The sequence below is a fragment of the Phragmites australis genome, chromosome 10 (assembly GCF_958298935.1).
Source record: "Phragmites australis chromosome 10, lpPhrAust1.1, whole genome shotgun sequence".
Classification (NCBI taxonomy): domain Eukaryota; kingdom Viridiplantae; phylum Streptophyta; class Magnoliopsida; order Poales; family Poaceae; genus Phragmites; species Phragmites australis.
The window spans coordinates 9,741,966-9,814,054 of NC_084930.1; the positions used below are offsets into that span (position 1 = coordinate 9,741,966).

Consider the following 72,089-nt stretch of genomic DNA (forward strand, 5'->3'; position numbering starts at 1 on the left):
GAAAATCCGAGAAGTCATCTCGGCGCCTAGCTCCACCTCCATGAGGAGCCGTGTTGCGCATGAGGGCCTCAAGGAGCACCTGATTCGTCTGGCGGTTCTGCTCAATTTGCATGAGCCCTTCCGCCATGCTCGGTGATGGAGGTGGCGGAGGGTTGTTCTCATTAGAACCCTTGGGAAGATCTCCCAAAATTCCACGGGTTCTCATCTGTTGTGACGATGAGAAGAAAGAGAGGCGAATGTTAATTTCCGACAAAAGTGAAAAATCAAACTCCAACTAATGTTACTTTGCTATGTCGGATCTCGTTTACTTGGATCCGTATACTATATACTGATGAAAATGCATGTCCAAAGGCATGATGCAAAATGAGCAATGAAACATGAAAGTATGCTCGCTTCTGAACTACACGTATCTTTCTCAAATGCATCTCACCCCATCAAGCATCAAAACCACATACATTATACTTAGGGGCATAATATAGCAGATTCATACATATTGACAGGAAAACGCATAAGTAAACTTTAGTTGGTTGCTTAGTGGGTTTGACACACTTACTAAACAACGTTCTAATTGTGTTTATGCTACTTAATTAAACCAAGCTCTGATACCACTCTGTGAGGAACCGTCCAAATAGTATTCTAATTAATCATCAGGAGGATCATTATTCATAATCCAACCTCGACGATTAACCAGAATCCTATTCCGGTAGTCCCGGCACGTGTTTTGTGTCCAAGAATCGGAACACATGCCTCCAATATAGTACATCACAACATAGCTTAATAAAGAGCAAGTAATAAACATTTATATTACAAAAATTAAGTATGCAACAGATTCCAATAATTTATAACAAAAGCGAGCTAGGAGAAGATAAAAACCCCTCAACTCCTAACTATCTAAAGATCTACGTAGTGGAAAGAATAAACTAGGCAACAAAGAGAGCGGAGCCACATGCCCTTAGGTTCCGCTCCAAAAGCTCGAGCTTTGGAGTAGGATGCACTACTCCTGCCCGCCACCCTGATCGGCAGGCACTTAGCCGAGTACCGCCCCTTCCTCACCAGCAGCACCTGAAATGCAGGCATGAGTACGAAGGGTACTCGTAAGATTTAAACCATATAAAGCACATAAACATAGCTCGGCTTCAAGGATTATGCATTGAGCCATTAGCAAGGATAAAGCCACATGATTATGTTAAACATAAGCGGTAAGCAATCTAGACATCTATGTGTGAGCAACTAACTTAACCAACAACATAATTCTACCTGCATATACCAACTGAACATAAAGGTAACCGTAACCAACATAAACATAATACTAGAACCAACATGAGCATATATGTAACCAAGAACCAACTCGTCCATCTCCCACATAACCAACTACAACTACAATCAAAACTCTACGACCGGGTGCAAATGAAACAATAGCATGCTCATGACCGAGAGCGCGGCATTTCGAAATGTTTATACACCCTGCAAGGGGATACTCCTGGACCCACATGACACGAGGACCATATCGCTTGTGCCACCAGCCAAAGTGCACATAAGGGGGTACTCGTGACAACCTTTCCCAACCAGCCCCAACCGTGTGGGGCATGCATCGCTCGGCGTGGCGATACTAGAACTACTCCCGGAGCAAACCAGTACCGCTTACAAGACCGTCCACTCACATCGTCGATGTCCACGCCCACAAAGTCACAGCTGTGAAGGTATTCGGCTCGCCTTACTATTAGATCAGCATGTGGTGAGTAAGGTAAGTGCTAAAGCCAACTACCCCGACGATCAGCCTTAAACGATGCAAGCGGCCTACGGTGTCCAGGTTCCCTTCCCGAACTACCCCCAGACTTCCCTTGAGGGCAGATGACACCCCTAACACCGCCCACATCTCGTCTCATACTCACCACCCAACCAACCATCATCGACCTATATCCAATATTGTGATCATAACAAAAGTAAATAACGCCTATGCTCGCGAACGATGAAACCATTCACTGCTCGACTTCTACCGAAAGACCTATCCATTGCTAAGCATTTCGATTAATTTGTAATCTAGACAACAACATATTCAAGGCGACAAGGGTATGGATAAACAACATCTCAAGGTAGAGGATATGCAATTCAACATAGGATCTACCTATTTATACCCGATAATGACTCACTAAACATGCAAACATACACAAGCATAATTTATCAATTTTAGACTTCATTCAATTTGATTAAATGGGTGCAATATGCAAACATAGTAGGTTGCTTGCCTTGATGCACTGGTTCACAAAGGTGCGGTGCCGCAGGATCGACCTCAGTCTCCGGGATCGATGGATCGGCGTGCTCTAAGAAACATAACGTGTGCAATGATAAGCATAAATAAAATGCAACAATGTAAGCCACAAGGTGCAAACGATGAAATGCCATGAAAATATGCTCTAAAATGTAGGAAAATATTTTTACTAGCTAGAACAAGTCATAAGAAGATTAGCAAAATTGGTTTCATCCATTTTGGACTTGTAAAGAATTAATGGTGAATTAATGAAGCTTAAGCCTAATTAATTAGCCTAAAAAAGTTAGTTGATTATTTTCAGGATGGAGATATTTTTAACAGGTATAGGATGTTACAATGAAACCAACAAAATGGATTAATTATGAATTTGTGGAGTTCGTATGAATTAATTATGAATTTTACAAGTCATCAGTAGAGGAGAAAAATCCTCTGATGAACAGTGCACCCGGATACTCTGGTCTAGGCCAGATACTCCGGTACTCGGAGACTCCGGGTGATTCTCCGGCAGCGCCTCTCTGTTATTTCCGGCTGGGGCTCGCCCGGAGACTCCGGACTAGTCCGCAAACTCCGGGTTAGGCCTAGAAACGTCCGCTTTGAGCCGAACAATGCCCGATTTGATTTGCGATCTTCTCCAATCCAAAAGGGAACATATTTGAGCTATTTCAAGGGTTCTAGAATTCACTTAACAACCTAGAAACTCCATTCCTAACTCAAATTCATCCAATTCCTCAATTTAGGGTTAAACTCAGAAAAACTCATGAATTTCACTCTTTTGCGAAATCGACCAGTCGAATCACAAATTTCGGCCATGGAGAGCCTAAGGGACTTACCCACGGCACTTATGAAGGTTAGTGGCCGCCGGGTGATGAAGAAAACGGTGGAAAATCAAAGAATTTCGGCATTCTTCACTTTTCAACCCTAACACCAAAAGACATCCAAATCGGCTCAAATCCTTTGGGAATGAGCAAACAAATTGGAGGAATGGAATGCTTGTGAGCTTATGATCGTAATGGTACCACATACTCACCTCGAATCCTTCTCTTGAGCTCGAATTTTGTGATAGAATGAAAGAGGACGTGAGAGGGAGAGAGAGCTCTTGCTCCCTTTGCCTTGGCTGGTGGGGAGCACGGGTGGGAGTGAGGAGGAGAGAGAGAGGAGCAGGTGGGGCTGCTCCACGGGAGTGAGTATGGTGGTTGACCCACACGTGGGGCCCACGTATTAGGGAAAAAGTCCGTTTTGACTGCGAATTCAATCCTTTTCTCTCGCGAATTCGATTCTCTCATCCGATTGACATGAAACGAATTGCGCTAGAGTTATAAAATAAAATTAAATAAAATTAAACATAATGCTTAAGAAGCATAATTATGCTTAATTATGTGATTATGGAATTTGGGACGTGACAGCCACCTCACGCCTCGCACCCTCGTAGGCAGAGCACTCCGCCAGGGGCTATATTGGCCCATTATCATGACCAACTCCGATGAGCTCGTCCACACCTGCCAATGATTCCAGTGGATGGGACGATGGAGGCACCGCCCTCCGACCCCGCTGCAGCCAATCGCTCTCGTCTGGCCCTGGCACGCTGGGGAATAGACTTAATCGAGTCATTCCCTTGCACCAAAGGGAACCTCCGGTATACGGCCGTGGCCTTAGAGTAATTTTCCAAATGGATCGAGGATGAGCCCCTCACAGCAATCACAAAAGTTTTGTTTGGAAAAATTTCATATGCCGATTCGGTGTCCCAAGGCACCTCACCGTCGACAACGGGATGCAGTTTGACTCCAGCCCGTTCCGAGAGATCTGCGCCGACCTCGTCATCAAGATCTGCTTCGCCATGGTTCATCACCTGTAATCCAATGGGGTGGTCGAGTGCGCTAATGGAAGCATCCTCTCCAGACTAAACCGATGACTTGTCGGCCTTGCAAAAGGCTTGTGGGTTGAAGAACTCCCAAAGGTGTTGTGGTCCCTCCGTACTATGGTCACCCATCCCATCGAGTTTACCCCCTTCCGTCTCTTATTAGGTGATGGAGAGTGGAGGCACAGTGGCCGGCGGGAGCGTTGGTGAGAGCAGGGGATAAAGAGGCGAGAATGGTAGATGAGAATGCCAACCGACCAAGACTCCTGCCTTATCCGCCCAAGGATTCATTGCTGCCTCAGGGCACAAGAGCACGTCCTACCCCGTCCCTTCCCCACCATCATGGGGAAGTAGAACCGCTCTCCAAAACCCTCCAATACCAAAGCGCCATGCGTCCCATTACCGCCCGACCAGAACACGACTACATCACTAACCGTAGGCTGCATTTAATGTCCTCCCTCGCAGGTGACGTTAGGCATTCCTCCTAACTGCTGGACCTGCACTCCCATCTTCAAAACCGCCAGAGGGCCGAGGGCCTATGGTCATGGAGCCAAGGGTCACCGGTGGCCCTGCTCCGAGTACCACGAGGACGGCCGCACCATAGGCTATCCTCACAAGGGGCTGTTGTTGGGGGTCGCCATCAAGAACTCCCGACGCCCCTAGGCTCCGTTGGTCTAGGCTCGTGGACCATCGGGCTTAGGACCCCTCCGAGGCCCCATGTCTCTGGAGGGGTCTCGGAGGCCATGCCTTTGGAGCCCTTTGGACTCTTGGAGCCACTGGACCTTTAGAAAGATCAGCCAGGAAGGGGCCTATAGGCCCCCCAATTACAATGAAGTGATCGACATTTAATACCCATCAAGTGGTGGCCGCTTGACATGCTAGTGCAAATGGTGGCCGTCTGACAAGCTGGTGCAGTGCGATACCAGAATAGACGACCAGCCACTGGGACAACTACCTCACTAACCGTAGAGATGATTTACGAGGCTGTCCCTATGCCCTACTATACAAGAAAAAAACTTGTATGTCTACCAGGCTCATATAGGCATATTTGTATATTCACACTCTAAATATCAGTATAAATACTGACCCTAGGCCACCCATCCAAGGAAGATAGATTTTTCTAAAACTCTAGGCACTCTTACCCTCTCTACTTCTCCTCAAAGCTTAAGCTACTCCTGTGAGTTGGTTCTCACTGTATTTTGCTCCTGAAAGACATTTGCTTTCACCAACAATATGAAAAGTTGATAAACATTTGAACAGGAGAGATGGTCCCACGATATCCTGTTTTGTTGCAATGTATGGAGTATAAGCTGAGACATACGGCCTCTATTTTTAGGGCAAGCAAGTCTACCTTCAATTTATTCAACACCTACTAGTGGCGAAACCTTTGAATATATATTCAACACCCACTTGTGGAAAAACATTTGGGTATTAAAGGATCTTGTTTTGAATCTATATGGTTTAGAACACTAGTCGAAAAAAATAAGGTTCTCTTGTTCAACACTTACTAATGGTGTCACATCCTTACAACATGGTCGATGATTATTTACAACGTGCTTGTATTATTAGGAGTATTTTTTTCAGTCACAAATAAGTTTCGTTCTAGACACCGATATGGTCCTAAAACATATTTTTAACTACTATTTTTTGATGTAATATATTTATAGAATTTAGTAAAGTTATACTATTATGAAACTAATTTTTGAGATAAGTTTAATCATATTATTTTCAAATATCTAAATTCAATATATAAGAGTAATTTATAGTCTATGTTTGAAAATATTAATTGAATGCATCTCCAAAAGACACTTAATTATTGCTGAAGGGAGTAGTGTGTAGAGTCTAATTGCAATATGGGTTATGGAAGTCAAAAGGCACGCGTTGAACTCAGGCACACTTGGCATAGGAGTTGTCTCTCTTGATACTTCGGATATGTTTGGTATATGTCTAAATTTACTATGTCTAAGGTTAGTTAAGTATGGCTAATAAATTCTTAGCTACAAGTATGATAAAGTTAGTTAAAAAATTAAGTATATAACATATGAGTCAAGGACTAATAAAGCGTGACTTGTCATAGTTGTGGCAGTTAACTAAATAGTTACCTAAAAATCTATAATGTGACTAATTTTAAACGTAGCAAACTTATATGTAAACGAATCATACTCTTCTTTTTTTTACCATTTTTGAACAAGACATCATACCTTTTTTTTAAATACAAATGACTGGACCTTGATAACTAACTCAAATAATATTGGGCCCACCATGGACAGGAGGAAAGAAAATATTCCATATGGCAAAATTAGAAAGTATGCTTCGAAAAACATGAATAAGTGACAACTGACAAATATTTGCAAATAAAAAAACTCAATCAAAGGAAGAATACGTCCTCTTGGTTTTGTTTTAAGATAGAGTACAGAGTTTTTGAGAGATATTCACACGACCTATAAGTATATGTGGTCGAGTCCGAGTATGTGATCTTTTAACTGGAGGCTCTACCAACCGAGGATTAAAGTAGTCAAAAGTGATAAGTGCCCATAAACGCCTGACCTGCAAAATGGCACTCGGTTTTTTTAGGAAACAACAGGGTGTTTCAGCACCTGCAAAATGGCACTTGTTGATGGCTACACCACCAAACAATATTGCAAAACAATCCTTTACTGGCGGTTCCAAACTGACTTTCACTGTCGGTTTTGGAACCGGCAGTATGTAACGAGTAGTGATAGTTCGATTGCTATCACTGCCGGCTGCAGTCCACTGACAGTATTGCCCTTTTCCAAAAAAAAAAAAAAAATCCCGCTCATTGGCCCCTGCGCCCGCTTCGCCGCCATGCGTCTGGTGACCACCACTGTGCCACCACCGCTACCGGTTTCATCCATAAGTGCAGCAAGATCAAACATTCACATCATCGAGCTCAGTGCACATCAAACATTCACATTCACATCAAACACACATCCTAAAAGGGGATAAAAGCACTTCAGGTAGCGAGTGACTGCAACAACAAATCAGAAAATTGCAGCCATCATAGCAACAACAAATCAATAAATCACAACCTTGTTACAGACTCAGAATATGGCCACTAAATTGGCACTAGTACTTAGATCCTGATGCTTCCACCATACAACAAATGCACATTGACGTTAAAGTGCTGCAATACGGCTAGAATATTAGTATTCTCTGTCATTGATGGCATCATCAGTGCCCCTTGTGGCACCGTTGCCACCTTTGGCGTCGACGGCCAGCTTGAAGTTCATAGCGGCGGCCAAGAACTGGGGGACGCTGGGCGGGGCAGCACCGCTCGAGGCCGCGCTCTTGCCGTCGGGCCTGGAGCTCTTGGGCACGGTGGCCTCTACGTTGAAGCCGAGATGGTGGCCTGGTGCAGTAGCTGCTGCATGGAGAGAGAGGAGAGATAAGGTTGAGAGGAGAGAGATCGAGCTAAGAGATAAGGTTGAGCTGAGAGATAAGCTGCGAGCTGAGAGATAAGGGGGGGGGAGTACAGGGTGATAGAGATAGATTTTTTGGCTGGCCGAATCAATGAGCGGACGTGAGATGTAATTGGATTGAAGTAAAAACTCGGGTCTGGTACTAGTATCACTGCTGGCTCAAATTAAAAACCGGCAGTGATAATTTGAGCTAGCAGTGATGACCCTTGTCATCATTGCTAGCTTATATTAAAAACTAGCGGTGATGCTATAACTGGCGGTGATGCTATCATTGTCGGTTTTTAATACAAGCCAGCAGTGATGACTCTTATCACTGTCCGTTCATAAGCTACGATGGCTGATTTTTTTGTGTGACTTATGAACCAGCAATGGTGTCATATCGTCATCGATCCATTAGTAATCAGTAGTGATAGGTCGATATATAAGACCGATTTTAAAGTAGTGGAAATCGTTCCCCGGGCTGTTTCAGCCGTTGAGTCTCCAGCCGCTCCGACTGCTCCGGCTGTTAAGCCTCCAGCCGCTCCAGGAAGCGATACACCGGCTGCTCCTGCCCTTAAGCCTCCGGCAGCTGCACCTCCAGCCGATGTTTCAAAGGCTCCACAAGCTATGCACACTTTCCCTCACTGCTGAAATCTTTTTATACCATGAATTAGGGACTAGTTTGGCAAATATAATCTAGTTACTTGTATAACCTTTCACCTAGAAATTGCGTCTCACGAATGCTATGATATTATTTTGCATGCTGCTCTTTTTATTTTTGTTGATTTGATTTGGCTAATTAGTTGCTCTGCAGCATTGCAGTTCCATGATGTTGTGAGCTGGTACAAAATCACCTGCAGTAATTGGGATCCAATAACCCAAATTGTTCGGAGAAATGTCTCGGTCCGGAGCAAATCAAATTTCAACTTTGGATTTAAGTATTTGTTAATATGTAAAAACTGTTGCTGTTAATGTAAATATCGCCATATGTTACGTTGGGGAGGGCTTCCCCCATCCCCCTTGGGTGGCCAGGCCGTCGAAGTTGTGTACGTCGGTGCTGGGAATGATTGTCGGGCCTCCATCTCCGGCAAGGTGGTGGTTGGTGGCATCGGCCTAAAGTCCCTTACGGTGTTCGGCGGAGTGGCTGCCGATGATCGTTCAATGTCCCATATGTGGTCGGAGGTGCGTCCGTGTGGCTGGCTGATGCGGCTTTTCAAAGTTTGGGTCCTGGCGTCGTCTTCGGTGAAGGGAGGACAATGTCTGGTGTTGCTGGCTCCTGCTTGTTGGAGGAGATTGCGGTGGAAGATTATGAGGAGGATGAAGATTGCAGTTGTCTTTAGTTGCAATTTTCAGTTGTTGTTTGGGGAAGAATGTAAAATAAGGATGCATTTGCACGATTATATGAATGAAGCCCCTTCCCCTTCGAAAAAAATATCGCCATATGTTGCATGTACTATGTAGCAAATTATAGCCAACCAATGATTGTACTTAGCGACTCTCTGTGGTTGTTTTGCACCTAGACATCCTCCTAGGTTTAGGTGCAGAAATTCCTTAAATTTTGTAGAATTTGGTGCTCGTTTGGTCAGGTTTTGATTTCCCCCGTAGCGCTCTTGTTCTTCCTAATTCTATGGACCAGCCAATGGGTGATAATTAACAGCAAACGAAATCTCATTTCACTTGTGTTTTCGTTGTTGTTTCCGCAGAGTGACCTTTTTAGCAGCAATTCAAGTTTACAAGTGGCTAGTTGTGACAACGCTAAGGTTCTTGTTCTGAACTGCCATGCTTAGAATACTAGTGGACATAGAAAAGAGTATTTTTTGGCACTCTTATTCAACACCATCTAGTCCGTGTCACACTCTAATAACATGTTCAATAATTATTTTACAACTTGCAAGAATTATTCAAAAGTACTAGTTCCTGAAGTCTACTTGTGATATGGATGAAGAAGTTGATTTCAGAACTCAAAATGCGTTTTGTTAGGGTGTGTTTGGTCGTAGAGATGTCTATCCATCTTTTTGAGATATTTAGGTGAAGGATGGATCCATCTTTTTGAGCACAACAAGTCATTCAACTTCGAAAAATATCTCACATATGCTGAATAGTTAGCTAATTGGATAGTTGTGTTACATTAATGATGCAAGTAGGTACTAGTTCTGGATTACTATTTAATTTATTTTTTATAACTTAATTATGTAAAAGTAAAACTTTAATTTGTTTTTTAAGTTTTATCCATCACTAATTCAAAAAATATAAAACTTACATTCCTACCGACCGTTGAACCCGGCGCGCTTGACCGAGGAGTCCGCTCCCCAAAATACCACCCTCGGCCACAGTTGGACCAGCCTCAAAGAAACTGCTGAGATAATGCCTGAATGAGAGCGTCGGAATCAGCGATGGAATCCGCCCTAGAAAATTTCCTGATTAGCATTGCAGTCATTCTCACCGGATAAACAAAGTTTGAGTTCCAATTGGAGAGTACTTAGCAGATCACGTGTGAAGACGACTTGACGCGTTGATGGGACGAAGTTCAGAACTAGTGGACGCACTAGCAATACCCAGAGTCAAAGGTGCACCTCAAAGGCTGCACAAAGTCAATATCGACAAATAAAAAAGAACAACACGAGTAATACAAGTAGAAAGTAGAAACTACAGAGGGAGACCAGAGAGCGTCGTAACAGAAGTCCTAATCCGAATGGGACGCTGAGTTGTTGGAGAAACTGAAATGCCAGTGCTCATTTCGACAACACATTGTCTACGTACCTTCAGTGGGAAATGAGCCTTTCTTTATCCAGTGCAAAAATCGAGTAACAAATGCTTGGACAAACGGGGAGCTAAATGTTGGTTCCCATTATTCCGAAGCTCCATGTTGGTGCTAAAAATTTGGAACTCCGGTGTCAGAGTTTCAGTCAGGCAGAGAAAGTGAGATGCCACCAACCTCTTGCTACGTTGCACGGAGCCATGGACACCCCCGGGAGCACGCCACTTGACTGAAGCCAAAGTCATCCTCTGCATGATAACTGATATGAACGCACGCTTTCCTCTCGGCGAAAGTTCTGCGATTCCCCGGAGCAGGTATCCGGCTAGCCGACGACCGGGTCATGAGATACTGGCATCTAAACGCATGCATAAATACCCCTTGCAACCAGCCGGTGTGCGTCTGACGGAGCCAACACCTTTCAGCTTGTGTTCTGCAAAATGGCACTTGCTGTTTTCTTGAGGAACCAACGGTGGGCTTTGCCCACATGCAGAATGGCGCTTGTTCACAGATACACCACCTCTACTGTCGTTCCGCCGGCCGCTTCTGCTGGCAGCGATCCTCCCGCCGCGCCGGCCGTCAAGCCTCCAGCCGCTCCATGCAGCGATCCTCCGGCTGATAAGCCCGTCAAGCCTCCGGCCACTCCATGCGATGATCCTCCGGCTGCTCCGGCCGTTAAGCCTCCAGCAGCTCCAGGCGAGTACATGCAACACTGTTGGGTTTTATCGTTTAATTTTGAGCCATATGAGCAAATCTTCAAATTGCAACCCCAAGAATGCTGTGATACTCTTCTCTACATGCTGCTCTTTTCTTTCTATTGATTTAATTCGGCTAATTAGTTGCTCTATTGGCGTTGCAGCTAAGCCGGTTGACCCAAGGCGCCACGACCCTAAACCGCCAACGCCTGACCCATGATATTGTGACCCGTGACAGAATCACCGGCAGTGATTGGGATCTAGCAATGCCCATGTTATCTGGTCAAGTTTCTTGGCCCGGACTCCGGAATACATCGAATTTCAATTTTATATTTAAAATTTCAAACAAGAGGTCCTTAGTAATTAGTATATGTTATTATGCATAGATAAATAGTGATTTTCATGTTATTAATGTAAACAATTTTCCTGTATCTCTCTATGTTTTAGAAAATTGAACACGTTCTGAGATTGTGTATTTATTATGTTATTGCAAATAATAATAATTACATAAGGTATATGTGCTATTTCTTCTAAAAAACTGGCTTTGTCCCTTCGACCTTTTGTTATTTTGTATTGCATACTAAAGTTGGACCCAAGGGTTGCTAAGGGAATGTTTCATTTTTAACGTTATTATCAGTTGTTATGAAAATGATCCAGACAAACACTTTGCCACACCCATTCTAATTAAAAGATGGATTATCAATTTTTAAGATGATGTCGTGCATAAATAAAGGGAGTTAAGTATACTTGCACTGATTAGTAAGAGTCATGGAAGAATTTCGGGATTCATATGTCTACCATTGCATTTGTAATCCAATAAAAAGGTTTCTTCTAAATGCAGGTTTAGTAAGTTTGTGGGACTATTCCCATGCAACGCCTATAATATCCAGATGTTCATAGTGTATCAGCCCCATATTACAAGTAGACACCAGGAACTACTTCCAAATGATTCAAGCAAGTTATTGAATATTCCTGGAGAAGGTAGCAAATAGCACTACGTGAAAAGCATATAAATCAGATATAAAATAAGTGACGGGTCATAACATGATCCGTCACCGATGATTATAGTGATAGTCGTAATTGTGACCCGTTACTAATGATGACTCATCAGTGCCGGATCATCTTAAGTCATTCATAGGTGATGGATTAAAAATGGGTCATGCTAGCCTGTCTATGACCCGTCACTAATGATTAACTCATCAGTGATAGATCATCTTAGCCAATCATTAGTGACGGATCAAGTTGTAACCCGTCACTAATAACTAACTCATCAATAATATTTATGGTTGTTTTTATAGATATACATGATCTGTATGTACATAGAGCTATCATTTCATATGTTGCAAAAGTGCATATACTCCTAGTTTATGCCATGTACGTATATATATGTATAGTAGTATAAATATATACTTATATATATATATGTATATACACATATATAGTGGTATATTCATATACTCTAGTTATTCTATGTTATTTTTCTCTAATCATCAGGGTATATATATACACAATACAACATTAGAAATATATATGTATACGATGCTAACATTTTTTATTTTTATTTTATTTTTGTCTTATTTTTTCTCACCTTAATAGCACTGGAATATGAATTATTGTACATTTTTGCTTAAGTTTGATGTAAGAGGTGGCGGCTATGGACAGAAATGCGCGTTCTGAGACGGTGCAGAAACGTCAAGGAGCGAGAAACTCAATCTTCGAGACCGTTTTTTGCATCAAAAAATTTGCCAAACTCGACAGAGTCAAGGAGAAATGAATGTAACTTTTTCTGAGATATCCGTAGAGTAAAAAAACGTCGAAATCGAAGTCTGTATGCAAAAGTTATGCCTATTTTATCCAAGCTCACTCTAGGTCACATATCAAATTACAATTCAGCAAAAAACAGTCATAAGTGATGGATCATAACCGCGACCTATCACTTATGACTATCATAAGTTATGAATAAAAATGTTAAAAGGATAAAATATTCGGTTTCTTTCAGAACGCATGCGAGAGTGAGGTGGTAAGGGGCAACATATATGAACAGAGGTCGCAAGTTCAATTCCTACGGAACGCATAGTATGAAAACAGTGTAAAAAATAGTATTGATGAGTGATGATGGCCCTTGCGTTGGGATGACTCGAGTGAAAAAAATATTTTTTTAACTTTTTTCATGTTAAAAAATACGAAAAATGTTAATCAGTTATAAGTGACGGATCATAACTATAACCCGTCACTTATGATTTTTTATAAATAACGGGTCACATCATTACTTAAGATCTTTATTAATAACGGGTCAAATTATGATCTGTCACCAATGACCTTATTGGTGACGGGTCTTTACCCGCTACTTATGATTAATCATCAATGATGTATTCAGAGTGACAAGTACAGAATCTGTCACCCATAATAGTTATCATCCGTTATTTATGACTTTTTTCACCCGTCACTTATCAACTATAGTTTATCTTCATTTCAATCTACGCAATCGGATGAAATCTAAAAGTTCTAATCCCCATAATTGTAGTTCACACCAATAGATTTCAGGTGTCTTATCTATAGATTTTGTTTAGCTCTTCAATTTTTACCGTGTACCATCATAAACCGTCGTGCTGATTAAACTGAGATGATCGATAGGCTCACTTCGCCTCTAGTCCCAGCTACAGCTACAACTAGATCTGTCTTATCGCCATCTCCCACGACATTACATGGAGAGGTGCTTGCCACAGACGGAAACGACGTTTTCTTTCGTCACCACGTAGGACATGAGCACAAGTGTGTGCACTTATACGAGTGCCTAACGATGTTGCTATAGTATCTTTCTTTAAGCACCCTTGTAAAAGCCCTTTGCATTGGAACGCAGTTTCCTACCTACAAGATAATGCAGAGTACCAGAGATAGATTGGCAAGGTGATTGATCAAGGGAACTCATTTGGAGCTCACATCGAACTTTTGTTATTTTGATAGGGATTGTCGTTTTAGTTCTGAACCATTCTCAGTCGGTTTCAATGAGTAGTAAAATAAGCAATAATAGTGTGCAAACATATAGATGCAAGTATACTGTTGGATAAAATAGCACTTTTATATTTAATTTAATTTAATTCTTAATATAACATGAACATGAACATATACATATAACCAATTTCGAGTAGGTTTGACCAACTCTGATGAGTCTCGACTAGATACTCCAGCAGAATTTTGACTAACCCTAAAGAGCCTCGACTAGATACTCGAGTAGGATTTTGATGAACCCAAAGAGACTCAACTAGATACTCGAGCAGGATTTCAACTATATATGTAACTAATACATATTGTAATATATATACCCGATGGAGATACGAGATGCAGAGTCCCCTGTGATGTTGATGCAGTGAACGATGACGAAGATAAAGTAGTCGAAGTAGATCGCGATGATGTAGAGGAAGTTGATCATGAGCAGTCACGATGAGCGCTTCATAAAAACATTATTCACCATCTCCCGGTACAGGATCCCAAGAGCGATGGGTTCTAGAGACCTGCTCTTTCGTTCGTCGGTGCATGCTAGCGCAACGGGATGAAGTAGACTACGTGCGACGGTGCAGTAGAAAGAAATTGGTAAAACCCTAATTGCATCTATTCCTTTGCGGTGGCGGCTGACAGATATATATAGAGGGAGGATTACACGATTGAGGCGCGCCACGATCGTATTTGTTACGCACCATGATCGGACTCTTAATCGATACAAATTCCATGTACTTATCTATTTGCCCACACAACAAAAAGAATAAAACTGCAAAAGGAAACCGCACCTGCGTAAGCAACTGGACCTGATTTTGACGGACCATTAACACAGGTGTCGTTTGCCCTCCAGCCTGGCCTCGACCACAGCCCAGCCCGATGAGGCTAGCGAGCTCCCACGTGTATCCTCCTACTTCTCTCATACACACACGCTAAGTGGGTGGATGAGAGAAACCCTTTTAAGTTGGTCTCCCTCTACCTCCACTAGTAAAGTGGGACTAAAAGATACACATCCACGTACACATGGTTGGACATTTGAGATTTATTTGGAATTACACAAATATAATAGGTCAAGCCCATATATTCTAACAATCCCCCACCAGATCTAAAAGTCCTATAGAGATTTGCCTTTTTCTCAATTCTGTTTGATATACTAGTGTTTCGATGAAGACCTGTTAGGGTTGAACATCCACCTAGAATATTAAGTTACACTCATTCACAACTTAGATAATAGACTAAGCCTTGAATTGAAAGTTTTGTACAAACAAGCTTCACTTAAAATCATGACTGATACTTGACTGCCAGTAGGCTACCCCTTGGGTGGAGCATATAAGTCATACTCCATGGTCTCTTCATGAGTTTATTAGAAATCATCCATGTCTCACAGACTGCGACCAACAACTAGGCTCATATAAGTGCGTTCTTTTAAGAATGCATTGTAAGATAACATCTTTACTAATTAAAGACAACAAAACACATTAAGGTAATAGTCAATCTACCTTATAGATTTTGAGAGTATTGCATCTTGACTCGAGTGGGTTGTGTGGTACTCTCATTCAGTTAACTAATAGCTTGTTCTACCCAGGTCCTAATTCACGGGATCTTCGATCACATAAGTTGGCCTACCACTATGGTATAACTCACAGGGATCTCATACCTATCTTCTTCAATGCATTATCTATTACATTCCATGATAGTCCCTTTATAAATTGATTTGTCAGATTTTTAGCCGTTTGGATATAATCCAACGCTATCACTCCGGAGTTTCTTAGTTTCTGATATATTTCAATCTTCTCTCTACATATCTTGAGGATTTCATGTTGTCTTTTAGAACTGTTCACTTTGACAATAATCGTTTGATTATCACAGTTCATAAGGATAGCTTGTATCGGTTTTCAACCACTGGCAAATCCATCAAGAGTTCAAGCAGCCATTCTGCCTCAATAATAGCTGTGTATAATGCTATGAGTTCTGCTTCTATGGCTGACCTCATCAATATAGTCTATTTGCAAGACTTCTATGAAATGGCAGCACCACCAAGAGTGAATATATAGCCACTTGTGCATTTGATCTCATCAATATCGGATATTAAATTTGAATCACTATAACCCTCTAGTACTGATGGGTACCTAGTATAGTTAAGTCTGTAATTCATAGTACCTAGCAAGTAGCACATGACTCGCTCAAGAGCATGGCAATGATCATCGCTTAGGTTAGAAGTAAACTGGCTCAACTTACTCACAACGAATGAGATATCAGGCCTTGTAGCATTAGCTAGGTACATGAGTGATCTAATTATCTAGGAGTGTCTCAGTTGATCCGTTGCAATCCTTTTATTATTTCGAGGTATTAAGCTAGGATCTGACCATGTAGCCAAAGCGGCTCAAGATCTTTTCCACATAATGGTATTGCGAAGGTGTAATCCCATTCTCACCTCTGATCAACTTGATGTTTGAGATGACATCAGCTTCTCCTAGATCTTTCATATCAAAAATTTTAGATAGGTACGACTTAACCTCATTAATCACATCAATATTTGTCAGAAAAATCAGTATATCATTAACATACATGCATAAAATAACTCTCTCAGCCCCGTCATGGCGATAATAAACACATCTATGAAATTCATTAAGTGTAAAGCCCGTAGATGTTAAAGTTCTATCGAACTTCTCATGCCATTACTTAGGAGCTTGTTTGAGACCATACAAAGATTTCAGTAACTTACATAACTTATCCTCCTGACCTTCTAATATAAACCCATCAGGTTGATGCATTTAGATTTACTTATCCAACTCTCCATTAAGTAAAGCTGTCTTAACGTCCATCTGATGAATGATAAGACCATGTGAGGCAGCCAAGGAAAGTAATACTCTTATCATGGTTAGTCTAGGGACTAGTGAATAAGTATCAAAGAAATCTTTACTTTCTTTTTGTGTATAACTCTTGGCCACAAGTCGAGTCTTATACTTTTCGATAGTAACATCAGGCCTAAGCTTCTTTTTGAACACCCACTTGCAACCCACAGGTTTACAACCATAAGGTCTATATGTGACTTTCCAAGTCCCGTTGGCGAGAATGGGATCTATCTCGCTACAAACTGCTTCTTTCTAGTAGTCTGCATCTGGAGATGCATATGCTTCTGAAATAGATTTAGGAGTATCATCCACAAGGTACATAGTGAAATCATCACCAAAATATTTTATTGTCTTTTGTCTCTTACTCCTTCTTAGAACTTCACTGTCAACCTCTTCAGGAACTAGCTCATGTGATTGTTTAGAATACTCAATTGGTATGGCAGGTTCACGAATGATTTCAAAAGTTTGACTAGAAGTGTTATGTATATCCTTCATAAGAAAAATATTCTAAAAGAAAGTAGCATCTCTAAACTCCATAATTGTATCGACAAGCATGTCAAGTACCTCTATCTACTAAAAACCTATAGGCAATGCTACGATTAGCATATTGCAGAAAGACACAATCCACTGTTTTAGGTCCCAGCTTGCACTTTTTAGTTATTGGTATATTGACATTCAATAAGCATCCCCAAGTGTGCAAATAAGAAAGTGATGGCTTTCTCCCTTCCTATTCTTCATATGAGATTTTCTCCTTATTTTTAGTAGGAACTCTATTTAGAACATGACACAAAGTTAACAAGGCCTCCCTCCACCATGCCTTAGATAAACCCGCAATGTCTAACATAGCATTAACCAAGTTAGCTTAGGTGCGGTTTTTCCACTCGGCTACCCCGTTTGATTAGGGTGAATAGGAAGACGTTCTCTCATAAATAATTCCATATTCCTTATAGAATAAGTCGAAATCACTAGAAAAATACTCTCTACTAAGATCTGACCTAAGTCTTTTGATTTTTTTTTTCAATTGATTTTCAACTTCTGCCATATAGATTTTAAAGTAGTCTAAAGCCTCATCTTTAGATTTAAGAAAATACATACAACAAAATCTAGATGCATCATCAATTAAAGTCATGAAATATCTTTTTCTACCATTCGTCAACACACTATTCATTTTGCAGAGGTCTAAATATATGAGTTCTAATGGTGCAAAATTTCTCTCCTCGGCTGCCTTATGAGGCTTACCAGGTTTCTTAGATTGCACACAATTTTGGCATTTAGAACCTTTGACAATGGAAAATTTGGAATTAAATTCAAGCTGAAAAGTCGAGTCATACAACCAAAGTTTATGTCACATCATGAGTGCCAAATAGTAGCCTCATCTCTATTAATATTGCCACAAATATGGTTTATAGATTTATTACAGAAATTGGAAAGGGAAAAACGAAACAAGCCTCCACACTTATAGACTTTACCAATAAAAAGTACATGCTTCGACACAAGTACTTTATTGGGCTCTAATACCACCTTAAACCCGTCTCTACAGAGAAAGGGACCACTAACTAGATTCTTATTTATTGAAGTGATATGATGCATGTTCCTCAGCTACATGATCTTTCCGGAAGTAAACTTCAGACCTACCGTACCAATACCATGAACATAAGCATGAGAACCATTCCCCATTAAGACGGAAGAATCCTGAGCGACCTGATAAGAAGAAAACATTGAAATGTCAGCACACACTAGAAAGTGAAGAGATGTGATCTCTCACCCAAAGGCCCCTTGCCATGGTTCCTCCGGGAGTCATCATTGTTTCTTCTAACGAGGAGGAATTGGTCGAGAGGCCTAAGATGAGAAAGAACAGAATATTCATCGGAGGTCACCGACCCTTCACCCGCCACCTCTGTTGTTTCCTTGACACCAACGCTGCGGAATGAGCGACACAGGAGTCAGCGACACGAGTCATGCAGGAGGGAGATGAAGATGATGGTGATCTTGATGAGATCATCGACCAGGATGCCGATAAGGTCTTCAGCGATGGAGCCTCTGGTCCTTCAGTGGTAGAGAAAGTGTGGTCGTATTCTCCATCGATAACCGCCAGATCGCCTTCACGTCCTGCAGAGGGCCACTCGACATCGTCAGTGCTGATCAGTAGCTCCAGCAGGGTCTTCGCCTCGGCCACTCTCCTTGGCCCCTACACTGGCTAGCGTCTGGTCCCCGGCGTGATCTACTGCGATCCGAGGGATGAGTATAGAAGGTTCCTTGACTCATTCAAGGAGGAGTAGGACATGCACTGTTTGCAAGAGCTAGGTGAATACTTTCTGTCAACTTTGCACTAGCCATGCAGGTTAGATGGAAAAGAAAAAGTATGTAATCGAGTAGTTAATCGAATCAAATGTAATTGGCTTACCTATAATTTACCTTTTCTATAAATGAAACTTTCAGAGTTGGTCGATATTCCATGAGTGCTCGAGTATCTCACCGTTTGATGTAGATAGCTACATTGATCCAGGTCGGGTAACTTCAACCACCATATAGTGTCCTTCCCACTTAGGTGATAACTTATGACACATAGCCTGTTTTTGCACCTTTCATAGAACAAGATCCCCACCAGTGAGTTTCCTGGGCTGAATCTTTTTACTATGATAGCTATGTAACGCTTGTTGATACTTAGCCGCTCGAATAGATGCTCGATCATGATACTCCTCAAGTAAATTGATGTCATCTGCTCGTAACTGCTCCTGCCATTCCTTTGAGTAGCTTTCCACTAGTAATGATCCGAACTACAACTCAGTTGGGAGCACTTCCTCTGCTCCATAAACTAAGAAGAACGAAGTTTTACCAGTGGCCCTGTTAGTCGAAGTACGAATGGACCATAGTAACGAGGGAAGTTCTTTCACCTAGCATTTTGAGTAAGCCTTTAGCCTGTCGAAGACCTGAGTTTTGATGCCCTATAAGACTATACCATTAGCACGTTCAACTTGACCGTTACTTTATGGGCGAGCTACTGATGCGAAATAGGTTTTGATGCCAAATTCTTCACAAAATGCAGTGAAGGTCCCACTTCTGAACTAGCTACCGTTATCCGTAATTATCCAATGCGGAATACCAAATTGAGTAATTATACTCCTCACATACTTCTTAGCCGCTTCTACGATTATCTTTCCCATGGGTTTGGCCTCAATCCACTTAGTGAACGTGTCAATAGCCACGAATAGGAACTTATAGCCACCTTAGGCCCTTAGGAACGATCCTAAGATATCCAAGCCCCAGACAGAGAAAGTTCAAGAAAGAGGAATTGTTTGGAGAGCTTAAGCTAGTCGAGTGGTTATACTTCCAAAAAATTGGCAGCTCTCACACTTTTTGACCAGCTTGGAAGCATCCTAGAGGGAAGTCGGCCAATAGAATCCTTGGTGAAAAGCTTTTCCGACCAAGGTGCGGTAAGACATATGATTACCACACATGCCTCCATGGATATCGAGCAATATTTTATTGCTTTCTTCCTACATGATGCACTTCACCAAGATTTTGTTACTCCCCTTTCGGTAGAGTTTGTCGTTTACCAAAGCGTATAGTTTGGACTTATGAGCAATCTTCTCTGCAGATGCATCATCATCAGGGATGTCTCGACCGTTGAGATAGGTTTGGTATGGAGTCATCCAAGTCAGTTCGCGTTTGAGTAGTGCAGCATCTGTGTTTGTAGGTACTGCCTCACTGACTAGACCAGACTGCTGGTCGAGTTAGCCAGCATTCGTTCACCGAACTGTCAGAACATATGGTTTGAGGTGTTTCTCAACGAAGACTCCTACGGGTACCGGAGCTCAGGAAGAAGCGAGTCTAGCAAGTTCATCCACACCGGAGTTGTCACTACACCTGATGTATGTTACTTCTAACCCTTTGAACTTCCGCTCGAGCTTTTGCACCTCATTCAGGTAAGCCACCATATTGTCATCCAAGCACTGGTACTCCTTTTGTACTTAGTTTACGACTAGCTATGAGTCCCCTTTCACGAGAAGTCGCATGATTCCAAGTGATTCAGCTATGAGGAGCCCGTTTACCCGTCCCTCGTATTCTGCTACATTCTTGGAAGCTTTAAAATCAAATTGAACAACGTATCTAAGTTCATCGCCCATTAGAAATTTAACTACAATGCCAGCCCCAAGCCTTGAAGCGTGAGCGATCCATCGTCTTCGACCACACATGGCTTTGTTTCTTCGATGCTTGTCCATTCGGCGATGAATTCCACTAGTACTTCCGACTTTACACTTGTGCGTGGCACTTATCTGACATCAAACTCATTGAGCTCGACCGCCCACTGCGCGATCCGTCCAGTAGCCTCCCTATTGCATATGACATCCTTCAGTCGATATGTTATCACGACGGTGATCTTGTGTGCTTGAAAATAGTGTTGTAGCTTCCAGGAAGACATCAAAACTGCATATAGCAACTTCTGCACTTGTGGATATTGTAGCTTAGCGTCGTATAGTAAACAAGTTTTTAGACCTTAGCCTTTCTCTTAGGGCTTTCCTGTTCGACCACCAAGACCGTGCTTACAACTTATGTGATAGCTGCAATGTATAAAAAGAGCTCTTCTTTTTCGTTAGGCAGTGTAAGAATTAATGGAGACGATAAATACCTATTCAAATCCTGGAAGGAGCACTCTGTTTCTTCTGTCCACTCAAACTGGTCGTGTTTCTTTAGCAACTTGAAGAATGGCATCCCTCGCTCACCCATCCTACAGATGAATCGACTAAGAGTTGCATGGTATCCTATTAATTTTCTAACTTCTTTCAGTGTTTGAGACGACAACATCTGGTCAAGAGCTTTGATTTTGAAATGATTGGCCTCAATGCCTCGACTTGACACCAGGAACCCAAGAAGCTTACCGGACGGAACACCGAACGTGCATTTTTTAGGATTAAGCATCATACATACTTCCTAAGGTTGTCGAATGTTTCCTTGAGATCGACAATCAATACATCTCCAGTTCTGAACTTGACTACATATCATCAACATACGCTTCCACATCCAATTGGGGTTTGTAAATAGTTTTGAATACACTGTTGATAAGTAGCACCAGTATTTTTTAAACTGAAAGGCATCTTTACATAGCAGAATACATCGGAAGGAGTGGTAAAAGCAGTTTTCCTCTCATCCTCTATTCCCATGCTAATTTAGTGATACCCCAAATAGGCATCTAGAAACATAGTAATGCACAACCTGTCGTGGAGTTGACGATCCAATCGATGCGAGGAAGAGGAAAAGGATCCTTGGGACAAGCTTTGTTGAGGTCGGTGAAGTTGACGTACATCCTCCATCTACCATTGGCTTTCTTGATGAGCACAGGATTCACTAGGCATGTAGGATGACTAACCTCTCAAATGAAGCATGCCTTAAGGAGTTTGCCGATCTCCTCCTAGTTGGCTTACTTCCTGTCCTCTGCAAATCTTCGCTACTTCTGCACCACGGGTTTGGAGTTGAGCTTAACAGCTAGTCGATGCTCAATCACCTCTCTAGGGACTCCGGGCATATCAGACGGTTGCCACACAAACACGTCTTGGTTTGCCTGGAAGAAAGTGATGAGCTCGAGTTCCTATTTAGGGTCGATGTTAGCCCCAACCTTAACCATTTTGGCTGGTTCAGACAGGTCAATGGGTATTTCCTTGATGCCACCATCAATTATTTTGTTGTCAGCACCGTTGCTGGTCTCACCCTTGGCAGCATCGTTGGACATGGAAGTATCAACAAGACTTACAAGCTTGAAGTCCTTGATATCAACGGTGGCTTGATGCTTCTGATGCTTGTAATGTGCACCCTTAGAAGTGGTTGCCACTCGACTAAGGTGTTCAACCATGTCCAAGCACTGCTTGTCGCATTTGACTATTGCCCGCTGATCTCCCCTAACAGTTATGATCCCTTTGGAACCCGTGATCTTGAGTGTCTGGTACGTATAGTGCATCACTACCATAAACTTATCTAGCATTGGGCAGTCTAGGATCACATTGTACACCGTCTTGAAGTCTGTGACATTGAAGGTAAGCTTCTTTGTATGAAAGTTGTCGGGCATGCAAAATGTAACCGGCAGCTTGATCTGGCCTAGAGGCATAGTCGATGAGTTGTGGGTTATGCCATGGAAAGGCTCGACTCCTGTCTTAAGCTCTGACCTCTGAATCTCCATCTTGTCTAGGGTTTTGGAGAAGATGAGGTTAAGCAAACTACCCCCGTCAACCAAGGTTCGGGAAACTTTGATGTTGGGGATAGTCAGTTGGACCACGACCGAATATCGACCAGGGTGTGAAATTACAGCCGAATGATCAACTTGATTGAAGGTGATCAGAACCTCCGACCACTTGAGGTATTGAGTAGGCCTAGTTAGAGCCAAATTGACCTCTCATTCGACCGCCTTGTACTACCTCTTAGATTCATACGCGGTGGATCCTCTGAAGATGTGTGCCAGACTTTGGTCAACCTCGTGGAATTCAGGCTTGTCACCGTTAACATTCGGCTTGGCATGTTTGTTGTTATGCTCAACAATAGCAGCCATGAGCTTTTCTTTGACCTTCTTTTTGATGACATGTTATTCGTCGAAGTCGTGTTGGCTGGTCCGATGAATGGGACACCACTTCTCTCCACCTCGACTCAGGCCTTTCTTGTCCCCAATGTTGTGTGACTTACTCCTGTCGATCGCGGCTATGGTCGTATCTAGACCCTTGCGTTTGTCGCCGGGTTTGTTCTTCTTCCCCCTATTCTTCGAGGACTCGAGCTTGTCCTTGCCAGATTGAGGGTTTTTGGCGTGTACCTGGGCTTCCACTTGCTTTGCACACTTGTCGGCCAGCTCGAAGAGCTCTTTGACCGTGTGGATCTTCTGTGTAGCCATCTTCCCAAGCAGATCCGTGTCCCGGACGCCTCGCTTGAAGGCGATGATGACTAACTCATCGGAGATGTCTAGGATTGTATTATGCCTGTCACTAAACCGACAAATGAAATCTCAGAGTGACTCGTCCTCACCCTAGTTCAACTGATGGAGATCGTTCTCCGTTCCTGGGTGCTCGAATGTGCCTTGAAAGTTGGCTATGAACTGAGCCTTCAACTCGGTTCACGACCATATCGAGTTAGGAGGTAGGTTCAACAACCAAGACCTAGCAGGCCCATCGGCGCAGTCAGCACATAATTGGACATTACCTTGTTATCATCGTCCGCTGCTCGAATAAATGTGGTATAGATCTATAACCACTCATTGGGGTTGATCTTGCCGTCATACTTCTGGATTAGGTCCGCCTTGAACTTTTTGGGTCATCATATCGACCAAACCTCATTTATGAAAGCTTCGTATCCTCCATCGAATTCTTCAAGAGGAGGTGGGGGAGGACTATCACGCCTGTTCCTTTCAGCAGGAGAGTCATGTCGACCATCTCGTCATGGAGATTTGCGATTGTATTAATGGTGGTTGTCCTCGTGGTGTTCCTCACGGCAGTTATCTATCACTGTACGTAGATCATGTCAATTATGAGGAATGTGATTCCTCAAGTCTTCCTGGTTCCTACGCCTATGGGTAGGGTAGTTACAGTTTGGCCCATAAAGTGGTGCTCGGGCTCGATCACCTGAGCTTCCCGCCTGGGATCCCTCGACTTGGGGATGCTCGCGTCCGTGACTCCTCGATCTGATGCCTTGTCGACTGCGGCACCTAGAGTTGCTAGGATTGTTCATTCAAGCAGCATCGATTTGAGCTGCATCGAGTAGGGTTCTGACCTAATTAACCATATGGGTTAAGGGATTCGTCGGATCTAACTCCGGAATAGATCTTAGGATCAGATGGGCTCCCTGGATATTAGCATCTAGAGTGCTGAAAACATCGCTGCCCAGACTTGGCTGTGGTCAAGACGATGCTGCTCCGCGGTTGCTATTTTGCGGGAGCTCGTTCCTTGATGCTTGAGCCTCTGGCGGTGGAGGTGTGCACCAGAAGTCATCGTTGAAGACTAGGAAGTACCTGACCTCCTGTGGTCCGTCAATGGTAAGCTATGTCATGGACACACAAGGCGTCAGCTGCAGATGTCTCTGGCGCTATATCACCAGCAACGCCAGTACCATGAGCGGTGGTTACCGCAGCTGGGTCTTCGGGAATTTTTGTGTCATTGTTTACCACGACGTTTGGATCTATCGTCATTGGGTCAGCAAGTGGGATGTTGGCTCCTCTAGCCATGAACATGAATCGATCTATTCGGCTGCTCTAGCTAGCGGCGAAGTCGTCGTCACCACCCTTGTCGTTGTCGATGTCCATGCACTGGAGAACATTAGGCTTCTTGGGATCCCACTTGAGATGTCCCACCTCGCGGTATGCATCCAATTGCCTAGACTCGATAATACTGATGCAGATCAATTCACCTTGATGGTCTCAGTGGAAGATCATAGTTTTGAATGCGATCTCTAATCCGGCTAAAGGCGATTCGAGAGTGATCGCTGTTGATCCGAAGTGGTCGTAGAAGCCGACGTCGGAGAATTTGGTGTCGATATGCACTCGAGACATAGTCGATCTTGAAAAGTAGAAGCCCCTACCTGGCGTGCCAAGTATCGATGATTTGTTCTCGATAATGTGTCTGGAAATAATAGGGTTACCTTCGTGGAACAGAGATCGAACATGAAGCAAGGCACGCGCGATGTATACAGGTTCGAGCCTTCGGTTGGAGTAATACCCTATGTCTTTTATTGATGATTATGTGTATGTATTCACTCGAGTACAAACAATGTGGCTAACCTATTATAAGGAGTAGATCAGATCTAGTCTAACCTAGGGCTAAAGTCACCGCGTTCCTCGTACGCTAGGGTTCTGATACCTACCTCCAATAGTCAAGAGAAAAAAGAGCCTCCCCCCGAGGGGTATGTGTTCCTCTCTTATGTAAGGGTGATGTACCACCTCCTATCCCATCGTAGTTGATAGGGAATCCCTTTTCTTATAGTCTACGTAGATAGATCTATCCTGGATACTAGTCTTCTTGAGTTGGGTAAGCAATCGATACCTTCCTAGTATACACTTCTAGATATCGGACGTAAAGATGATCAAATGGGCCAATCGGGTCAGCCCGGGACGGGTCCAGCTCGGCACGGCCCGAAAATGGCACGGCCCAATAGACCCATTTACTGTAACAGGCCGTGCCATGCCGGCCCGCGTGCCGAGTCGTCGGCCCACGGCACAGCCTAGCTTTCACCGTGTCGTGCCGGGCCGGCCCACAGCACGGTCGGCACGACAAGCCCGACCGGCACGATGGAGGCACGACAGGCCCGTTTGGCACGATGGGCTCGACCGGCACGGTGGAGGCACGACGGGCTAGGTCTGCACGGTGGAGGCACGCTCGGCCTGCCAGTACTCTGAAAATAGGAAAAAAATAAAAAATAATAGCTAAAAAATTCCAAAAAATCAATAAAAATATAGAAAATAACTACATAAGAGCTTTATTAATTGGTTGCCTCGTTAAAACCTTTCTACTAGAAGGAAAAAAGAGTACAACCTATGATTATGCTCCGAAAATTACATGGTTTCATTAGAAACCCCAGAATTTTGCTTGGAATATTTTATATGCTTCCTCAAGTGTCCCGTTCCATTTGGAGATCTGGCACCTAATTTATTACTGCATATATTACACTTAGGAAATCTTACCTGTTCCCCGTTAGTTTCTCTAAAACCTTTTCAAAATGTTGCCACACCCATGACCATGCACACGAGTTCTAGGATATAAAATAAAGGCAAAGGCGTACAACAAAGGAATTTCTTTCCAATACTTTAAGAATTTAGATTTCATAGGAACTACACAATTTCTTAGAAGATTGTCATTTTCATAGTTGTTTAAATGTGTAGCAATTTCAACAATATTATGCACTATAAACAAGATGTTGGATAATAAACTCCTGATAAAGTCACAGTTAAATCATAAAAAAATTCAAGAAACTCCAGTATCCTTTCAGCAACATACCAATGCGCTTCTGTGAGTAAAGTTTGACCCCCCATGCTGATGGTAATGTGTATGAATAAACACACCAAATGTGCTCTTATATGGTATAATATTTTTAAGCATCAAGAAAGTAGAGTTCCATCTTACCGGCATGTCCAGAGCAAACTTACGTGGACGCACACCCATTACAACACAATATTATTTATATGCTGCAATTCGTTGGTTAGAGGAGTTCACAAAAGATATTGCAATATGAAAATCGTCTAAGTATTGCGACAACCTCTTCAAACCGGATTTTACTATAAGATTGATAATATGACAAGCACAACGTTGATGTAACAAGAAAGATTCAGCATATGTACTAAACAACGGAGTAAGAATATCCATTGCTCTAGAATTTGCACCGGCATTATCTAAAGTGATAGAAAATATTTTATTTGTGAGACCAAAGTCTGCAACTACTTGAGATATTTTTTCAGCAATATTTTCACCAGTATGCGCATTGTCAATCAAACGAAAACCTATTATTCTCTTTTCTAATTCCCAATCATTATTAACAAAATGAGCAACCACACTAAGATAATCCTCTCTAGCCCTACCTGCCCATATGTCTGAGGTCAAAGCAACTGAAAATGTACATGTTTGCAACATTTTTTTAAGCTTGCTACGACACGTATTGTAGTATTTTACCATATCCCTGCTAGTTGTCTGTCTAAAAACATGCGTGAACCTAGAATTATGAGCTTGCTTAATGTAATCTTCAAATGCAGCAGACTCACCGATATTAAGTGGTAGATCCGCTCTTGCAATGAAGCGACATAGCTCTTTTCGAGCATTGGCTGAGTCAGACTCCCAATGATGAACAGAGCCGTCGGGGTTGTACTGCAACACCGTCTACTTCATGGCTGCTCCACTCTTTCGCTTGCAACTTGTGGTGTGCCTCTTCAAGTGCCCCGTTCCACCCGAGAGCTTTGCAGATAATTTATGTTTGCAAATATAACACCTAGCATACCTGACACTTACCCCATCTTCCTCTTTATAGAACTTTTCAAAGTCTTGCCAAACTTCAGAAGTACCAGCTATTGATCTCTTAGACCCGGTGCTTGCTAATGTATGCGCACTTGTAGAGCCTGATGATGGAACTGCTGCTGCATCACCTGCATGTGAACCAACCAGAGGTTAACCATCGGGTCCATCATCACCTGCAACACTGGTATCAAAGGGGCCGTAGTTCCCTGTGAGTCCTTGGAGAAAAAAATCATGATCTATGGATGTATCATGATCACCGGCATCCATGATTAATGTCGAATGACACTACAAAAATTGCAAATATTCAGAGTTAGAAATAATCAAGTAATAAAACTAATAATAAAATAAGACTCAACAACAATGCAAAAAAATCACCAAGATTTCTTTAACTTCAAGACAACAAGTCAGCAGGATGACGGTTTTGGAATTGCTCGGATTTTTTTGCGACAATTCAAACTAATTTTGCCACATTATCGCTAATTTTTAAGAACTTTGAGACAAGAATGAGAGGAGGAAACAAGAGAGAAAATAGTGTTGCTGGTGTGGAATGGAAGGGCAGGGTGCTCCTCTATTTATAGGTAAAAAATGGTGATTTTTGTAATTTTTTTGAATTTTTTGAAGCTCAAACGGTCGCAAAACGGCTATAAAATTCAAAAATATTAGGTTAACAAGTTAAACGGGCCGGTAACTCGTTAACCCGCGTGCCCTCGCCGGCCCGTCATGCCCCTGCGTGCCGGCTGGGCCGTGCCCCGCGTGCTGGGCCGTGCCGTGCCATGCCGACCCTGCCGTGCCGTGGGCTGCCGCGTGCCGAGCCAGCGCGGTGGGCCATGCCATGCCGGGCCGACCGTGCCGTGACGGGTCGGCCGTGCCGTGCGGGCCGCCGTGTGCCCATCTCGACTCGGGCCGTGCCATACTTGGGCCGTGCCTACAGTGCCATGCCTCGGGCCGGCCCAGTAGGCACAGCCTATTTGGACATCTTTGATCGGACATATTAGGTACCATGGATTCGGTTCCATAATATTTAGAGTTATTAAGTATGCACACGGCATACCCTGTCCATATATGACATACTCTTTGTGCGTATATACCCCATAGTTAGATATTTGACACCAAGAGCGACAGGTTTCAGAGACCCGCTCTCCCATTCGTCGGTGCATACCGGCACAACAGGATGAAGTAGATTACGTGCGACGACACATCAAAGAGAAATTGATAAAACTCTAATTGTGTCTATTTCTTTGTGGTGGGGTTGGCATATATATATAGATGGAGGATTGCGCGGTTGAGGTGCGCCACGATCGGACTTTTAATCAACACAATTTCCATATACTTACCTGTTTATCCACACAGCAAAAAGAATAAAACTGCAAAAGGAAGCCACACCTACGTAAGCAACTGAACCCGATTTTGGCAAACCATTCACACAGCTGCCACATGCCCACGCCCACACCCCTAGCGAAGCAAGCGAGCGAGCGCGTGCGTGTTCTCTTAATCCTCTCATCCACGTATGCTAAGTTGGTGAAGGAGAAAAACCCTTTTAAATTGGTCTTCCTCCACCTCCACTAGTAGGGTGAACCTAAAAAATACACATCCACCTCCATATGATTGGATCTTTAAGAATTGTTTAGAATTACTCAAATATAATGGACCAAACCCGTATATTCTAACCCATACAAAGATATGACCTATACAAATAATACAGCGGGGAGAGCTTCGGTGGTCGGCCGCGGCTCTGCTAGGCTACTCGGATGAAGCTCAACGGCACTAGGGTTGCTCGACGGCATGCTCAACTGAAGGGCGGCGACAATGGCGGTGATGGGGCTCGAGATCGGCGAATTCGGCTCGGGACTCGGCGGGTTTGGAATGAGAAGACTTCAATGGCAAGCACCTTTTTTCCGACCAAATAGCATACAACATATTTAATAAAATGATAAAAACAACATAGTAAATTTACAATCTAAACTTGGGCAATTCGGTAAATAGCACACACAATTGTTTATAATAACTAGCTCAACACATGCTAGCACAGGCCATAGTCTTTAACACCAGTAGTCTTCAAACATAGGGATTATTGGGGATCCCAATTACTGCCCGGCCGGTGATTTCGTCCCTGCTCACAGCAGGAGGCTTTGGTAGTGTTTAGTTGGTTGTAGAAGTTGAATAGCTACTTAGATCAGCCGGAGGATCGCTGCTTGGAGCATGTGTACAATTGGAATGCGGTGGAGCAGCTGGAGCAGCCGGAGGATCAGAATAATGAACTGAACTTTTGAATTTAGCTGTTGACGAAATGAACATTATATAGATCCAAAAGTCTCTCAGTTGATTTAAGTTGCGACGGTTCTCAAAACAGACTCTATCCAGATATGGGAGCATTTGATGAAAACTTGGTGCAGCCAAAGTCGGTTTTCAGTTACCATGTCAAACGATTATCAAGTTATCTCTGTGTTTTACTAATGTGTAGGCTGTTTCATCCCATTAACACAGATAATTTGGTGTTAGCGATGAACCAGCATACACATCAGTAGTATTCAGAGTCTAAGATGCCTTGACAGTAGCAAGCTACAGAGTGGGGTGTTGCCAAACAGGCAAAACAACAAAAGCTCCTGAAGAACTGGACTGGAAGGCTGTAGATGCTGATCACTGATAACCATTTGAGACAAATCATATGAAGGCATTTAGTTATATAATTAACAAACACTTGATGGGTTCCCTACCTGTGTGATACAAATCTTATGAAGATATTAGCTATAGTAATTATCTTCAACATACTCTTGTAGTTTGAGACAATGGTCAGTTGAAGTAAAAGTAGGGCAAAAAGGAAGAACGTCACAAGCACTTGGAAGATAAGCTGTAGCATCAACTGCCACTGCAGACACTGGCATTTTGAAACTAGACAACACAATAGCATCCGCCAAGGTTATCATCCAGTGAATGTGATTGGAAACAGGCCAATCCACACTACAAGAGCAATTCTTAAAAATGTAGATCAACAGTATGTATCAAGGACAATTCAGTCACATGGAACTTACAAGACAAGTGGAAGCATCACTTCCCTCAAAAATTCCAGTACATCTCGTACAAGTAAATTCATCTGGTTGAAACAAGATGCAGCCCGTGTCCAGTGACAATTCCATGCCACATGCAAGAGTGCAGCTTCCTGAGAGCTGTCAAAATATGGTATCATCAGTCTGAAACATTCAGACAGTATCCATGAACTAAAATGCTGTCAAGTACTCAAAACTGTTTCCTTTTGCTCCTAAACAACTTATCCCTCTTCGAGTACACATAAAAGAAACCAAAAACAAACACTCCAGACATGGAAACTGGTACCCATGGGAATGGTGGATCTTTGAAGCAAACCAGTGAAGCCTCCAGCTCCTGCGATGCTTGATACACCAATGTGTGAATGGCATACAGATCATGGTCTGAAGCTCTCAAAAAGTACATTGCCTTCTCATAGTCCAAGCGGGACATGGCTGAGACCACCTTCTCCAATTTAAACATGATCAGATTCCACCTCTGAAAGAATTCAACATGCCTTTTCTTTCTAAGGAGTATATTCTCCCCACCATGTGCAGCCATCGACTCCAAAACATCAATCATGCTAGTGATTGTGAAGTTCAGGGTGGTAAGAAGAACATTCCTACGTGCTGCATCTTTCTGCACAAAAGATAGTGATTTGGTCTCTGAGAAAGGCCCAAACGGTGTATGTCCAGTGCTCCAAGAGTAATCGACAACTGTTGCATTATGCTCAGGGCTCCATGACAGATGTGTTGGTGAAACACCCCACATGCTCTGCAGGACTGAGCCGATGACTGGGCGCTCAAGATTTCTAGTCATTGTAATCACATGCCGACCATTACAAGTATAGTCACTTACTGTTTGAGAGCTCCTCGTCCTCACAGCAACCACCATATCCCCGAATGCCACTGCCTGGTGGTACCTATCCAGAGGCAAAAGCTTATCGTGATCCAAATCGAACACAAAAACTGGAACAACCTTGTCATAATCATCATTGTCATGAACCCCAGCCAGACGATGTATCTCATCTGATGAGTCTGACAGCACCTGCCTCAACCGCTTGGAGTCCAAGTACTCATTCACTATCAATGTGTAATTCTCAAATAAGAACCTTGATGTAAATGAGTTTGTCGACCGGGCAATTGCAAATGAGCAGATTGGGCATTCCGAGTACTTGACCTTGTGCAAATCAAATTTCAAGCTCTGCCCATCATAAGGAAGATCCCCATCACGAATTGACTGCTCAATTGAACCGAAATCAAGCCCAGCTGGATCCTTCTCGTTCCCATGGATGTGAACAAACCGAATAAGCAACGAGTTCTCGTAATGCACCGGAATTCTGAGTGAAGGCACTAGCAAAGACTTGTAAGCACTGAGAACCAGCGATGCAAGGTCGGCGAGGAGTGCTTTCTCCGACTTGGGCCGGCCGTGAAGGGTGGCAAGAGGGTGGAACTCACCACGGGGGAGCACGCCCTCGCCGGAGAGCGCTGGTCCGTAGTTCACGGGGCCAGCACCAAGGTCGATCCAAATGTACCGGTCCTTCCCGGCCCAGACGGGACCGAGGCAGCGGGAGAACCCGGGCGATGAGGCGTCTGCGCCGGAGGCGGCCGCGGTGTAGGCGTACTGCCGCGGCTGTGGGCCGAGGTCGAGCAAGTAGATGTAGATGGCCTCAGGGGAGCCGGAGCCGGAGCCGGAGCCGGCAAGAGCACGGTAGTCTTCGGCGACAAGGTCGTCGACGAGGGAGTAGGGGACGGAGGAGAGTTGGTTGGAGTGGAAGGGCGCGGGGGAGGCGTCGAGGTGGGCGCGGACGGCGGCCCCGGCCCGGGACGCGAGATTGGACGCCGCGGCGGGACCGGTGACGTCGAGGTGGAGGATGTGGGAGAGCGCGAGACGGTGCGGGCGGCGGCTGGAGAGGAAGCGGGAGGAGGAGACGGCGGCGGAGACGAGGGATGGGAGTACGCGCCCGGAAGAAGCCGGGAAGGAGCCGCCGGCGAGGCGGACGTGAACGGGGACGGCGGCTGAGAGGGAGAGGAGGCGGGACGGGAGGAGCGGAGTCGGGGCGGCGAGCGCGCGGCGGAGGCCGGCGGGGAGGGCAGCGAAGGTGTCGTTGCCTGCGGAGGGGTCGCGCGCGGCCGCCGCCTCGAGGAAGGTGTCGAGGCCGGAGAACGCTGCCGCGGCGGGGGCGGGGGCGAGCGAGACGAGGAGGGTGAGGAGGAGGAGGAGGATGATGATGGGAAGGGTTTGGGATGGGGGCGGAGCCATGGTCGCCGGCCGCCCGGAGAGGCGGGTGATGGGTTCAGTCGGGGGCTACAGATCGATCTGAGATCGGGGAGAGGAGACTGAAGAAATGCTCGGGTCTGCGATGAGGATCTTCTGCTGCAGGGATATATGAGCAACATCTGTGTCGCTCCATAACTGAGTGGGTTTGAAACGGATCCTCTGCGTTAGAGAAGTCGATGCAGAGAGTGAACAGTTCTCTGCATTAGAGAGAATCTAGACCGTCCGATTAGATTCAACGGCCAAAGTCCACTGCTACAAGCAAGAGCTACAGTATAAAACGGGTTGTGTAGTGGACTTTAATCGGGATACGAATTTGTTCTCTACTGCCCTGCCCTGTTTTTCACTGCTTAGATTGCTCCCCTTTAGCTCGCAGCTACAAAGGTTTATGGATCACATCCTTTTACACGAAGCGGTGTAACCATATATGTCTACAATTCCTCCTTCCATGCCAGAGAGATAAGTGTTCAATCTACAATGCTCATCAGCTTAATTTAGTAAGGTGCTCTCCGTTTATAAATAATTGATAACTTTGACTTTCGTTGTTCATACTTTGACTACCAGTATTTTATAAAATATTTAGTGAAATAAAATACATAAAGTGTCACTACGTTTGTCATAAAAAAGTAAGTTAAGAACACTAAACACTCATAAGTGTGTCCTCATGTATTAATGAGAAAATTAGCAATCAATTTTTGAACAGTAAAGTCAAAATTGTCAATTAATTGTATAGAGAGAGTACTATGATTAACCGTTGCCTCCATTGTGATTTTTTGTGTTATGTATGTCCATGCTTGAGCGTATATTTTAGACATAAATATATAAATAGAAAATTATGAACGACTCACACTCCTTTGTAGATGTCAAGGTCCACTAATGGAAAGACACAATTTATTGGTTACATATAGCTGCACATGAGTGCATATCTTAGATCTAAACTATAAAAGAGCGAATGTGTTTGGTGTCAAGCATCTCATCTAACCCTCCAAATCCAATCCAATGGCTCCCTCCCTCCTCGCATTCTGCCCCGGTCTGTTTCCTATCTCTCCCTCCCACCTAATAAGAAACCGAAAAAACCCACTATCTCTCCCTCTTCGGTCTTTCTCCCTTCCCTGGCCCTTTCAAAAACCGGCAAAAAAGAGTGAAAAAACATCAGTCGAAACTAGGGAAAAAACAAGACCCCTCTCCCTCCCCCTGCGCGTCCTACCCAATTTTCCCCCGTGATTTCCTCCCCGGCGTTGTCCTACCTGCCCAATTTGGCCCATGATTTTCTCCCCTGACGCCATCCTACCTGCCTCCCCCGTCCTCTCGGCCATCCCCTGATGCCATTGGGTTGTCCTCCGTCGCTTACCAGTGGGCCGACGCCAATGGGCTGACCTTCGCTTGAATGGAGGAGAGGCACCGGATAACCGAACCGCCTCGAAGGAGCTGCGGTGATATCCATACCACCCCTGTAGTTCTCAGGAATCGTGGATTGGTCCCTATGTAGTGTGAGAAGGTTGGGTGTTTTTTTTTCAAGCGGGTCCCTAAGCTCGCCGGAGATGCTACCCTACGCGACAGCGGTGGCGGAGGTGGCGCTGGGGTGGGCAATGACGCCCACTGAGGCGATGTGGTTCCGGTACACAATGGCGGTGCAGGACTACCACCTTTACTGCTGCAACATCCTCTTCCTCTTCATCGTCTTCATGCTCGCATCACTCCCCATCGCGCTCATCAAGCGTCGGGCCTCCGTCGCTGTTGCGCCATACAAGCTGCAACCTCGGGTGTAGCTCTCGACGATGGAGTTCGTCCGGTGCTACAAGGAATCTGTGCAATGTTCACCGGCCCGCTCCAGCTCGTCTCGTACCTGGCCGTCAAGGTCGAGCCACTTCTTCCTTTGCACTATCGTTCAATGAATCTGCGCAATGTGTTTGATTTGTCCCGGAGATTTGGGTAGATTCCGCAGAAGAGATCATGTTTCCTTATAGTTCCTTGCGCTTAGATTCCCATAGATGTGATCTGCGCAATGTGCCAGTTTGATATATATGTTCATAGATGAGAGAATTTCAATTACATTTGTCTACATGTTCTCCACTCCTTTGAAAAAATCATGATCTGGGTTTTTACTCTGAGAACCCTTCTTAGATGTGTCCCACTTAGAAGATTCCCATGAGTTTACTATTCTGTCAATCAAAAGAAAGATTTCTCCTTTGATGCCCCTGCATTTCATTCATTGTGATACAGATTGTGTATCCATATAAAAAATGTTTTTTCTTGGATCAATACAAACTGTGGGAATTCACACTGGGCTCCCATTGCCATCGCTCAGGGAGATGGTGGCGTAGTTTCTCGTGTACTTCTTGGTTGAGGACTATCTCAACTACTTGATCCACCGGTTGCTCCACCGTGAGTGGGGGTACCAGAAGATTCACCGTGTCCACCATGAGTTCATGGTGCCCATTGGTTTTGCAGTGCCATACGCGCACTGGGACGAGGTTGTAGCAAACATGGCCCTTTTAGGGCTGTATGTGATTTTGGTGATTAATGACAACATAGTCAATGTGACTAACATATTTGTCAAATATATGCTTTAGTAGGTCTCATGGATGCAATACATGAAGAAGCCACTGAAGCGAAACTCAAGAAAGTTTGAATTGGACGAGTTCAGAGAAGATTGCACTCATCGGATGGTCCAATGCTCAACAAGATGTACTCATCGGATAGCCCAGTGCTAAAAAAAGAACTCACACTGAAGTATTTTGACTCAGAAGAGGTTCTTCAGTTCTATACACTAGATGGTCCGGTGTTAGATTGATGTGCACACCGAAGTGTTTTCCAGAACTTGTGCAAATCTTGAGAGGAAAGATTTTGCACATGCCATTAGTCTGGTGATCAGATGCCTATACATGCCGGAGCATTCTCAAATCAAGGTGAAAATGTTGTACACGCCGAATGGTCCAGCGATGAGGAGTAAGCTTCACTAGAGCATTTTCCAGGAAATGTTGCAACGGCTTGTCCAGTGTGATTGTATACACTGGATGGTCCGGTGATCAGAGGATCTACACACTGGACAATTAGAAATCTCGGTTGGCTCAAGTATACACACAAGATAGTCCAATGATGGAGTTCAAGGTTACACCAGAATATTTGGTGTTCACAAGAGTTTGAGTGAGGTTCTAACGGTTAGTTTCTACTAATGTACATACCGGATCGTCCGATGTTTGTACTGCTGTTAACGTCGGATCATTCAGTGTTCATAGTCTTTTTTAGTCATTGGAGCAACATCTAGTTCGTGGATTTGAGGCTATAAATACCCTCACTAGGTCATTTGAGTGTGCTAGAGTCTAGAAAAGCTTATAGATACTTGAGAAGATATCCAAGCCAATAAAGTGCTAAAAATGATCATCTAAGGCAATTAAGCACAAGATTAAGAGAGTAATTAGTGCTAATAGGTCTAGAGAGAGTTGTTGCTAGGTGTTGCTGCCTAGAGAGGGGATCAATGAGTGATCCTACATTGTACCAAGTGGTATACCGGTACCTTAGAGTCTTGGTGCCTTGCTGGTACCATGAGCCTTGATGGCTCATACTTGTTGACCCTCCAACTTAGTGTGGAGCAGTGGCAAGAAGCTTGTATGGCGCCGCGAAGACCCTTACCTTGGTGCCTCAGGCTTCGAAGTGAAGATGACGACAAGTGACTAGAAGAGAGGATTGTGGTGAGGTATTGCCTTGGTGGCTTGGTGGCTCAACTTAATTGAGGCCTAAATGGCTCAAGGGCCATGATCAAGTGCCGTCCGCGAGCTATAGCCTAGGTGGCTACTCTAACATGGACTAAGGGTGTTGTTTATGTCATCGATATCACAGGATAAAAATTCTTTGTACCGAATTTGCTCTCTCTACCTTCTTTACGTTTCCGTATTTATATACTTGCAATCTACCTTTGCATGTTTACCTTCCTAGAGTAGTTTGTTAGGATTGGCTATAGGTTACTGACCTTTTTGAACGGTAGAGTATGTTAAAATAGAAACAATATAGATAGATGGAATTCAATCTGTAGATTTGAACAAATGATTCTTTACCAGATTCAGTTGCAATCCTACCATGTACATGCATATACTTGGTGTATAAATAGATGACAAGCCGACCAGGTTTTCCTGCAGCAAATACTTCTTCAAACTTGGTATTAGAACCTAAAAGATCCCATCTATTCCCACTACCATGACCATGTCACTCACCTCAGGCACTAACAATTTCGCTGCACTTGTTTCCAGCCATCCTCCACCAACCTCATCACCATTTGGCTTGATCGCACCAATTTTCTTCTTTGGAAGACGCAAGTGGTGCCAGTGCTCTCTGGCCAAAATCTCCATTGCTTCCTTGATGGTTCTGCGATTGCGCTGCCCTGAACAGTATCCGAGGGCACCGGTGATGTCGTCCTATAGAAGCCAAACCCGAAGTATCTTCGGTGGTGGCAGCAAGATCAAAGTGTGCTAGGCACACTGCTCTCCTCCATGACGAAGGATATTCTTGGCCAGATGATTGGGCGCACCACTTCCGCCCAAGTGTGGAGTGCTCTTCATGCTATGTTCGCGGCACAGAATAGGGCGAGTATCTGGCAAATTTGGCTTCAACTATCCATGCTGAAGAAGAAGGACATGAGTGCTGCTGAATATTTCCACAAGGTGAAGGGTTTTGCCAACACCATGGCATGGTGAGTTGATCGACTACATCCTCGTCGGTCTCGGGCCACAATATGATGCACTCATGGCATCTGTCGGTGATATGGGAACCAGGGGTTCCCGAGTCCCGAGGCCAGGACAGCATAATGCCACGTGGCACCATCCCTCGGGGATCATCTCCCCGAGGGCCAAGAAAAGACAGTTTTGGGAGGGGTGCTCGGGGCCAAGAACAGTTGGTCCCCGAGTACCCAGAGTTCCCCGAGGACCCGAGAAAAGACAGTTCCAGGAGGGATGCTCGGGGCCATGAACAGTTGGTCCCCGAGTACCCGGAGTTCCCCGAGGACCCGAGAAGAGACGAATCCAGGAGAGGGTGCTCGGGGCCAAGAACAGTTGGTCCCCGAGTACCCAGAGTTCCCCGAGGACCTAAGAAGCCCCTTGCCGGTGGACCCCACAAGGGCTCCACGGTGAGGTGTCAATCGGTGAGAGGCTCGATGCTGCATTTAAGAGGAAGCGTAGCCTGTCACATCCAACTGCTCCCCCCCACGCCTGTCATACTGAGTACGTCAGTCCCTGCCACCGCCTGGCAGGAAAGCGTGGGGACATTTTAATGCGATGGGTCCCATCGCACGTCACCCTGCGGGGCCCATAAAGGAAACGGCTTGAAGATATCATCGTTGGGCTCGAGACGTATCGCCTGCCACCCTATCGCGTCAGACCGTGTCAGATATGCTCTGACCGGACGGGCATGCGGGGATATTCAGAGGCTGCCCGGTGCCCCCCCCCCCCCGCACCTGCTAAAGTTGGGGCGTAATGAGCAACGGGACCGGCCGAAGGGCGCATTTTCAACACCTGTACATCAAACTGTAGATTCATAATGGTTCCTTTCCATTTATAGCTTACGGGAACTCGTGCCCCCGTTCTGGGCATGCCAAGCCTCCCCCCGATAGGATAAAGGGGGGGAGCACTTCGTAGAAAGAGGGAGTTTTTAGAGGTCCAAGAGGTGAAGTCAAGATATAGAAGTTTGAGGGTTTTTAGAAGTTGAGGCGAATAGAAGTCAAAAGACCTAGAGCAAGTTCAGACGAAGCTCAAGACTTAGACAAAAAATCTTGTAACACAGAGATCCAGAGAAATGCATTCCAAGAGCATTAATAGCACATCTTACACACAGGAGTAGGGTATTACGCTCCGTGCGGCCTGAACCTATCTAAAAATCCCTTGTGCATTTACTCCTACAAGCTGACGATCATCCGTCCCCCCTAGATCTCATACATTCGCATTAACCCCACTTACGAGGTAGATCCAGAATCAGTCCCCCGGCCGAATCTCAAAAGAGGTCCCTCAGGATCCCCGCTTGCGGTGTTCATCCACCGACAGCATCCATCACCGTCATCAACATTGCAATAAGCCTCAATGATTTATACACATATCTTCTCTCGTATGAAGCTATGCAGGAGCAGCACACCCTGTCCAAAGACTCTGAATATGTTTCTTCGGTAAATGATGCCTCCTAACATGGTGATAGCAATGGCGGGACTTCTCGCTCCCATGATGGCAAGGGTAACCATGAGGGTGGATGTGGAGGACAAGGACGGGGACGTGGCTGCAATGTACTCATCCTAAGTGTCAGATTTGTGGAATTTTTGGTCATGAGGCACTGAAGTGCCATCAGCACTTCAATCACACTTATTAGGCCCGAGCCAGGGAAGTGGTGCCCGATCCACCAAACCAGATGGCATGACCTCACGGAGTGCCGCACGGTCAAGGGCCTCGTCGAGCAGCGCCAAAGGCCTCTGAAGTGGTCGGGCGCACCGATCACGTTCAGCTTGGCCGACCACCCCGCCAGTACTACAGGCGTGGGGCGACTACCCCTGGTAGTGTCCCGCACCATCTGCAACGTGAAGGTCAGCAGGGTACTGATCGACGGGGGAGCAGGCCTTAACCTCCTCTCCAAGGAGGCTTTCGAGAAGCTGCAGGTGCCCTCTAGGCGCCTAAAGCCGTCGCTCCTGTTTTACGGGGTGACACCCGGGCACTCCCTGCCCCTCGGGTAGGTCGAGTTGCCCGTGACATTCGGGAGCTGGGACAACTTCCGAACGGAGAACATCATCTTCGACGTCGTGGAGCTCCCCCTCCCCTACAATGCCATCCTCGAGCGCCCGGCGCTCGCTCGGTTCATGGTGGTCACACACTACGCGTACCTCACGGTCAAGATGCCGGGCCCAGCGGGCCCCATCTCCGTGTCCGCCGAGACCAGCAGCGCCGCCTCCTGTGCCGAGCAGTTATACTCGGCCTTGGTCTCAGCCCGAGCCGAGGTCGAAGGTCGTCCAGGGGGCCCGGGACCCTCTACATCCAAACCCCGACTCGCTGCCGACGCCTCCGTTCCTACGAAGGAGGTCGTGGTGGGAGAAAGCGCCTCCCAGGTCATCCGAATTGGCGGTGACTTGGGCGGTAAATAGGAAAGCGCTCTCGTCGCCTTCCTCCGGGCTAACGTCGACGTGTTTGCATGGCAGTCGTCCGATATGCCCGGGATCCCTAGGGAGGTGATCGAGCACCACCTGGCTGTGCGTCCGGACGCACGCCCGGTGAAACAGAAGGTCCGGCGATAGGCGCCCGAGCGCCAGGAGTTCATCCGGGAGCAGGTCAGCAAGCTCCTTGACGCCGGATTTATCCAAGAGGTCCTCCACCCCGAGTGGTTGGCAAACCCAGTTATCGTCCCGAAGGCCAACGGCAAGCTCCGCATGTGCGTGGACTACACCGATCTAAACAAGGCTTGCCCCAAAGATTCTTTTTATTTGCCCCGTATAGATCAAATTGTAGATGCAACCACAGGATGTGATCTTTTGTATTTTTTAGATGCAAACTCTGGTTATCACTAGATTCGCATGGCCATAGAGGATGAAGAAAAAACTGCTTTTACCACTCCGGTGGGGACTTATTGCTATGTGTCAATGCCTTTTGGTTTGCGCAACGCTGGCTCTTCCTTCCAGCGCGCTATCCGCATCACCCTTGATTCGCAGGTTGGCCGCAACGTCGAGGCCTACATCGACGATCTCGTGGTCAAGTCCCGAGACCGCGCTACCCTGCTCGAAGACCTTGCCGAGACTTTCAATACTCTCCGCACTACCCGCCTGAAGCTCAACCCCGAGAAGTGTGTCTTTGGGGTACCTGCGGGCAAGCTCCTCGGTTTCTTGGTTTCCAGCCGAGGTATCGAGGCCAATCCAGAGAAGATCTGGGCCATCGAGCAGATGCGACCCCCGGCTCGACTCAAGGAGGTTCGGCGTCTCACCGGCTGCATGGCGGCCCTCGGGCGCTTCATCTCCAAACTTGGGGAGCGGGGGTTCCTCCTCTTCAAGCTTCTAAAGAAGACCGGTTGTTTCGACTGGACGCCGGAGGCCGAGCAGGCCTTCCGCGATCTGAAGAAGTATCTCACCTCACCACCCGTACTGGTGGCCCCGTCCGAAGGTGAGCCACTGCTACTCTACGTGTCGACCACTCCTCAGGTCGTAAGCATGGTGCTGGTGGTGGAGCGCGATGAGTGCACGGGGTCAGGTGCTGGGTCCCAGCTCCCGGCCGCCCTCGAGCACTCCCCCGTCCTCGCGGCTCCACCTGAGCAGGGGGTCGAGCCCGAGCACTCGGTTCCCCCCGAGCAGGGGGTCGAATCCGAGCACTTGGCTCTTCCCGACCAGGGAGTAGAGCCCGAGCACCCGGTCAGCCTCGACCACGTCGCCGAGCCAGGGGGCTGTAGTAGGCCCTCAGGTGAAGCCGCAATCCGGGCCCGCCGGGTACAACGACTGGTGTACTTCGTCAGTGAAGTCCTCCGGGAAGCCAAGACAAGGTACCCCAGGCTCAGAAGCTGCTCTACGCCGTGCTCATCGCTTCCCGGAAGCTGCGCCACTACTTCCAGGCACACAAGGTCTCAGTGGTTGCCACGTACCCAGTGGGGCCCATCCTTTGGAACCGAGAAGGCACCGGGCGTGTAGTCAAGTAGGTAGTGGAACTGGCGGAGTTCGACCTGCACTTTGTCAGCCGCCAGGCGATCAAAAGCCAGGCGCTCTCTGACTTCGTGGCGGAATCGGCGCGTCCATCTGCGGCGGCACCTCCCAGGTCGCCTTCTGGGGTTCCGCCGCCATCTCCGGCAGAGTCAGACAGTCGTGGGGGCTGACGTCGACGTAGAACCAGTCGCGCCGCCAATCCTCCCACTTGCTCCGCAGCACCTGGGGAATGTATTGCTCCCCTAGGCCATCCCGCAGTTGGAAGTTACAGCAGCCGGCGACGTCCGCGGTGGAGAGGCCCCTCTTCTTCCTGGCCGACCGCAGCACGAAGAAGTGCCGGAAGAGCGTCACCGATGGTGGCACCCCCACGAACATCTCGCAGAGGTGGGCGAAGACCGCCAGGATGACGACGGAGTTGGGGCTGAGATGCACCAACTGGATCCCAAACGTCTCCAGGATCTGAAGAAAGAACGCCGAGAATGGCGGCACTAGCCCGGCCGCCACGAAGGAAGTAAAAAGAACGATGCGCCCCGGCCGGTTCGCCACCGACGGGAAGCTCGCCAGCACCACCACCGAGGCCCCCTGCTGGCCCTTGGGGACCATCAGCTTCCGAACCCTGTCCGCCGCCTCCTCGTTCACCAGGCGGGACTCCGGCAGCACGCCGTCGGGAGTCCTGTCGCGGCGGCTTCCTCCTGCTCTCGACATCTCGTCAGGGTGGGGGATGATCTGGACGGTGCGGGAAGAAAGGTGCTCTGATCGCCTAAGGAATGTCTAGGGCTCAGGAGCGCAAAGAAGGCAAAAGCTTGATCGCAAGATGATGTAAAGAGGGGGGCGGTTCACTCCCCTCCTCCTTTTATACCCCAGGGAAATTCAAACATCACCTACCACGGCGCGCTCGGCGGGACGGTTTCCTCGATCAGCGCAACCGCCAGGCGAATCTCCCACAGGTCATGCGGTGTCAGCAGTTGCCAGGCGTATTTTTCTCGATTTGCGTAGTTGCCACGCGTGCCGCCTGCCTCGTTATCACGCGCCGCCCGTCCCGTTGTCACACGCCTCGGGAGTCGTTTGGGTGCGCGTCTGTTCGGCTCCCCGATTGGGCTGTACCAGAGGCCTGGACCGAGGGACCACCGTCTGAAAGCTCGCCACGTGGCGTCAGTACCAGCTTCGGCCTCGTTGACGATGAAGGGCCCATCCGCAGTCTCTGGGCCATTGCCTGTCAATGGGCCCGGGGGCTGCTGTCGGTGTATCAGGAACTGGGGGTCCCCGAATCCCGAGGCCAGGCCAGCAATCCGCCACATGGCGCCATCCCGCGGAGTCTCTCCCACAAGGTGAAAAAGATCAAGTCCCTGGAGAGGGCGCTCGGGGCCACAGTCGGTGGCCCCCGAAGTACCCCAGTTCCCCGATGATCCACGAAATCTAAGTACCGGGAAGAAAGTACTCGGGAAGGTGTAAGGTGACCCCCGAGCACCCCAGTCCCCTGATGACCAGGAAAGCTAAGTACCGGGAGAAACGTGCCCGGGGTCGCTAGCGATGGCCCCCTGGGCACCCAAGTATCCCGAGGACCCACCGAAGGAAGTTCCGGGAGAGAGTGCTCGGGGTTGCGTGCAGCAGCCCCCGAGCACTTGGTTCCCCGCGGATCCGTACAAGTGTGCCTGGGAGAGAGTGCTCGGGGAGGTGAACAGTACCCCCGAGCACTCGGTACCCTGACGACAAGAAAGGGCATTCTCGGGAGAGAGTGCTCGGGGAGGCGAACGGCAACCCCCAAGCACTCGGTACCGCGACGACCCAGGGAGCCCCCTGACAGTGGCCCCCGAGGGGCCCACCGATGAGGTGTCAGCCAGTCAAAGGCCCAAGGCCGCATTTAAAGAGCGTGCGTGGCCTATCACCTCCAACTGCTCCCGCCGCGCTCAGCGTCAGTTCCTGCCACGTTCTGGCAGAGGGGCGTGGGGTTATTAATTGCACGTGTTCCATCCCATGCCATCCGGCCCGTCTTGGGATAACGTCGTAAGGGTCGAGGCGTTCCGTCTGCCGCGCTGCTGTGGCAGGGGAACAAGACAGGACGGGCACGCCGGGCCACTCTGCGGCTGCAAGGTGGGCCCTCTCCACGGCGCCCGTTGCCAGTACATTTATGGTGACGGATGACCAGGCGTGCGACGCATTTTCCACCCCCGGTCACTTCGCCCAGAGGAAATGATGACGTCCTTTCCATTTATGGTGTCTCGGAACTCGTGCTCCCCCTCTCGTTCGGGGCACGCTGCTGCCGGCGGGTATTTAAAGCCGCCGGCGGCACAAAAAAAAAAGAGAAGAGAGCTCAGTAGTGTGGAAAGACACAGCACCAGAGAAACAACGGCTGAGAAGTGAACATGAGACAGGCTGAAGAACAAAGAGCCCCAGGCTCTAAGATAGACCAACATTCTTGTAACCAGCAACATCCTTGAGGGACTTCCTTAGGGCATTTATAGTATCCATACAGGAGTAGGGTGTTACGCCCTCGTGCGGCCCGAACTTGTCTAAACACCAGTGCATTCACTCCTTTCCGCATTAGATCATTCCGCACCGCCGGCCATCGGATTCATACCCATTTATTTCTCAGGCGAACATATTCAGGATCATCCCCCCGGCCGAATCTCTAAAGAGGGGTCCCCCAGGATCCCTGCGACAGGAGTTCACCCTCCGACAAGCCCCATCTTCGACCTCATGTCGTGTGTATTCGGGTGTCAAGGTTACTGCTCAACAATGGCATCAACATTTTGGTCATCCCTCCAATAATGTCGTCAAGTCCAATAAACTTTCGTGTTCCTCAGATTCTGAGTCCTTAGTTTGTGATGCTTGTCAGTGTGCTAAAAGTCATCAAATTCCATATAAGAATTTTAATCGAGTTACTTCTGCACCACTTGAACTCGTTCATACTGATGTTTGGGGTCCTGCTCTTCCATCTTCTAGGGGTTTTCAATTCTATGTGAGTTTTATTGATGACTATAGTCGTTTTTTGTTGGATCTATCTCCTAAAACACAAGTCTGATGTTGAGGACATTTTTTATGCTTTTTAGAATCATGTTGAGCGCCTCTTGAACACTAAAATTAGAGCTGTGGAATCTGATTGGGGGGGTGAGTATCATAGGTTACATCGTTACTTCCAACGTGTTGGTATTGCACACTGCATTTCTTCTCCACACACATCACAACAAAATGACGTCACTGAACGAAAACATCGGAACCATTTTGAGACTGGCTTTGCGCTTTTGGCACACTCCTCTCTTCCTTTGCGATTTTGGGATGAGGCTTTCCTCACCGCCTACTGTCTTATAAATCGCTTGTCAAGTCGCGTTATCAAATACCACTCCCATCACTCATCTTCTCAACATCACTCCTGACTATTCCTTTCTTCGCACATTTGGTTGTGCTTGTTGGCCGAGTCTCCAAATACAACTCCTGCAAACTAGAATTTTGTTCTAAAATGTGTGTTTTTCTTGGCTATAGCTCCATGCATAAAGGATACAAATGTTTTGATAGATCCATAGGACGTATCTATATCTCTCGAGATGTTGTTTTTGACAGGCATCTTTTTCTGTTTGCTACACCAGGTGCCTCTATCGATCTGTCTTTGTTATCCTCCCACATTTCCTTTTCCCAGAATGAGCCGGTTGTGCAAGGTGGCCTTGTGTGAAGTTACGACATGTCCATGATGTTTTCTAACCCTGCTGGTGCAGCTCTTGATTCGTGTGTGCAAGCCCCTGGTGGTGTGCCATTTGATACCGTGCATGACACCAGACAATCCGACGTTTCACGGTCTTGTGGCACCAGACCATCCAGTGGCGTGCCGTCTGATATCATGCGTGGCACCAGATAATCCAGTGCTCCACAGTCTTGCGGCATCGGACCATCTAGTGCCCAACAGCAATGTGGCACTAGAACCTCTGGCGCCCAACCTGCAGCATAGGATGCCACCGTCGTGCCACGCTCCTCTAGGCTTCCAACCTCGAACGGGTCTTCATCTCCGCCTCCAGACCCTGCGCTGGTGTCTGTTTCTATGGATGATCCCGCCAGTCCACCGGCATCGGAGTCTCATGTTTCTCCCTCTACGTCAGGGTCTCCACTGCTTGGCCCCATTGATGGGGTTGTCTCCACATTACCGGCATCGGTTAATGTGCATCTTATGCGAACTCGGCTCAAGGATCATCTTCGTCAACCACTTCAGTTTACGGATGGTACTGTACGCTATGATCCTTCATAGCGTGTCTTTCTTACTGAACCAGTTTCACATCGTGTCGCTCTCACAGAACCAGCCTGGCGCGCTGCTATGGAGGAGGAGTATGCTTCCCTCTATCACAACCATACATGGACGCTTGTGCCACATCCTTCTGGTTGCAATGTCATCAGCAACAAGTGGGTGTTCAAGCATAAGTATCGCCCGGATGGTTCTATGGAGAATCACAAAGCATGTATGGTTGCTCATGGCTTCACTCAACAACATGGCATTGATTATCATGACACATTCAGTCTAGTGATCAAACATGCCATTGTTCATCTTGTCTTGTCGCTGGTGGTATCTCGTGGTTAGACCTTGCGCCAAGTTGATGTGAGTAATGCTTTCCTTCATGGTTTTCTTGATGAAGAGGTATATATGCAGCAGCTCCCTGGTTTTGAAGATTCTCATCATCCCTCATATGTTTGCAAGCTTCAGCGAGCTCTCTATGGATTGCAGCAATCTTCGCGCACGTGGTATACACGTCTCAGTGCCAAGCTTTATGAACTTGGTTTTTAGTCTTCCAAGGCCGACACATCTTTTTTTGTGTTTTCTCAAGGAGATGTTACCATCTTTATGCTCGTTTATGTTGATGATATTGTCATCACCGATTCTACACCTCACGTGGTTGTTGACTCACTTGTGCAATCTCTCTCAGCTGCTTGTCCTATCAAGGATCTAGGCCGGTTAAATTATTTCTTGGGTCTTGAAGCTGCTTACAATTCAGGGGGCATCACTACTTCAGAATACCTCATTAGTGTCTGTTCAAAATCGCCATCGGTGACGGGTTTTGAATCGACACTGATGACTCGGCACTGATAGTCAGTGACTATCAGTGTCAGGTATGGAACCGACACTGAAAATTACTATCAGTGCTGGTTCCATACACGAACCGGCACTAATAATGAATTATCAGTGTCGGTTCCCTATTAGGAACCGGCACTGATACTGATTATTAGTGTTGGTTCTAAAATAGAACCGGCACTGATAGATCTCGTCAGTCAAAAAAAATTGTACAATCCAAAATGCATGACATGCACATGCATCCATTCTTCTAATGTTTAAGTCACGATAAACACGTAATACATTAATTCAAACTGCATGCATTTCTAAAATTACATCAAATACCATTACATGCATAGTTGATATCTAAAATTTCAACTCCAAATATTACATCAAAATGATTTAGTGCAAAAATGAGTGCACTAGCTGTTGCTTCAAATGGAAGTTCCATTGGACTTCCGTAAATGACGAAATTGTTACTATCACACTGAAGCTTAAGGTTTGATCGGTACTTTCCTTCTCGAATCTTCCTGCATTGAGGACCAAGTAATGTGTACCCCCACTGCTGAGCAAGAAGACGTAAGATTAAAGTCAAGCTACGATCCATACACATCCGAGTGTTCCAGTAAAAATCATGTAGACAAAGAGCAATAATATAGAGAAAATAATAATATTATTGAAATAATCCTAGCTACAAACTGCAGGTTCATGTCACCAACCGTTTCAGCTGCATATAACCGCGAGAGCCTAGGAGTCATTGCAAGCACATCCTTATTATGTTCAAGCGCTTTCAATTTGAAATAGTTGTAGTCCAGAAACATGTATCCAAGTTGCAGGTTAACTGATTGTAGAAGCGCATGAACAACAAATTTTTCAGCCATAAGTCTTTGGTCTGTTTCGGAGCTTGATGCTGTTAAAGTGATATATCCTTCTTTAGGAAAAGAAATGCTAAAAGAGATAGTGATCTTTATTTTATTGTTATCAGCCAATATGCTCATCACCACAGGTGGTGTGCCACCAAGATCCGCAATAATATCATGTAGCCATTGTAGATAAGGACGCATCTACATCAATCGGTATGTTAGTTTCTAAATTTGTTAACTGCAAACTGCAATATTAACTGACCTTCTTATAATTTATAGCAAATGGATTTTTATCTCTGAGCATGCAGATGTACCTAAGACAAGTCACAGGTACGTCTACATGCTCAGAGAAAAAAATGCCAATGCCATATCAATCGGCACATGTGGATACTCTCGCAATTATGTCAAGTCATCAATTGCAAAATAAGGAAGTAACAAACTAGTTACTCACTGGGAAGTGATGGTAACATCTAAAACACCGATATAGCAATACACATCTAATATCATGGCATACACATCTAATAATAGGCCAACATATTTTGAACTAAAATACATATCTAATTTTAGGAGCTAAATTGGCTAACTAAAATTGCTAACTACATTTTGCTAACTACAATTTGCTAACTTGAATTTGAGAACTAACCCAGGTGTTCCATGACCCTTCCCGATAGGAAGGGGATACGCCGTTAAGGATCTGGAGGCTGGGAGTCGGAGGGTGGTCACCCGGACCCGGGCGGCCCAGATGAGGACGAGGAGGCGGCGACATGCCGACACACAACGAGGACGAGGAGGTGGCAGTCGGCATGCGACGAGGACGAGGAGGTGGCAGTCGGCGCACGATCAGGAGGTGGAGGCTGCGGTCGACGTGCGATGAGGATGAGGATGAGGAGGCGACGAGCCAACACGCGATGAGGACGTTGCGGACAGGGAGGAGGCGGCGGTCGGGGAGGACGAGCGGCGTCAGGCTGAATGGAGCAAACGAGGAGAGCAACCAAGTGCTGGATATAAATATAACACAAGCATTAGAGCCGGTTTTAATTCCAACCGGCACTGATAGTGACTATCAGTACCGGTTCTAGGTCCAACCGGCACTGATAGTAACTATCAGTGCCAGTTCTTAAACTCCCATGCGCGAGCAATAATTGAGGCTCCAAGAACCAGCATGATAGACACTATCAGTGCCGGTTCGTGGCACCTCAATCGTAGTTCACGCGCATGAGTTTAAGAATCAGCACTGATACATCAACAATATCGGTTACGCTCAAACCGGCACTGATGAGGCACTACTTATAACATGTTCTGTAGTAGTGCATGGTGTTGACTCAACACCAGTATGCTCTAGACCTTCTTCCTCATGCAAACATGGCAAATTGCAAGGCATCTCCAACACCGATGTCTGCCATGGACAAGCTAGCTCGGGTAGTGGAAAATTGCTTGGTGCTGAAGATGCCTTCAAATATCATAGTACTGTGGGAGGTTTGCAGTATCTCACCTTGGCATGCTCTGATATATCTTTTTCAGTTAACAAGGTGTGCCAATATTTGTTGAATCCCACAGATGTGCACTAGGAAGCTGTCAAGCGCATCTTGAGATTTGTTAAAGGAACTGTGACAACCGGGTTATGAATGCAATGATCATCATCTACTTTGCTTAGTGTCTTCACAGATGTCGATTGGGTAGGATGTAGTGATGATCGTCACTCAATAGGAGGCTTTGCTATTTTTCTTGGGCCAAATCTCATCTCATAGAGCTCACGAAAGCAGCCTATTGTATCTTGTTCTAGCACTGAGGCAAAATACAAGACTTTAGCTAATGGGACTGCAGAAGTTATTTGGGTTTAGTTGGTTTTGAAGGAGTTGAGTGTTCTTCAGCCTCGGCCACCTGTTATATGATGTGATAATCTTGGAGCCACTTATCTGACCGCAAATCCAGTGTTTCATGCTCGCACGAAGCATATCGAGGTGGATTTCATTTTGTGCAAGAGAAGGTAGCTTTGGGAGCCCTTGATGTTCGGTTTGTGAGGATCAGATAGCTAATGCTTTTACCAAACCGGCTACTCATGAGATGCTTGACTATTTTTGATGCAATCTTAATCTAGTATCGATCGGTTCAGATTGAGGGGGTGTGTTAAAATAGAAATGGTATAGATAGATGGAATTCTATCTGTAGATTTGAATAAATGATTCTTTATCGGATTCAGTTGTAATCCTATCATGTACATGCATATACTTGGTGTATAAATAGATGACAAGTTGGCTAGGTTTTCCTGTGGAAAATACTTCTTCAACTATGTGTTTATTAGAGTAGACACACTAGATGAACCTAAAGCATATTTAGATAAAAATTGATATAGGTTTATTTTGTGAAGTTTTTAGAGCCGATCAGTTTAGGTGTCCTAATTTATCCCCCTCTTAGGACGTCACCGATCCCTACAGAGGTGCTCTTCTTGGCATCCCCTCCTTCGTAGTGCCTGCCAATGCTCTGGCCACATGATCACTTTCTGGCTCTAGATTGTACTCCGTCAGGTGGAGGCCATCAATACACACAGTGGGTAAGGAGTTTCTGCTACTTCTCACTTCTATGGAATGCTTTTAAGAATTTTCTACGGGTGATTTGTCGTACTTTTTGTAACGATGTGTGCGGCATTGTATGATTTGGCGGATATTAGTTTTTTTTGCTACTGATGGATGAATTCATGGGTGGAATTGTGGGTGATTGTGATGTTAGCTACATGGCACTGACCATGACTTGCTGGTAGTGTTGAATGGAGTTGTTTCTGGAGGAGACTGTCAGTGATTGTAGATAAAGACCAAGTAATTAAGAATTATAGGGCATAATTTTAAAATTGGCTCTTACTCTTCGGGTTAAGAAAATGAAAGATCAAAATTACACTTCGGTTCAATTTTGGAGCAGTAGTTTCAATTTACTTAAGGTCAATTAGACTTGAAAATCTGTACCAAAAGCACGTTTAGTGTTTGTTAATTATCATTTCACTGTGCTAAGAAAAAACATACAACCTTCGATTCCTTAATGCAATGGTTAAAACAATATTAGTGAAGATTAGGATAATCTGAATAATAATGTGCATGTTTACTACTATGTATGGGAGAAATGGACAGCTAGGAAGAGCAATAGTTTGCTTAGTTGCACGGGCAAATTCAGCATTCACTTATTCATTAATTTGTTGCATCTTCACCTATAGACTCCTGGTATGTCTACTGGTTGACCTTTTAGTGGCAATTACATTGCTTGATTTGTATCTTAGTGGATGGCAATTTGCTTTTATTTTTATTTTGGACTTGTCTTAACACAAGGAGCTGTGAATGGGCCACACTGTATGTATTGACCATATCAAGATTGTCTCAATTCATGTCATGAGCTGGAGTATTGTGACCTTGCAATGCATAATATATAGATATTTTTTCGCCTTTTTGATAAAAAAAAGCACACTCTTTAGTGCTTCATTTTTTCTTATCTTGTATTGGTACATTTCTCATCCCTTTTCTTAGTGCAATGAGAAATGTTGTTTTACTATATGTATCTGAAGTTCACTACCATGTCATAAAAATATGATACCGACATCAATCTTTGCCAATTTTATATTGGATTTGAATCTACAATTTTGATACCTTTGTTTTTCTTATCTGCCCTCCTTTGTGTACAATCCAGTTATAACTTCTTAAGTGCTATTTTTTCTGTACTTGACCATGTCAGCTAGGATATACCATAGTTTGTCCAGTTTTATGGTAGGTACTGCTTATGTTTTATAATTCTCCAATTTTATTGTAGGTACTGCTTATGTTTTAGTTCTTAATGCAGTGAACAAGTCCACCACGAACGGCATGTTGCAAGGACTTATCCATTATATGAATTTGCCATTTTGCTCACCTCTGTTCTTTAAGTCTGACAGGAGAAGCACAAGCATTTGCACTGTCTGTTGTCTTGTCCAAGAGAACGGGCCTCTGAACGGACTGTACGGAGTAGGATGTTGGTGTTCTCTCTGTCTGTCTCGTCATGGCCAATGGATCAGAAGCGACAGTTGGTTAGTTTGGGTTTTCTCTTCGGTTGGGTGGTGGTGGTGGTGGTGTCGGGTTTACTGAATTGGGGTGGAATTGGTTGCAGGACAGGTGGTGGAGAAGAAAGCAAATTCGGCTGGAACCCTTGTTGCTCGCCAGTCGATGGTAAAGCACGGTCCTTGAGTAATCTGTCAATTAAAGTCGATATACTGTGGCTCCAAATGACGCTTCTCCTGCATTCCAAGAGTAAGTGCTGGACTACTACCGATCCAGATTAAGGTTGCAAGTGTTTGTGTTTTTTTTTTTGGGGGGGGGGGGGATTTTAACTTCAGTTCTAAGTAGTACACTGAATTTAACTGGGGGTGTTTCGATATTCATTCCATTTATGATGCTCGCCAAAAATGATTTAATCAATATATCGTTGCACTGGTTGATCAATAAGAAACAATATAATTTCATCACAAAGCTTGGTGCTGATATTTCTGTAGTTTGTCATCGCAGGATTAAGATGTTGGTTCCATTTTATTTTCTATCAGACCTATCTGTAGTTGGTTAAAATTCTTGATGACATGTAATGAGTCTTCAAGCCATCTGAAATGTAATGCCTTAAGCCCGGTCCATCTTTGCAATAAATATGAGACTAGGGCATATGCCCTTGGACATAAATCACAAGGCTTGGTGTTTGCTTTTCTTTTCTTTTTTTCTAAAATGTTTGATATTGGATAACAGGTCACAGTAGAACACCGCCAAACCATTGAAACAAATGCAGCCAGAGAAACCAAAGGATGATGTGCACTCCACCACATCATAAGACATTCTTCATGATAGAGTGGCAGATTGACAGTTGCTTAATTCCCCGTGGTGTTAATACAAAATGTCATCATTTGGCATTGTGCTGCAGAATTTCATAAGCGCAAGGTATGGTATTAAAAAGTCAACATGGTTTTTCATTTGCTCCAAAAGCTCATTGGCATAAAACATACTACTTTTTTTTTTATCATGCTTCTGCATTCCATAACGTGATCATCAGTAACATACTTGTCCCAGTATGTCTTGCCCTGAAAATCTCGCATGCAAATTCTGGAACACACTTCTCACTTCTGTAGCTATTTTGAAATTCATGTATCGTGTAAGTGGAGTTCCGGTTACAATGATGAATGATGATATTGACCATTTGGCTTTGTGTTGCAGAAGTACCAATATTCCCCAATCCCATGCAGCAGCTCACAACTGTTGCAAAAGCGGATTGGAGGAGCGTGCTAAGAAGCAGAAGGAGGTGGGCACTAATTTCCTCAGTGGCATGTGTAGTATTAATAGTAATGCCCATTTTTGTCTGGTTTTCTTTTTCTTGTACTGAAGGGCCGTCATTGTTCCTTACTTTCCGTTCTTAGCAGCTCCTTATGTTGCAAAGTTATTTGATACCGTCATGAAACTTCTTATCCTCTTTTTTATTTTTTTATTTTTTAAAAGGCGGCATGGAGTGTGCCGCTTTATTAGACTAGAAGTAAAAGAGGTGCAAAAATAAAAAGGGAACGGCAACAACGGCCAAAAGGAAACCAGAGACGATCCCGGCCATGAAGAAACTACGAACATGGTGGCTAAAAAAACACAACTGGAGCTCTCCTAAGTCCAGAAAGGCATCGGAGGCAAAAGGAAAACAATACTTAGGGGATAAAACATTCCCAGACAACAACAGAAGGAGGTCTAAGAAACGAAAGGTAGCGCTGAGAAGAGATCATCGATGTGCTCTTTAATTAACTGTGCGACCTTGAGCGCTTCTTCTTTTCTATTTTGGAACGTTCTTCGATTCCTTTCCTTCTAAATGAACTACCAAAAGGTAATCATAATTCTATTGAAATCTCGCCAAAGTTCCTGGTCAATCACTTTTGAAGAAGCTTTCCACCAACCTGATATGGTTCGGTATTGACGGAAAAGAGGCAGGTTTTGAAAATGTAACCAATGCAAAAGATGCATCCAAACTTCGTTTGTGTAGACACAATCCTTGCACAAATGCATGGCTATTTCATTTTTTTTATCACATAATTGACATATTTGATTGTGCGGCTAGCTTCTTTTCGCCAAATTGTCAGTAGTTAGAATTTTGTTTTATAAAAGATTCAAACAAATATTTTGCTTTTTTGCTCTGCTTTTGCACTCCAAATTTTCTGCGGACTATATCTTTTAATCCTCTTTTTTATGTGCATATTTTGGACTAACACTTCTAACTATGCAGGGTTAACATATTCTATCTTCAATGGCAAACCGTATGACACAGTAAGCCCCTGCGACGTGGCACTTGGCCAATGTGTCGGGGGAGTTTTGCTGCCAAGATATGTTTTAGAGGTCCTAGAAGGTCATTAAACATCTGCTAATTTTGATGAGTCGTTGTGTGTACAAAAGCATGGATATGGTATTCACATTCTTACTGATGTGTGTATTGCATGGATGTAAAAAAGAAATGACACTATCTTGTGCAAAGCTTTGGTGAAATATGGGTGTTTCCAAAAAACAGCGAGAACAATAAACATGAGAGCCAAGAGATCGCTTCCGTCAAGCTGCAGATAAGGTACGCAGAGGACATATGGTGGTGTCCATCTTTTTTATATATATAAATTCTTTTTTCTGCCGCGGCATCGTACCAAGTACCACGGTCCAAGTTCTTGTTCTCACTGATTGGTATGAAGATACCCCTCTCCTTGGCCCCTTCCTTTGTCATGCGATTGTCAGGAAAATCACAAGAGATTTGATTCAGGTGTTAAGCAGTGTGGTGATTGTAAGATTGATTGTACGGTTTTATTTTTGAAGTTCATATTTTAGCATTACTCTGCATTAGTTGTTGTTTCTAGATTTATATACGTTAAGATTTAGGAGGCAGTATCTCTGTGTGTTCTTGAAGTGGTATTTTTCTTGTGAAAAAAGGTTGGCCAAATCTTGCTCAGGTCTTGTGATTTTTATGATTAAATAACTGTGTTGAAGGTCTTGCACACCACATTCATTGATTGAAGATGCATTTAGTTCATTGATTAAATAACTGTGTTGAAGGTTTTCGAATGAATTGCTAGCTGCTGGCTAGATGTTTGGTGCATTGTATATATTGTTTTATTTTTAGATAGGTGACTTCTATACAATGTATTGGATATGGAGTTGAGGTGTTTGTATATGTTTGATACAAGCTCATTGAAAAAAAAATCAATTTTAATGTGAACAATGCATTGATCTGTGTTATTGATATGAAATACCCATGTATAGATGGTTATCAACTGAGGAAGTAATTTTTGGTAGACCTACTAAAGTATAATGGAAATGAATGTGAAGACGGCATCCCCTCCTGTGGACGGGAAATTGTCAAGTGCATTAGGCATGAGATGTTTCTAAAAATAAATTAGTTATGATTTATATTTGCACGTGACTATCTATTCATAAGTTTGTATGCCAATAACACTTCTTTTCCTTACAGGGTGGATGGCAGAAACTCAAACCGTTAGCTAGAAAACTAGATGTAGCTCACATGTATAAGCACTTGAAAAGGGAAACACTGCAAGATTTTTTTTACTGAAAAGAATACCAAATGAAATAATCCATAACAAACCAATTCCGGCCCTCTTGCATATTTGCATGTTCTCTCTGTCATATAAGGACTCCCACCCTATATCTCTCTCCATCTCTCCTAGCGACAAGTCGACCTTCACACGAACACGGCCCCCTCTACTTCTCCATTGCCCGTCTTGTTAAATAACGGAAGTACAACTTCTAACATGTGCACCAATATCTTAGTTTGCAACTAGCGAGTGGCCCACGCTAGCGTGGTTATATACACTGTAATATTTTGTTACAATAAATTGATTAAAAATTAGTCTCTTTAGCTTTTTAAGGTTAGAGTCATTTAGTTAAAAAACACATAAAATTAAAAAAAAGAGATAAAAAAATTTGTTAATGGAAAAGAAAATTATTTATGCTCCAAACTTATAACTGAATTGGTATATATATCGGTTCAATTCGTATACGTTTTGATCAATTATTAAAATCGTGCATCATGTATAGGCAGCCCAACCAAAATCAAAATATGTTTACTTTGCGCGTGTTGTGACTTGCCTGCTGCCTGTTTGATGCGATAACCTTAAGTTACATGACACTTCTTAATCTATTCTCTTAGTAAGAATTTTGAAACTTTTTCATTATTTTTTATTATAAATTTTAGCTATTGATTAATTGTATTTTATATGGACTCTTTATTTAGGTCTTTGATGTTTTTAATAATTTGATTGTTTTCTAAGATTATATTTAATATGGATCCTTCTTTTTCTACTCTAACCTCAATTTCAATTATTTTATATTTTATTTTATTTAGACTCTTTATTTAGATATTTTGCTTCCCAAACTGTATGAAAATCGAGCTACTAATTTTCTATAATTTTTAATTCTGAATTTAGCTATTTATTAATCATATTTGACATTGACTATTTAGTTTAATCTAGATCATTAGATGTTTAAAACAATGAGTGGTCTAAATTTCTTCTTTTTTCAATTAACGTGATAATTTTGTGACTTTGAGAGTGAATATGGTGGCTTCTTTTAACACTCAAATAATAATATAATATATACCTATCAACTTATAGGCTCCCCTCCCCTACTCTTGACATGGCGAATGCATGTACAACCCAGGGCCGGTCCTAGAGGGGGTAAGCAGGGCGGCCGGCCCGTGCCCCTCCCAATTAGCACCGAGCCACTAGCAAGTGGTGATCTCATCGTGGGCCTATGACACAAAGACCTCGACTCTTGTCTCCTCTGTAAGGATCAGTGACGTTCTAAAAGAGGGATGAATTATGACATTTAAAATTATTTGGCTCTAAAAAATTTACAAGGTAAACTTATATTGATTCCTATCTAAATGTGCCCTAAGTTTATCTTGTGTGTTAACTTTACCATTCAAAAGGATTACAACTTACTCTAGGAAGGTAAATTTACAAGTATGTAAATGCGAAAAAGTAAATAAGGTAGAGAGAGCAAACTCAATATAAGGGATTTTTATCCTGTGGTATGGATAGTATGAATGTCATCCCTAATCTACGTTGGAGCTCTACTAATGATATGCTCTTGGTCGTCAAGACTCTTCCGGTCACGGCTCTTAAGCCACCAAGCCATAAAGGCAAGACTCACACCAAGCCTCTCTTTCAATCACTCGTCACTGTCTTCACTTCGGAGCTTGAGCCACCAAGTCAAGGGTCTTCGCATCCACGTATAAGCTTCTTGCCGCCACTCCACACCAAGTTGGAGGGTCAACAAGCTTGAGCCACTAAGGCCCAAGGTGCTAACGAGTCACCAAGACTCTAAGGTACTGGCGTACCTCTCAGTACAAGGATTGGATCACTTTTTGGTCCACTCTCTAGGTTGTAGCACCTAGCAACACTTCTCTCTAGGTCTAATAACACTGATCACTCTCTAATAGTGTGCTGCCTTGGATGGTCACTTTTAGCACTTTGATGGTTTGGATGTCTTCTCAGGTGTATATGAGGTTCTCTGAATTTCAGCACCTTCAAATGATCGAGTGGATAGGTATTTATAGCATCAACCCCATGGACTACCAGTTGCTCCAACAGCTTAACTTTATTGTATACGTCGGATGATCTGGTGTAAACAACATTATACTCACCGAACCATCCAACATGTACATCCATAAAAAACTAACCGTTGGATCTCCACTCAAACTCACTGTGAACACCTGATGTTTTGGTGTGTTCACTAGCTCCATCACCGGACCATCCGGCGTATACACTGCTTCTGCCAACCGAGCCACTTTCTTCTTTGCACAAAATGCTTTGGCGTGTATATCATCAGTACGCTGGACTGTCCAACATGTTGATATTCACTCTTCAACACTTGCAACCTTCTCTGCAAGAAATACTCCGGCGTATTCAACTCCATATCGCCGGACCATATGACATGCTCTAGATTTTCTCCCCATTGTCAAAAAAACACTCTGGCATGTACTGGCTTCATGTGCCGGATCTTCCGACGTGTATTGCCATGAGATGAAATGATCTAGCGTGTACAATCTCCTTTGCAGCGTATACATTTTCTCTGGGACTTCTCCAATTTGATCAATCTTCGTCCCAGCTTCGGTGGCTTCTTCATGTATTGCATCCATGAGACATACTAAAGCATATACTTGATAAACATGTTATTTATATTGACTATATTGTCATTAATTACCAAAATTACATACATGCCCTAAATATGATCGCTACAAACTCTCCAATGGCATGTTTGCTACAATCTCCTCTTTTTGGTGATTGATGACAACACAACCAAAATAAGTGGCAAATAAACAATATCAATTGTAAAAGGCACAATTAATGAATAGAAACACTTGCACAATGCCTTACCACTTTGCTTCGATGCATGTTTTTACCACTTTGCCCCCCTTTTGTTGTGGCTCTCCATTTCATCATCGCCACTATCTCCCTCGATCGACCTATGCAAGAGCTCCTTCCCCTTTGTTAACCTTGGCATCCCTAGGCATCTTGCTTCCTTGCTTGTTCTCCACTAGACATGCTATTTTGCGTATCATACTTCTTGCACTTGCTTTAGTCGTCAAACTTCTCTCTTTGTCAACAATCTCAAAAAGGCGATAAACACATGCTAAATTTAAAGGAAAAAAGTTAGAGTATATGGGGAGAGAGCTTCATGAACTATGATCTAATTAAAATGGTACTAATTGTAGGGATTCAATTCAAAGATATGGTACCAATTAAAATAAAAACACATGGATCGCAATACATGAAAAACACATAATATAGCCTAAACTCCCCATATATGTGTGCATACATATGATGAAAGAGAAACATATGTATCACTAGACAATATGTACTTATAGAAAGTTTAGGTCATGTTATGTATGGAGGTGGCTTAAATGTACGAATGATTTTACAATGATACCAATTGAGACCTTGAAGTATTGCATACCTCCAAAGACTTTAATATTACTCCATGAGACTACAAAAGATATCACTTGAAACATATTTTAGTCTCAAAATCACAACTCATAGGCTATGCTCCTTCTAAGTGTGTGCATACAAGTATTCAATACTTGTGAGAGAAATGCACTTGTTATTGATAACAATGAGGGTACCCTATAGGTTGATTCATGGCACATAAAAGATACCAATTGTAAAACTAGTGTCATATAAAGAGCCTACAACTAATAAATCATGTAGGTTGCTCATGGGTTAGAAAGAAGCACAAGCTGTAGGGGAAGGGGCAGGCTATGCTAGCCTAAAAAAAATTTCTACCGCATTCATCTAGAAAATCATGCTAGTAGGAGATCATATATCGTTATTGCTTAATGCGCAGTGCAGCGAAAGAAGAGTTGGAGTAAACCGATCTAACATCGTGCACGTCAAACTCCTCGAGCAGCTTCTCGATCAGATCTGCGACCAGTCCCGCGCAGGTGGTCACGCTCCTTGACCAACCCCGAGCAGGTGAACGTGATCCTCAACCAACTCCGAGCAGGTGGTCGTGCTCCTCGACCAACTCCGAGCAGGTGGTCATGCTCCTCGAATAACTCTGATTTGACTCACCGAGAAGATCAGCGCCGCAATAGCAGCAGCGTCTCTACAATGTCCACACGTACTGGGCGGAAACACCGAGCGCCGATGTAATAAAACCGCACGCACGGCTAGCGTTTTGGGAGATCCTGTGGAAGGTTGCGGCTAGGGTTTTAGAGTGGCTCAACCTTGGCACGCCCTACTCATGCCTCTCCTTATATAGAGCTCGCCAATGGGTTCCCACGTTGGAAGCCCTTTAGGACTCTAACTTCTCATAGATCACAATCCAATTAAAACCCATATACGAATACAATTCGCATGTTTTGTTCCAACACATTAAGTGTGTGACCCGTTAGGTTCATGTACAAACGGCTACAACTCGGAAACCCTTTCCAAACCGAAATCAATAGCGGTCTCTAGCAGTACATGTTGACTCTTGAGTATACATAAAAAGATCATATTGGCTGAACCTTGATATACACATGCTCCGATCCCTTCACCTCACGGTACCAGTCAAGCTCAAGGCGAGATACGTGCAACCCTTGTGATAGCTCGACCATTCACTCGATCAAGTAGTGGATTCATCATGATTAACTACTCTTTAATCATATTGGCATGCCATGCACTTTCTCAATCCAACTACCTCGAGGGGCCTAGAGATATCTCTCCCGTTATCAAGGAGGAGCAAATTCCATCTTGATCGCTCATACCCCACAACATGTTTCATGATAAACCCGAGAACTACATTTATAACTACCCAGTTACAGAATAGCATTTGGCAGCCTCAAAGTATGCCACTACACATTATGAGAATCAATGACGATCTCAGATCTAAGGATCCTGCATGTACACCATTTGAGATAACAACTGATGGCACATCATAAATAACAATCCCAGCAGTATCTCAAGGTGGGTCTATCTAACATCATATTCTGTAACATAAATATCCATATTATTGATCTGGTATCTCTATACCTATGATCCATGAAACGTGATCATCAATCAATACATGTGCTGGTCTTATGTATCATCACAATGATATGCAACCAGGGATCGAATAAGAATAACATCATGATATAAACAAAGAGTTTCATGAACAAGTCACATATTTGTCAATCAATGTAAGTGATAGTCATTCTTGGAATAATACATTATTCGGTAGTACATGAATATAAACGTGTAATACAGTCATCTCTATTATTGCCTCTAGAGAATATCACCTTCACAAGCAACCTACCATAGGATGAACCGGCACTAGGCATTGTAATAGATAGAAATAAGCATATGAAATCCTAGACAAGATAAATGTATACATCAATTGAAAAGATTTTGCATTTAGTACCATTACCTCGTTTACCTTTAGATGGGAATTCGGGTATATGATGATCAATGTCTTCATTAATGCTCCTAATCTTGTACACTTGACTTCTTTGCTTGAAACTTCTCTTCATCTTGTGATCTAAGTCTCCAAATCCCCAATGTCAACTCATAGAATTCAAGTCTTCTTTTGAATCCAAACCGATTGGAGCCCTTCATGTTGGTGATGACTTCCTTGAGCACTCAAATGGGTTGGTTTCACCTCCGGTCCTTTTTCCCAACCATGTGTGCAACCACTTTGTCATTGTCCTTCTTCTTGAGCTTGTAGTGGTTGCTCTTGGTCTTGATCTTGTAGTTAGGCTTGGTGTAGAGGTTGGAGATTGTGTTGAAGAGATTCATCATCTTCTTTTTCTCATTGATCTCCTTCTTGACTTGCTTGCATTGGAAGGACTTATTATCTTCTTGATGGCACTTAAAGCATGTCTCGGTTGACTCCTCCACAAGCTTCTTCATCATGTTATCACGGTTATCTTGAGGAGGTTAGACATGTTCTTTGCACTTTAATCTTGTCAAGTCCTTTATGAGCCTTTCTACTTCTTGCTTGAGCTCAACACTTTCTTGTACAATGAGTTTGTTATATGGTCCTACAACAATATTCTCAATACATGTCTCATTACAAAGGAGTGACCTAGATAAATCAATTAAATCATCACAAGATGTGAAAACATCTACTTTAAAAATAAAATTAAAGAGAAAGTTAGATTGCTTCAAAGGGACCTTAGATTGAGATTCAATACCCTCAAATTTTGCATTAAGCACTTCATACTCCTTATTTAGCAATTCAAATTTGCTCAATAATTATTTATAATTAGACACAAAGGTAGCATGAACTTCATTAAGGGCATTGAATTTCTTGAGATTTTTAGCTTGTTTCTTTAAGGCCCTTTGTTGCTCATTTATTAAATCAAGGAGTTTTTCTTGCGAGGGTGAATCCTCATCAGATTGATCATCACTTACATCATTTTTCATACCTTTAGCCATAAGGCATTTGTGAGATGACTTGCGTGATGAATTTAGTAATGACGACATTGAAAAAGAGCTTCTCTTTGAGGAGCAGATGGTGAAGCTCTCATCACTTGAGCTTGAATCATCTTCACTCACCTATCTTCCTATACTTGCGAAAGCTTTGTGTCTTCCTCTTGTCTTCGTCTTGTTCTTAGTCTTCTTCTCCTACTTGATATGATCAATTGTGTTGACTAAGTTTTTTATGGAGATTCGATGATCAGTCTTGGTATTAATCCTCTTGATGTTCTTCTCTACTTGTGAAATGAGCTTGGCGACCTTGGGTTCAATTTTTTCGTCACTTGAGGTGCTTTGCTCATCTTCTTCATCACTCTCTTTATTTTGATCACCATCATCTTCTCTTGAGCTTGACTCTTGCTCTTGCCTCCTCATCTGTACCTTCATATGTGGGCATGGAGCTTGCTTGCTTGTGAGAGCAAGGTTCTTGACGCCAGATGAGGAAGTAACTTCAACCTCCATATTCATGGTCATCTCATGGGCGATAATCTTGCCAAGCACTTGACTTGGAGTCATCCTCTTAATGTTGTTGTTGTCGTAGATGACGGAGACTGTCAACTTGTACTTTGGAAGAAAGCTTGAAGTATTCTCTTCACTACTTATCATCTTCAATTTGCGTCAAACCTAGCACATTAATCTTATTGACAAAAGTATTCAAATGCTAATACATTCCATTAGCACTTTCATGGGAAAGTTGTTTGATGTCATTGAGTTTAGTAACTAGCACATGATATTTTTCATTGCGCATATCCTTTGTATCTTCATATATTTTAATGAAACTAGTCCAAATATCATGTTCATTTATGAGAGAATAAACACGATTAAATGCATCAACATTTAAATATGATAAAAGGATACTCTTCGTCAATGCATCGAATTGTAAGGATCGGAGATGTCCTAAGAGGATGGATGAATTAAGAGTCACACCAAGCCTCTCTTTCAGTCACTTGTCACTGTCTTCACTTTGGAGCTTAAGCCACCAAGATAAGGATCTTCGTGTCCCCGTACAAGCTTCTTGCTGCCACTCCACACCAAGTCGGAGGGTCAACAAGCTTGAGCCACCAAGGCCTGGCGAGTTACTAAGACTCCAAGGTGCTGACGTACCTCTCGGTACAAGGATTGGATAACTTCTTGATCCATTCTCTAGGTTGTAGCACCTAACAACACTTCTCTCTAGGTCTAATAGCACAGATCACTTTCTAATGGTGTGCTAATTGTCTTGAATGATCACTTTTAGCACTTTGATAGCTTGGATATATTCTCAGGTGTATATGAGGTTCTCTAGACTCCAGCACCTTCAAATGACCGAGCAGATGGGTATTTATAGCCTCAACTCCATGTACTAGTCGTTGCTCTAATGACTCAACTTTACTGTATACGTCGGATGATCCGGTGTAAACAACATTGTACTCACCGGACCATCCGGCATGTACATCCATAAAAAACTAGTCGTTGGATCTCCACTCAAACTGACTGTGAACACTTGATGTTCTGGCGTGTTCACTAGCCCCATCACCAGACCATCCGACATGCACACTGCTTCTGGCAACCGAGCCACTTTCTTCTCTACACAAAATACTCCAGCGTTTATATCATCAGTGCGCGGACCATCCGACGTGTTGATCTTCACTCTTCAACACTTATAACCTTCTCTGCAAGAAATACTCTAGCGTATTCAACTCCATATCGTTGGACCATCGGGCATGCTTTAGCTTTTCTCCCCATTGTCAAAAAACACTCCGGCATGTACTGGCTTCATGCGCCAGATCTTCTAGTGTGTATAGTTGTCATGAGCTGAAATCCTCTGGCATGTACAATCTCCTCTGCACTAGACCTTCCAACGTGTACACTTTCTCTGTGACTTCTCTAATTTGATCAATCTTTGTCCTGGTTTCGGTGGCTTCTTCATTTATTGCATCCATGAGATATACTAAAGCATATATTTGATAAACATATTAGTTTCATTGACTATGTTATCGTTAATCACCAAAATCACATACATGCCTTAAATATGATCGCTACAAACTCCCCAAGGGCATGTTTTCTACATCCTCATCTCCTTGAGGTGGCAGAACTCCAATTCTCATATTCTCTCACACAGTACATGTTGGTGATATGCCCTAGAGGCGATTGAGTTTGCGGATTGGATCTGCTAATGGGCTTTAATATTGATTAAAGGACCATTAGGGTTTAGAGTCATAATGGGCTTTAATGTTGATTAAAGGCCCATTAGCGTGCTCTATATAAGAATAGGCAGGGGCCAAGGCGCATTGAGTTTTTCAGAAACCCTAGCCGCCTCCTATTCCCGAACTCCCTTCGAAACCCTAGCCGGGCGCGCGGTGCTAGCACACCGGCGCACAGCGATTCTATTCTTGTACGTGTGGATACCGTGGAGGCGCTGCTACTATTGTGGTGCTGATCTGCTCGGGAGTACTCGGGACGTACCCGCGAGTACTCGGAAGGTGCTCGGGACGTGCTCGGGACGAGGTTGACGATCGACTACTTGACGCGCACGACGTTGGATTGGTCTGCTCCAACTCTTCTTCCGCTGCACTGCTCGTCAAGTGGTAACGATTCATGATCCCCTACTCGCATGGCTTCCTGGTTGAATGCGGTAGAGAAAATTTATTTTATGCTAGCGTAGCCTACCCGCAACCCTTCAGTGGTATCAGAGCCATCCTGCGTAGTTTTCGATCTGGATCAGTCACATATAGAAGATATGTGATAGAAATAGATTAGATCTATTGTTTTTGATCAGTTCATATGATGGATTGATCAATGCACGGTTGGTTAGGTGAATTAGAGATCGGATGAGATGCCAGTCGATGAAACCACATAGCCAAAAAGATTAGCTCGATCTCCCACCTGTTTTTGCATGCGACTTGCCCCTACCGGCTGGAATCACCATCGGGGCTAACTGCATGCATCGCGACATGGTCGGGAGAACAGCAGATCGAGGTCATGTGTGCTGTCATCGTTTCTGGAAAAACCTCACGCGATGATCAATGGGATTGATCTAATGGAAATTGAGACATTATGAATGACTCGGAATTGGCTCGATACGATCGATCCGATGAGATTTTCATAGCGATTTCATAGATGCGATCTATGTATTTCCGAGAGATTGTTGTAATAACATGATCCCATCACGACATTAGAATTCGATTCTACGCTTAACTCGTTTTTGCAGAGAATGTTGTGACGGGTATGGCCTTGTGATATGTGATGCATGTGTGTAATTTTTCATGGCCTGCGTGTCATGGTTAATTGCAGCCCAAGGCTGTCATGTTATTGTATAACGACCTGCGTGTCGACTTGTGATGCTTCTTCTCATGTAATTTATCTAGTGCTATTAGGTGTAATAGACTAGAACAAGATTATGGAGATTTGAAGCATGATGACCCGGAGGACAGGAACCGTGGCGATGGAGATCACCATGTGAAGGGGCCATACTATGTCACAGTTAATATGATTGCTTGTGATGTTTTTATGTTCCTGTCATACTATTCTTTCATGTTTTATATGTGATGGATATGATTTTCATGATAGAGTAGTTTCCCTCAGAAAAATCAAGAGTAATTGATGCCCTTCCAATAGCTGCACCTACAAAGGTTTTGATCATTGTGTGGTAGGTCTGCCAAAGTAGGGTGCCATCATTTATCTTAACCAGTTAGAGTGGATGTCGGACATCCACACGCATAGTATTGGTTTACTTGATAAAGCTATCAAAACGGTTTTGGGCTTTGGGGCATGATGTTAGGCGCCGGGGCATTCGATGCCACCCAGCAAACAAGAGTCACATAGGGATGTGATTAGCAAGGCGTTGCTTACCTATGTCACTAAGTTTCTAGCAGTGATGCCAAAGCTCACTAGAACTTAGTTGAATATGGATCTTGATCCTCTATATGTTGTTAGAGGGAAAACACATATAGTGGAGTATCTTTTGTTAAATTGTTTAATAGAAGATTCACATAGGCATAGTGCTGAACCTGCATTTTCTGTTGTAGATCATGGCACCGGCCGCTAGTAACACTTCCAGTTTTAATTTGCGATCGATTCTTGAAAAAGAGAAGCTTTCTGGAACAAACTTTATTGATTGGTATAGAAATCTGAGAATTGTTCTCAAACAAGAGAAAAAGGAATATGTTCTAGAGGTCCCCTATCCTGATGAACCAGCTGATAATGCTCCTGCCGCGGATCGGAGGGCTTATGAGAAGCACACCAACGATTCACTGGATGTTAGCTGCCTCATGCTTGCCTGTATGTCCTCTGAGCTTCAGAAGCAATATGAGAACAGGGATGCCCATGATATGATTGTGGGACTCCGAGGCATGTTTGAGAACCAAGCTCGGGCCGAGAGGTACAACACCTCAAAGTCCTTGTTTGCGTGCAGGTTAACAGAAGGCAGTCCAGTCAGTCCTCATGTGATCAAAATGATTGGTTACATTGAAAGCCTGGAAAAACTTGGTTTTCCCCTTAGCCCTGAGTTGGCTACGGATGTAATTCTCCAGTCGCTCCCTGCGAGCTTCGAGCCGTTCATTTTGAACTTTCATATGAACAGCATGGAGAAAAGCATGGCTGAATTGCATGGGATGCTAAAAACTGCTGAGGAAAGCATTAAGAAGAGCTCTAGTCATGTGATGATGGTTCAAAAGGATAGCAAGAAGAGAAAGCGCAAGGACAAGGCTAAAACTTCGGATGAGATCTCGAGTTCTAAGCCTAAACCTGTTGGAAAGCCCAAGGCTAGCCCTGCCGCTTCTGACACTTGCCACCACTGCCATAAGACTGGTCATTGGCGGAGGAACTGCAAATTGTACTTGGAAGAACTCAAAAAGAAGAAGGGAAGTAAGACTTCATCTTTAGGTATAAATGTTATTGAAATTAATCTTGCTACTCGTCTTGATGATTCATGGGTATTTGATACCGGATCAATGATTCATACTTGCAAATCGTTGCAGGGACTGAAAAGGACTAGGAAGTGTGCAAGAGGCGAACTGGATGCTCGCGTCGGCAATGGTGCAAAAGTTGCTGCGTTGGCCGTTGGCGTTTACTCCTTATCGCTACCCTCAGGATTAGTTTTGGAATTAAATAATTGTTATTATATTCCTGCCTTGGGCAAAAACATTATCTCTTCTTCATGTTTGGAAGAAGACGGTTATGAATTCATAATAAAGAACAAGTGTTGTTCGATATTTTTGAATGGTATGCTCTATGGTAATTGTCCATTAGTAAATGGATTATATATATTGGATCTTGAGGATATAACTATCTATAACATTGATACAAAGAAGCCTCGGCTTAATGATTTGAATCCCACTTTTGTTTGGCATTGTCGATTAGGTCATATAAATGAGAAGCGTATGCAGAAGCTCCATAAAGATGGTCTTCTACATTCATTTGATTTCGAATCATTTGATACATGCGAGTCTTGTTTACTTGGCAAGATGACTAAGACGCCTTTCACTGGTCAAAGTGAGAGGGCAAATGAATTATTGGCCCTAGTACATACAGATGTATGTGGACCGATGAGTTCTACAGCTAGAGGTGGTTTTCAGTATTTCATTACTTTCACCGATGACTTTAGTAGATATGATTACATCTACCTAATGAGGCACAAGTCTGAATCCTTTGAAAAGTTCAAGGAGTTCCAGAATGAAGTACAAAATCATATAGGCAAGACAATTAAATTTCTGCGATCAGATCGTGGAGGCGAATATTTGAGCCATGAATTTGGTGATCATCTAAGGCAATGTGGAATCGTTCCACAATTGACTCCACCGGGTACGCCACAATGGAACGGGGTGTCCGAGCGGAGGAACCGAACCTTGTTAGACATGGTCCGGTCGATGATGAGCCAATCTGATCTTCCATTGTCCTTCTGGGGATACGCTCTAGAAACTGCTGCTTTCACGTTAAACAGGGTTCCATCTAAGGCTGTAGAGAGGACACCATATGAGATATGGACCGGGAAGCGTCCCGGATTGTCTTTCCTTAAGATATGGGGTTGTGAGGCTTATGTAAAACGTTTGTCGTCTGATAAGCTCACTCCCAAATCTGATAAATGCTTCTTTGTGGGGTATCCTAGGGAAACCAAAGGATATTATTTCTATAACCGGGAAGAAGGCAAAGTGTTTGTCGCCCGGAATGGTGTCTTTCTTGAGAAAGAGTTTCTCGCGAAGAGAGTTAGTGGGAGTACGGTGCAACTCGAAGAAATTCGGGAACCACTTGAAAGTGTTTCAACTCCTATTGAACCACAACTCGGTATGCAAGATGTTGCAGAACCTGTTGTCGAGACACCAGCCCCACGTCGGTCGGAAAGGTTCAGTCGTGCACCCGAGCGGTTTATGTTCCTAACCACGGGGCAGCGCGACATATTATTGTTGGACAATGATGAACCTAAGACTTACTCGGAAGCAATGGTGGGACCAGACTCCGAAAAATGGCTTGGAGCCATGAGATCCGAGTTAGAATCCATGCGAGAAAACCAAGTTTGGAACTTGGTCGATCCACCTGATGGTGTGAAAACTATCGAGTGTAAATGGGTTTTTAAGAAAAAGATAGACGTTGATGGAAATGTTCACATCTATAAGGCACGATTGGTGGCGAAAGGTTTCAGGCAAATTCAAGGTGTTGATTATGATGAAACGTTTTCGCCCGTCGCAATGCTAAAGTCTATTCGGATTCTCCTAGCAATTGCTGCATATTTCGACTATGAGATATGGCAAATGGATGTCAAAACGGCTTTCCTTAATGGAAACCTATGTGAGGATGTGTACATGACACAGCCTGAAGGTTTTGTCAATCCGAAAAATGCTGGGAAGATTTGCAAGCTGCAAAAGTCCATCTATGGACTAAAGCAAGCTTCTCGGAGTTGGAATCTTCGTTTTGATGAAGTAATCAAAGGGTTTGGTTTCATCAAGAATGAAGAAGAGCCTTGTGTTTACAAAAGGACTAGTGGGAGCGCACTTGTGTTTCTGGTCTTATATGTGGATGACATATTATTGATCGGAAATAATATTCCAATGCTCGATGCTGTCAAATCTTCATTGAAAAAGAGTTTTTCAATGAAAGATTTAGGAGAGGCAGCATACATATTGGGCATAAAGATCTATAGAGATAGGTCGAAAAGACTCATCGGATTAAGCCAGAGCACGTACATTGACAAGGTATTGAATCGGTTCAATATGCAAGATTCCAAGAAAGGTTTCTTGCCAATGTCACATGGCATCACTCTCAGCAAGAATCAATGTCCTAAGACATCTGATGAGCTCGAGAGGATGAGTGCGATCCCGTATGCTTCTGCTATCGGGTCCATCATGTATACTATATTTTGTACACGTCCAGATGTCTCCTATGCTCTAAGTGTTACGAGCAGATATCAATCGAACCCAGGTGAATGTCACTGGGCTATAGTAAAGAGTATCCTCAAGTACATGAGAAGAACTAAGGATATGTTCCTAGTCTATGGAGGTGAGGAGGAGCTCGTTGTAAATGGTTACACCGATGCTAGCTTCCAAACCGACAAGGACGACTCGAGATCGCAGTCTGGTTTTGTGTTTTGCCTTAATGGAGGTGCGGTGAGTTGGAAGAGTTCCAAGCAAGAAACGGTTGCTGATTCCACGACGGAGGCCGAGTATATCGCAGCTTCAGAAGCTGCAAAAGAGGCTGTTTGGATCAGAAAAATTGTTTCTGAGTTGGGTGTGGTCCCTAGTGCGTCCAGTCCAATGGACCTCTATTGTGACAATAGTGGTGCCATTGCACAAGCCAAGGAGCCTAGGTCGCACCAGAAGTCCAAGCACATACTTCGGCGCTATCACCTCATTCGAGAGATTATTGATAGAGGTGATGTAAAGATATGCAAGGTGCACACGGATTCGAATATTGCTGATCCGTTGACGAAGCCTCTCCCACAGCCCAAGCATGAGGCACACTTGAGCTCTATGGGTATTAGATACTTGCGGGATAGACTCTAGTGCATGTGAGAGAATGTGTTCTGTCTATGCTAATGTACTTTTGGATAATTGTTATCTGGTTCCATGAATAATTATCATTTACATTGATCAACAAGTATGTGACTTGTTTGTGAAACTCTTTGTTTTTATGATGTTATTCTAAATAGTCCCTAATCTCATATCATTGTGTGGGACAATAATGATTTATAGATTAGCACATTTGACTGAATGATGATCATGTTTCACGGATCATAGATATGGAGATATCAAATCAGTAATGTGGACACATGTTAGAGAACATGATGTTGGATAGACCCACCCTGAGATACTGCTGGGATTGTTATTTTTAATGTGCCATCAGTTGTTATCTCAAATGGTGTACCTACAGAATCCTTTGACCTGAGATCATCATTGATTCCAGAATGTGTAGTAACACACTTAGGGGCTTCCAAACGCTATTCCGTAACTGGGTAGTTATAAAGGTTGCTTTCGGGTATGTTATGAAACATGTCGTGGGATGTGAGTGATCAAGATGGAATTTACCCCTCCTAAATAACGGGAGAGATATCTCTGGGCCCCTCGAGGTAGTTGGATTGGAAAGTGCATGGCCATGCCAATGTGATTAAAGAGTTAATCATGGTGAATCCACTACTTGATCGAGTGAATGGTCGAGCTATCACAAGGGTGGCACGAATCTCGCCTTGAGCTTGACTGGTATCGTGTGGTAAAGGGATTGGTGCATGAGTATATCAAGGTTCAGCCGATATGATCTTTGTGTGCATTCGGGAGTCAATATGTCCTGCTAGGTACCGCTATTGACTTGCAATTCGGAAAAGGGTTTTCGGATAGCGGCCGTTTACACATGAACCTAACGGGTCACACACTTAAGGGGATGGAATATAAAACTTGTACTGACTCTAGTGCAAGTGGGAGATTGTTGGTGATATACCCTAGAGGCGATTGAGTTTGCGGATTGGATCTGCTAATGGGCTTTAATATTGATTAAAGGACCATTAGGGTTTAGAGTCATAATGGGATTTAATGTTGATTAAAGGCCCATTAGCGTGCTCTATATAAGAATAGGCAGGGGCCAAGGCGCATTGAGTTTTTCAGAAACCCTAGCCGCCTCTTATTCCCGAACTCCCTTCGAAACCCTAGCCGGGCGCGCGGTGCTAGCACACCGGCGCACGGTGATTCCATCCTTGTACGTGTGGATACCGTGGAGGCGCTGCTACTATTGCGGTGCTGATCTGCTCGGGAGTACTCGGGACGTACCCGCGAGTACTCGGAAGGTGCTCGGGACGTGCTCGGGACGAGGTTGACGATCGACTACTTGACGCGCACGACGTTGGATTGGTCTGCTCCAACTCTTCTTCCGCTGCACTGCTCGTCAAGTGGTAATGATTCATGATCCCCTACTCGCATGGCTTCCTGGTTGAATGCGGTAGAGAAAATTTATTTTATGCTAGCGTAGCCTACCCGCAACCCTTCAGTACAAACCCTAAAATTAGAACCTCATCATCGAGAAACTCAATAGCTGATTAGGTAATGCTGCTAATGCAATGCAATGCAATGCAGGCATGCGGTGGATTCGACCATGATTTTCCATGCCAGAAAACGAAAAAGTTTTTGATGGATTCAACCATTCGTTTTTCATCTCGTCTGCTTAGTGTTCCTGATGTGTGCTCTGATGGAACATGTTTGCAGGGAAGAGTTGCCAACTACGGTGGACGGTGGTTCAACTAATGCAGGAGCGGGTCCATCAATCGACGACATGCCGTGTCCCCGCCGTTGGTGATCTGGTGATGGCCGGGTTGAACTCTAACTCTGCGCCTTAGCAGTAGCCTAAATTATTGAAATTAGCAATCCTCTCGTACGTAGAGAAGTTGAATAGTTGATAAGATTGCTTCCTCTCGTCATCCTGTGCAATCTTGTCCTAATCGGTAACTCAGCGACTTGGCGATCGGCATTTCACATTTGTTGTTTGTTGTAATCTATCAATTGACATGATAGGGATACAAATTCTTGCGAGTTCCACGTGATAATTGGTATGATTTCTTTAAGTTGAAATTATTAAAGAACTATTTAAGATCCATAATGTCTAAAGAAAGATTAAGTGGTTTGATAAGTTTATGCATTGAGAAGAAATTACTGGATGAGATTGATGTTGATATTATCATCAATGATTTCCCATCTAGAAATATTAGAAAAAAATTATATTCTTGAAGTTTTTATCAAAAATAATTTTTTATACACTAAATATTATTTTTATAATTTATATATTAAATATTTTTGTGATGTTTCAATTCAATGAGGCATGTTTTTAGTTTCATCTTGGAGCACCAAAATATCACAAACGGGCCTGGTACAGCCTTTAGGGTCGATGGTTCCCCACAAATTTCTTAACGATTCTAGGTACACATATACGAGTTAATCAATCTAAGTGAACAAAAAACGTATACATAACTATTTGAAAACAATCGGCTCCATCCGGCCGGCCGGCTACCGCCAGCGTGCACTAGCTCGCCGCCTCTAGA

General features: G+C 44.2%; 1 protein-coding gene and 1 pseudogene across 1 annotated transcript; one reads left to right on the top strand and one right to left on the bottom strand.

The window, feature by feature from the left end:
• Positions 1 to 30,768: 30,768 nt before the first annotated feature.
• On the bottom strand, positions 30,769 to 33,200 carry LOC133883520 (uncharacterized). Its single transcript, XM_062322867.1, has one exon. The coding sequence runs from the start codon at positions 33,090 to 33,092 to the stop codon at positions 31,044 to 31,046; it is 2,049 nt and encodes a 682-aa protein (XP_062178851.1). The 5' UTR covers positions 33,093 to 33,200; the 3' UTR covers positions 30,769 to 31,043.
• Positions 33,201 to 34,648: 1,448 nt separating this feature from the next.
• Positions 34,649 to 50,198, top strand: LOC133930081 (very-long-chain aldehyde decarbonylase GL1-10-like; annotated as a pseudogene).
• Positions 50,199 to 72,089: the final 21,891 nt, after the last annotated feature.

Excerpts from the sequence above, each read along its gene's own strand:
- LOC133883520 (XM_062322867.1), bottom strand. The coding sequence starts at position 33,092 with ATGGCTCCGCCCCCATCCCAAACCCTTCCCATCATCATCCTCCTCCTC.